This window comes from Sinohyriopsis cumingii, chromosome 4 (genome assembly GCF_028554795.1).
Source record: "Sinohyriopsis cumingii isolate HCF-2022 chromosome 4, ASM2855479v2, whole genome shotgun sequence".
NCBI lineage: Eukaryota > Metazoa > Mollusca > Bivalvia > Unionida > Unionidae > Sinohyriopsis > Sinohyriopsis cumingii.
This window is the reverse complement of record NC_142964.1, coordinates 25,240,336-25,301,283: the sequence shown is the minus strand read 5'-3', so window position 1 is coordinate 25,301,283 and position 60,948 is coordinate 25,240,336. Positions and strand designations below refer to the sequence as shown.

Sequence of the window (60,948 nt, the reverse complement as noted above, 5' to 3'; positions counted from 1 at the left end):
ATGGGCAGGAAGATCAGCTGTTGTACATAGCAGAAAAGCTCTACAAATAAAATTACTAAGATCATGTTTTCTTTTTTCACCCTAATTTTAAATGGTAGTTCATTTATAACAAGGAATATTGGCCAGATTGACTTTTTACTATTTCTGAACACAGGTGCACCATCAGTGTTGAGTGTGAAGGATACATTTTCTTGTTTATTTAAAGGTTCAGAATTTTCAACATATTTTGTGTACAGATTTCCATCATAGATATCTCCAATTTTACCACTCACAGAATGTCTTTCAAACCTATGTTTAAGGGATTCAAAAAAGCACCCTTGTGAAAAGAAACCTCTTTAGCTGATCAACCACTGGCATTTCTAAAAAGTATGGAATTTTAATTTTCTCAAAGCTTTTAGAGCAGAAATCATTAGTACATTGAAGGTTTGTATTATCACTGAGGGGGGTGTCAAGTGTATTAACACAGATGGGTGTGTGCTAAAATTATGCATGTGTACATGGGGGGAGGGGGTCAAGATTTGCCAGAGTTTTGCGTACTTACTAAATGGATGGCCCCTAACCACGTTACTTTCAACACCATCCAACACATTATGCAATTTAACCTTTCTGACTGCATGCCTGCTGATGTCGTATTTTATATACTCAGCGGGCTTGTCCTATATATTATAACAGTCATTTGCTGAACTTTCAAAATAAACATTCTTAAATTATTTGCATAACTGCTTAATGCTTTTTCCTTTCAGTCAATGAACAACCTTTTCACTGCAGCTGGAAGCTATACCCTTTGAATGCAACCAGGGTAATTGGTAATTATAGTCCCAGCTTCTAGTGTTTTGATATGTGTTTTAAGCTTGTCTTTCTCCATAGCTGCATTGAAATGTATTCATTCCAAGCCCTGTATTTCTGTCTTCCAGGAATAATCGGAAAACTCTAATTCATGCAAATTTAAGATATTTACAGTATCAACAACTTACATTGGATCTTGGGCACCTGTGACATCTTTATAGTGAAGACTGTCCTTGGCCACTGATTATCCTTAAAATTGTGTCAAAGGGACAACAAGCATCTGCTGTACTTTACACAATCATGTCATTGCACTTATTGCATGCAACTCTGCTGTCCATGTGCTTAAGGCACAATGTTGCATATAATGCTACTTCCCAAAATTGTCTGTCTCTTCAGGGTTAAAAAGGTCTGTCCCTTCAGGAAAATGAGTGTGTTACCATCCCAAAGTGGTCTGTCCCTTCAGGATAATGACATTCTTGTCTTCCCAAACTAGGCCTGTTCCTTCAGGATAATGACATTCTTGTCTTCCAAAAACAGGTCTGTCCTTCAGGATAATGATATTCTTGTCTTCCCAAAATAGGCCTGTTCCTTCAGGATAATGATATTCTTGTCTTCCCAAAATAGGTGTGTTCCTTCAGGATAATGACATTTTCTTCCCAAAATAGGCCTGTTCCTTCAGGATAATGACATTGTCTTCCCAAAATAGGCCTGTTCCTTCAGGATAATGACATCCTTGACTTCCCAAAATAGGCCTATTCCTTCAGAATAATGACATTGTCTTCCCAAAATAGACCTGTTCCTTCAGGATAATGACATTCTTGTCTTCCCAAAATAGGCCTGTTCCTTCAGGATAATGACATTCTTGTCTTCCCAAAATAGGCCTGTTTATTCAGGATAATGATATTCTTGTCTTCCCAAAATAGGCGTGTTACTCCAGGGTAATGATAATGTCTTCCCAAAATAGGCCTGTTCCTTCAGGATAATGACATTTTCTTCCCAAAATAGGATTGTTCCTTCAGGATGATGACATTCCTGACTTCCCAAAATAGGCATGTACCTTCAGGATAATGACATTCTTGTCTTCCCAAAATGGGCCTGTTCCTTCAGGATAATGACATTCTTGTCTTCCCAAAATAGACCTGTTCCTTCAGGACAATGACATTGTTGCCTTTCCCAAAAAGTCTGTCCATTCAGGATCATGACATTGCTACCTTACCAAAACATGTCCCTTCAGAATAAAATGATCAGTCCCTTCAGGGCAATAACATTGCTGCCTTCCCAAAAAGGTCATTCCTTTAGGATATAAAAGTTTGTCACTTCAAGACAAAATGGTTGGTCTTTTCAGGACAATGATATTTTTGCCAGGCAAAGTTTGTTCAATGGTCCTAGCACAGATGTACCACAAGGATGCACCCCTGGTTCACACTATGTTTTGAAAATTTAAATAGCTAATAATAGATCAATTCCGAGTGGAAAAAATATTTTGCTTTGTTAAGGATAAAAAGAGATATATATCCATTTCTCTGGAATTCGAAGATAACAGTTGGAAAATAAAAAGTTATTGCCAGTGGAATATATAGAGTTGACCAGCAGAATGAAAAGTATTTGGTAATTATAGACAAGAACATTTCAATAAGAAATATGAACACATTAAATGCCTGAAATGCTAACATTTTGAAATCATTGTTTTATGGTGAAATGTACACTGTCATATTTAATAACTTACATAATATTATTTTGAATTATTCTCAATAATTTAATGAACATGATTTTATTTACATATTATTCACTACACGACATGCTTGAACTATTCTTGGTACATATTATCTACTACAAGACATGTTTGAACTGTTCTTGGTATATATTATCCACTTCAAGACATGCTTGAACTGTTCTTGGTACATATTTAATAAAATGTCAGCTGAAACTAAAGATGTCATTAACAGAATTTACTAGCAGTAAGCTTTAATTGTATCATCATGCAGTTTGTGAGTTACCAACGCTTGTAAATTATCCACCAAAAATGATATTGAAGAAGTTATAAAGATAATCATTCCAGTTTCTTTTAGACTACCTCATAACACTTATACAGAAAGAATTTATTTGTTACTTTTGACCACTCCGGTGGCCTAAGTGGCTGAAGTGTCAGTCTGAGATGCGAGAGGTCATGGGTTCAAATGCCCAACTGATTCATACCATGTCTTATAAAATTAGTACAAACAGCTGTCTTGTTTTGTGCTCGGCATTAAGAGGTTAGTGTAAGGACTGGTTGGCCTGGTGTGAAGATGCTACATGTCTATGGCATGATTCCCCAGTGCTAGACATCATTATAAACTGCCAAACAGCAGACATCATAGTGATGTGACTAAAAAATTAAAACTACATTAAAAATAAAAATCACACAAACACACATTTGTTACTTTTATGGCAAATTTGTTACTCAACAGTAATAATCTTTATTAAACATAAAAGAAAAAAAAAACAAGGCTTTCAATAAATGGAGTTATTTTCCTCTCATTCTCTCGAAAAAGATCTCTACTAAGAAAGCCATGTACAGATACCTCAACAACCAAACTGACAACAGGTAAAGTACCCATTTTGTAGAAAACAGATTTTGTTGTTGGTTAAAACAATATGTTTGGTGAATTTAAAAACCATATCTTAAATTATGCAATAACATGAATAATGCAAGGCCTACTTTAATTCCTTGTGGGTTTTACAAGCCTCAGATACACGTGAATAAAGTCAAGCAGGGTAATTTCATAATCTTCAATTTATTTACTAAACCTGACAACAAAATATTTATTTTCTTTGATTTTCATGTTCTCTATTTAATCCCCTACTAAAAAAATAACATATGAACTCTTTTTGTGATGCTAGATTATTAGGTGCATATATTATATGTGAACCTAATGCAGCAATTATATTTTTAACTTATTAATATTAAATTCTATGAAAATGAATTAGTGGCCCCATGATCCATATAGTTTATCCCCCTTTAACATCATTTGCAAAGTCCCTTATCACTCCAAGCAGAAGCTCCCTCTGTACTTGGCTGCCAATGAATTTGGTAAGTGCCTCTATAGCGTTGCTTACAACCAGCTCCTGAATTTTCTCCACCAATTTCTTTTTATCTGCATCGGACAGGTTTTATGTACAGCCACCATTGACTCTGATTTTAAGTACCCCACAACTGAACCTACCTAGATATAAAGTACAAAAAACTTGATTATTATATTTACAGAGAATGTATAATGTACGCAACAACTTGATTACTATATTTGCCTAGTATACATAATGTATGTAAGATCTTCATTATTATATTTACCTAGTATGTATAATGTATGTGCGTGTGTGTGATTTGGATTTTTAACACAGCTTTTTCAGCCATATCACTATGATGTCTGCAGTGTGACAGTTTATACTGATGTCAAGCTCTGGGGCATCATGCAGCAGACATGTATCACAATGTCCCACCCAGTCACATTATCGTGACACCAGGCCGACTAGTCCTAACACTAACCTCTTAATGTTAGTACCATTTTTGTAAGTGTTTGGTATGACTCGGCCAGGGATTGAACCCACGACCTACCACATCCAAGGTGGATGCTTTAACCACTAGGCCGCTGGAGCGATATGTATGTAGAATGTATGAACATGGTTGCTATATTTACCTAGTATGTATAATGTACATAAAAACTTGATTACTACATTTACCTAGTATGTATAACGTAATAACTTGGTTGCCATATTTACCTAGTATGTATAATGTAAGAATGTGATACTACATTTACCTAGTATGCATAATGTATATAAGAACTTGATTACTACATTTACCTTGTATGTATAATGTATATAAAAGCTTGATTGCTACATTTAGCTAGTATGCAAAATGTAAGAATTTGGTTGCTATATTTACCTAGTAGCTACAATGTATATAAGAACTTGATTACTACATGTACCTAGTATATATAATGTATATAAGAACTTGATATTATATTTACCTAGTATGTATAATGTAAAACTGTGATACATTTATCTAGTATGTATAATGTATATAAGAACTTGATTACTACATTTACATACTGTCTACAATGTATTTAAGAACTTGATTACTACATGTACCTAGTATATATAATGTATATAAGAACTTGATACAAATAATGAGCCAGCAGCTGTAGACATATGCCGTTTTTGTGGCATTTTCACATTCAACCAAAAATTATTCTAATAAGGTTGTAAAAGCATTTGATTTTAGGGAACGTGCTATTTGCTATGTCAGGCTGATTTTAAGGAAAATGCTATGCTAGTTAGCATTTGTGGCTATCTCTGATTTGGTGTTTCATCATTTAATTAATAACAGATCTTGGTTTGCATCATTCACATTTTTTGATGATTGTTAAATGTGGTTTCACACATGGGTTGGATTCACTTTAAAATAAAGTATAGAATTTTAAGAAAATATGTCAGATGTATGACTAGGAATACATTAACACCTACAATGATTTGTGAATGTACTTCCTGACTCATCATTATTTAGACCGTAATGTTTAAAAATGATTTCTGAATTATGTTTGTAAATGTGTATTTTCTTCTCTTTATTAACAATTTAGTGGTCTACTGACACCAAATGAGCCTGGCCCATTGAGACTCTCAGACTTATATTCTAACCGTCAATCTCAGGATATGCCAAAGCTAGGATGTACCTGTTCCGAATGTCAAGTCAAACGACGCATGATCCAACAACAGAATGGTAATCAATTAGATGAATATGAAGACACCATGCTTCAAGGTCCATGAATGGGACAACCAGAAGAGGTAATTAATAGGTATGGCTTGGGTAGATACAGACAGCAGCAGGATCTACAAAGGTATGTACAAGATTCAAATAGCCAGCAATTGGATGCTTACAGACAAGAGTTTGCCTCCTCTCCAACAGATTTTCTCAGGGAGGGTGACATCACAGAAAGGAGCTATTTTCAGACTCTTCTGATTTGTCAGATTCATCTGATGAAATTCCATCCATACCATGGGTCACCCCAAGTGACAATGAGATGCCAAAGCAAGGCTATGAATTATCGGAATCACAAATTGATCAATATATCATTGATGATTATAAGTCCCAAGAATCACCCAAGGTCCAAGAAAGGAATCTGCTGAATAAACGTTGGCATGCTGAAGTTCCTGAAAGCAAGGAGCATCAAAGCAGACTGCCCAAAGAGCTTCTTGTGAGCCGTTCTGGTAGACAGGACAGAAGACACAAACTGGACGATAAATTTTCCCAAAGCCTGTCATTTGAAGTTGGAAAAACTACTAAGCCAAACAAAAAGGGAAACAAAAACGCTAAACCAAAGATTTTATGAATAACATAATTATTATTATTATTATTATTATTATTATTATATATATATATATATATATATATATATATATATATATATATATATATATATATATATATATATATATATATATATATATATATATATATATATATATATATATATATATATATATATATATATATAAATGATTTGCTTCAATTGGATCCTTAACTTAACACTGCGGCAGTAACATACCAACTGATACTCAATAATGTGATGGTAACATACCAATTGGAGTGAAATACTCAGTATTGTAACTGCAGTGAAATATTCAATACTTTGATAGCAACATAACTACTGTCATGAAATTCTCTACCGTGATAGTAACATATCTACTGCAGTGATATACTCAATACTGTGATAGTGAAATACAATGATGCATAGAGGATACATATGTTTTTTGAGTGGATATAAAGAAATATTTCACTCATGAAATGATAACATTATATTTTCATGAGTTGCAACATCATGAATCACAAAACAAAAACTTTCCCACTTCATAATTTTGTTTAATTTTTTATCTGATGTTCTGACATTTTCTTACTACAGAAATAAGTCTTTTTATAAAGGCAGAAAGGCTGCAATTACGGCCAGTTTGACAGATTTAAGACGTATATGACATAGTAAATGACATTATGCCAGTTATTTCTGTATCAACGCTTTCTGCACTATATTTTTCAGTCGGAGGCAAACGATCAGATATTTGATCCTCCCAAGTTTTGTCTTAACAGTGTATCTTTCTGTTCTGTCTTGCTTTTTTTTGAACATGACACACTGCTCTTGTACTTTAGACATTTCCCTAGTGGTTGATTAATGGATCAATTCAATCAGATTACCTCCATTGTTTCTGCAATATTCCAACAGATCTCCAGCATATATGTAATTGTATTTGAACAATATTAATAGATATGGAATTGAGATTATGGAGGAAAGGCAAATGAGATGATGATCTGATCAACAAAATTAACAAAACAAAATATTAAAATATTGTTCATAGTGTATTAAAAATTACAGGAACCACAGGTAACTGTGTGATCTCCAATTCTGAACTGTGTAGCAAGTACTGAGCTGATAAAGCATATATCTTTATCGTTAGATATTAAAGCAAAATTTGCAGCCTGTCAGTTTGTCATTCCATATTTTGTCCTCTTAACATTTTAACAATTCCTGTCTTGCGTAGGAAAGAATATGTTTTGTTTTGGTATTTGTTTGTATCAGTGGCACACATTATTGGCTACATTATGCCAAGGAAATGAAATCTAAGTGCTTTTCCCAAGGACGCACAGTTCAGACTGGCCTGTATCAAACCTGTGACCCCTGGAGTCCAGTACTCTACAAACTGAACTACATGGCTCACACAGAATAACATGTTAATTTTTATCACAAGTCTTTTTCCAAAACAATAATTAAAATTGACATAAAATCATTCATGATGAATGTACTCAACATGTATTTTAATCCCTGTGATATATATCTATTTAATAATTACTGTCATTATTATTTCAATGCATACTGTTACTAATACTGGTTAGTGTACATCTTTAAATACTTGAAAATCTTGTTTTTATATGGCCATTTTAGCACATCATTATCTTAGGTACCATCATTTTTTATTATTTCCTTACAAAATCAATATATTTGTCCATATATTTTTGATAGATTACCCTATAGAAAATGCCAATAATTTTAAATCATGGCCGAGAGCTTGCACTATCAGCCCTTGTTACAAATGGATCAGTAGTTAAAGTATGTATTCAAAGAAGACCCTATGATGTCCCCTCAAAACCTTAAATATTTATTCATTATTAACTGTAAATTAATAGATGATGATTATATTTTTGGGACATCAGAAAAGCCTTAAAAATAATCCATTAAAACTGTTGATTCCATTTAAAAATTGTAATCATCCCATTAAAACAAATTAAACATTGCATTCAGACTGTTTAACATACATGCCAAGCCCCAAAGAGGTATAAGCAAAGTTATTGCTATTATAAGTGGCAAAAAAAGCATAATTTTGTCAGAAAACGTGTAATCTAGATATTACATGCCAGGATAACAGCACACATGAAAAAGATACATTTGTTTTTGCTACTAATCTCGTTCTACAGCTGGTCATAATTCTTGTCACAAAGGTCAAAATCTTTATGGATTAGAACCATAATACAAATACGAAACATATTGAAAAATTATTTATATTAGCACTCACTTCACTGAATGATTGTGAACTAAATTCTGAACTAAGCATGATCATGTGCTTAGAGTGCTGTATAACATTACTCTCATATTTATTCTTCATTCAAATTCTGTAAAGCAGTGTCGATTTGTCCTTTTTTTATCTGACATGTTTTGAAGTTTGAAAAGGTCCATCTGCTCTCACATTTTCCATCATATAACATCTCCAACTCACATCATAAAGCATTTCACTTTACATATGCCATTTTCTTTAAAAGTACAGACTTGTCTGCTATTTTACCACTATTATAATGAATCTGTGAGGCAAAGTTCATATTTGAAGGAACCAGACTGTTTTCTTGGAAATGGGTTGTATACAGAACTCACGGTACTAATTCAGTTCCTTTAATAAACCTATGCAAACACCATGATATTAAAAATTCAATAACTTAAAATTTTTGAGTGCTCATGATCAAACCTATATTTATCAGTATAGATGAAACCTGGATGTTAGCTTCTGTGTAGAGGAAATAATATGAGCCATGGCATTTTCTGGACCTGCATGTGTTTGAAACATGTGCTTTCAATTCCGCACAAAAGAGTCAGGTGCTAATTTTAGGAATGAGTATTCCAAACTCATGACTCTTAAAGGACTGAAATTCCATCAATAAAACAATGTCTCTGTTTTTGTTCACTTACAACTAGGATAAGCTCTAATAAGATTCTTTGTCGTTAAACATAACTTGCATTATTAAACCAATCCTGGTCAGCCTAACCCATATATACTCTATTGTATGTTCACCCATTTCCAGGCTGGTTCCCATTTTTTCATACCATTACTACTGTGTCCTATATTCGCCCTTGACTTTCTTGACAGCCCTAAGAATGGTAGTGTAATACATAAATAAGCAATGTGCATAGTCCTGCTTGTCAAAGATTACATTGGTGAATATTACATTATATTGCAAGTTCATCTTCACCTAAAGACAAATGGTGCATTTCAGGCAACATTTAAATATTTGAGCTTTATTTAAGAAAATAAGAAAAAATATTGAAAAAAAGATGTCTAAAAAGAATCATCTTTTTTAATATCACCATTTATCGCTCTTCAATTTAATGCTGAAATTTATTACCAGCCTTGTCATATTATGTAACTAATGAGTAAAAGGTCAAGGTGACCATCTAGATGTACATGTATTATTACAGAAAAAGAGATTTAAATGATAAAAATTACCTAAAATTACCCCCAGAATGCAAAATATGAACTTTCAAAACATTCACTGAAAGAAATTAGAGGAATGCAAAGTCACGAGAGGTCTTCACCATTATGCATGGTGGAAAAGAGCTCAGTGATCATATCTGAATCATTATGTTTCAAAACACAACTAGGAAATATCATATTGCTTACTGTAATTACTCTATAAATGGTAAATTGTATAAATTTTATATATGCAACGCTTTGATATAAGCCAAAGTGCTAAACACTCCAGATAAGAGTCAAATCAACACACTGTTCCCCTCCCCCTTCTTTCCAACAGTTGATATATCTGAATATGCATTTAATATCATACCTAAAGTCACTCTGGTTTATAAAATGTATTAATTTTGCTTATCGTCCACAAATAGAACCATGTGATTGCCTTTATAGCAAAGTAAATTGCACTTGCATACGTGGAGTCACTGTGTATTGCTGTGGCTGTCTATAGGACTCACGGAACTAATTCAGTTCCCATAGTAAACCTATGCAAACACCATGATATTAAAAATTCAATAACTTAAAATGTTTGAATGCTCATGATCAAACCTATATTTATCAGTATAGATGAAACTTTGATGTCAGCTGCTGTGTAGAGGAAAGGATATGAGCCATGGCATTTTCTGGACCTGCATGTGTTTGAAACATGTGCTTTCAATTCTGCACCAAAGAGTCAGGTGCTAATTTTAGTAATGAGTGTTCCAAACTCATGACTCTTAAAGGACTGAAATTCCATCAATAAATTAATGTCTCTATTTTTTTTTCACTTACAACTAGGATAAGCTCTCAAAAGATTATTTTTTCTAAAGCAAATAACTTGCATTATTATTAACTAATCCTGGTCAGCCTAATGCATATATACTCTATTTTATATTCACCTATTTCCAGGCTGGTTCCCATTTTTTCATACCATTAGTACCGTGTGTCCTACAGTTGCTATGAATAGCAAATTTGGAAAGTTCTCTTATGCTATTCCTAGGGCTGTTTCAATACATGGGACCCAGGGAAAGCACTTTTAAAGTGCAGTATATGTGTGTGATTAGGATTTTTAACGCATCTTTAACAATTTTTCAGTCATATCGCTATGATGTCTGCAGTGTGGCAGTTTATAGTGATGTCCAGCACTGAGTCATCATCCTGCAGACATGCAGCATTATATCCCACCCAGTCACATTATTCTGAAACCAGGTCGACCAGTCCTAACACTAACCTCTTAATGCTGAGCACCTAGTGAGGCAGCTGTTAGTACCATTTTTATAAGTCTTTGTTATGACTCAGCCGGGGTTTGAACCCACGACCTCCTGCTTTCGGGGTAGACGCTCTAACCACTAGGCCACAGGAGCGGTGGTATAACTTGAAAGTGTCCCACAATATATTCAAACTATGTAAAACAATCATAGATAAAACTCCATTTTTAAGTGAAGTACTCACCCATAGATGCCATTTAGAATTTTCTTATCATTTTAATGTGAACTCCATGAAATCAAAGTACCCTGGCATATTTTGTTTCAAAAGTACCTTGCCTAGGTACCATGTATGATTAAATGGAACAGCTTTTATGCAGCAGTCATCTTTTTAAGAATATTCTCAAATTTAAAATAGTGGAATTAAAGAGATGATAATAAAAATGCAAAACATTTTATTGCTTTAGTTTTATTTTTTAACGTAGCAAAAAAGTGTAATCTATAAACAGGTGAATGTAAAACATAATTTGGTGAAGAAAAGCAAAATGGTTATGCCAAAAGAGCATAATAGCTGGCATGTATGGTGAAATCATTCCATTCATTAAGTAATCATTCCATTCCAACAGTGTAGTCAATCCATTTAATGTGTAATGATACCATTCAAGCAGAGTAATCATGCCTTGAAACAGTAATCATATTATTCAGAGTAATCTTGTCATTCAAACAATGTAAACATTCCATTCAAACAATGTAGTCATTTCATTTAAATTGTACCATTCAGAGTAATCATTTCATTCAAACAATGTAAACCTTCCATTCTGATAGTATAGCATTCTATTTAATGTGCAATCATAGCAATCAAACAGAGTAATCTTTCCTTGAAACAGTAATCATGTAATTATTCCATTCAAATAGAATACTAATTTCATTCAAACAATGTAAAGTTTGCATTCAAACTGTGTAGGCATTCCATTTAATGCCATACCATTCAACAGAGTAATCTTTCACTGAAACTCTAATCGATCCATTTAAATAAAGTAACAATTCCAAAGATTACCATTTAAGTGAATAAAGGATGGGAGAAATATTTCTCGAGGCTAAGTTCTGAAAATTAAAAATCTAAATGTATTGAGAATGCAGATGGATAGGAAGGTTTGAGTAATACTACATTAAACAGGATCAAACTTGGAGTGTTCAGGTAATATTACTTTAAACAGGATGAAACTTGGAGTGTACAGGTAATACTTTATTACACAGAATGAAACTTGGAGTGTTCAGGTAATACAAAATTAAACACGATGAAACTTGGAGTGTTCAGGTAATACTACATTAAACAGGATGGAGTGTGCAGGTTATACTACGTTAAACAGGAAAAAAACCCTGAAGTGTTTGGTAATAGTACATTACACAGGATCAGACTTGGAGTGTTCAGGTAATAGTACATTGAACAGGATGAAATTTGGAGTGTTCAGGTAGTAGTACATTAAACAGGATGAAGTTTGGAGTGTTCAGGTAATACTACATTAAACAGGATTAAACTTGGAGTGTTCAGGTAATACTATATTAAACATGGTGAAACTTGGAGTGTTCATGTAATACTACATTAAACAGGATGAAATTTGGAGTGTTCAGGTAATACTACATTAAACAGGATGAAACTTGGTGTGTTCATGTAATGCTTTATTACACAGAATGAAACTTGGAGTGTTCAGGTAATAGTACATTAAACAGGATGAAACTTGGAGTGTTCAGGTAATAGTACATTAAACTGGATTAAACTTGGAATGCTCAGGTAATTCTACATTACACAGAATGAAACTTGGAGTGTTCAGGTAATAGTACATTAAACAGGATTAAACTTAGAGTGTTCAGGTAAAACTACATTAAACATGATCAGACTTGGAGTGTTCAGGTAAAATACATTAAACAGGATGAAACTTGGTGTGTTCATGTAATACTTTATTACACAGAATGAAGCCTTGAGTGTTCAGGCAATACTACATTAAACAGGATCAAACCTGAAGTGTTCATTTAATACTACATTAAACAGGATCAAACTTGGAGTGTTCAGAGAAGAGGACATTAAACAGGATCAAACCTGATGTGTTCAGGTAATACTACATTAAACATTAAGGGATGAACATAGCTTGTAAGATATTGATAGTTATCTTCCTTTTATGATTATAAGACAATAGCACCATCCCTCCTCTAAATACAGGTAATCTAAATTATAACTTAAGCTGCTGCTTCTTTTATCTCCTAAAAGAGAATGGATTAAACAGTTACTAAAAACATGATAAAAAGTTTAAGCAATTACCATTTATGAGCATTTTCTACTTATGATTCCATATCACTTTAAGGGCTACATAGTCCTGCTGTTAAACTATATAAAGGGAGGTAACCACCCCAATTAATGATTTCGTTTAAGGGTGCGATTTGAGTTCTATCCTTTTACATATGTTGACTGGCTTTTCAAGGGCAAAATGTCAGACGAACTAACAATAGAATGAGGGATCGGAAGGAATGCCATAGACTTTGGAGATTCCAAGCCAAAAAATGAACACTAAACCAAACCGAACCAAGAACAAAAATGAAAAGCTGCATCTTGGTAGTTCAGCTGCTGAATGATCCATGAGAAGTGCAAATGGCACTTCATCGTTTGTATCGTGACAGCCTTGAACTCTGAGACAGAAACCTAAAATTTATAACACAAAATTTTGTCCTGATATCATGAGACCAGTTTCATTAAAATTTCTCAAGTAGTTGTAAGCTTACATACAGTACAGAGAAACAGCAACAATTTTATATTTTCCTTTCTTGTGAGCTTGACCTTTGATCCTGGAATCTTCCTATGCACATGTATGCGACATTGTGACTGGACATAAAAATCTGGATAAAGTTTCATTAAAATATGTTCTGTGGTTTGAAAGTGTTCGTCCTGACAAAGAAATCAGTCAAACTGAAACTGGTGACAAATTTACTTTCCTTTCCTTGACCTTAACCTCTGAGCAAAGGGATTCAACCACATAGTCAACAACAGTCATAATGAATAGGACGGTAAAGCATCATGAAATATGTAAATACACTAACACAAATGTTACAGACCAGAATGGAAATAATTCCAACTAAGACTCATAACAATGTAAACTTTTTCCATCCTATATGATCTTGACTTTTGAGCTAGAGATCAGACAATGGATGATACTAGACACCATCTAGTCAAAATCTATGTCCAGCAAACATTTGCACACAGGAACATGTCTATCATCTCAATAATTTGTCTCCAAAAACTAGAATTCCAAGGAATTATATCCCATCAAAGGATGGTAGAAATGTCCATTGATTCCATGCTTGATAGTTATCCATTCAAGGGATGGTAGACTGTCGCCATGTAGAAAAGTTTTAACCTTTAGACCATAATCATTTATTGATACTGACACATCAATGTGACCCAATCGACTGATTATATCCTATTTCTTACAAAGGTCATGATGCCACACAAAATAATACCAAGTAAGATCACTGACATCATTGTGACCCAATCAATACTGATTATATCTTATTTGGGACAAAGGTCATGATGACACAGAAAATAATACCAAATAAGATCACCGACATCACTGTGACCCAATCGACTGATTATATCTTATTTGGGACAAAGGTCATGATGACACAAAATAATACCAAGTAAGATCACTGACATCACTGTGACCCAATCGACTGATTATATCTTATTTGCGACAAAGGTCATGATGACACACAAAATAATACCAAGTAAGATCACTGACATCATTGTGACCCAATCAAATGATTATATCTTATTTGGGACAAAGGTCATGATGACACACAAAATAATACCAAGTAATATCACTGGCATCATTGTGACTCAATCGACTGATTATATCTTATTTAGGACAAAGGTCATGATGACACACAAAATAATACCAAGTAATATCACTGACATTAAAGAGAAAGAGAAAAGGGATGAGCAGCATATGCAAATATAAATTTAAATGAAGAGAGATGCAAGTGCAAAAAGAGAGATGCAAAAGAAACTGCAGATGCAAAAGGATGAGAGAGATAGAAATGCAACTGAAATTCAAAAAATTAGAACTGGCAGTAAGAAAGCACTCCACTCAAAAGAGTTCTGATTTTCATGTTACCAAAATATTATCTTAGTACCCCTTTCAAAGAAAATGAAGAAGATCAATATTTTCATCACTTTGAAAATATAGCCAAGAATTTAAAATTACCAAATGGCACTGGACTTTACTACTAGAGATTGTACTTAATGAAAAAGCTCATAAAGTTTATACTTCAGTGTCAGGTGAAGCCAGTGCTGATTATGATTTAGTCAAGGAATGTATCTTGAAGAAAGATTATGAGTTGGTATATGTGGCATATCAACAGATGTTCTGGAATTGTAGAAAAGAAAATAGCCAAACCCATGTCAAGTTCACTAGAAAAGAAAAAAACTATTTGAATGGTGGTGTGCATAAAAAAGATTGGTAAAAAATTATAAATAGACAACTCATGTTAATCGAAGAGTTCAAGAACTGCATTCATAGTGACATAAAGACTTATCCTGATGAACACCATGCAGTCGCTTTGGAAAATGCTGCTCATAAAGCTGACTACTATTCCTTGGCTCACAAAGTTTCATTTGTCAGTGAGTTTTCCTCTCAGCAGGCTGTTAGTAAGAAACTGATCAGTCTCATATGAGTACTTACAAATTTAAATTTGGTAAAACATATAATAATCAAACATTTGAGACTGAACAGAAATTGTTATCTATTCCAACGTGCACTCGTTGCAAGAAAATATGGCATGTTCTTTCTGATTTAAAATAATAAACAGCAGGATAAAGACAAAGCTGTTCCAAAAATTCTCATTTCTCAGATGTGAAAGTGATGGTCATGTATTTGAAACAAAACATCGGTTGGGTCTAATAAACCCCAGTCTGATTTTATTATGGAAAATTATGAACCATTCATTTTGATAGGTTCAATAACACTGCTAATCCTATCTGTATTAAAATATTAAGGGACACAGGAGGATCTCAGTCTTTTATTATCAAGTACTTTGCCTTTGTCTGAGAAGTCTTCTTCTTGTCAGTGTTCTTGTGCAGGGAGCTGAGTCTGGCTTTATTTAAATTCCACTTGATAAAATGTTAGTGTATCATCAGACTTAGCTTCAAGATCAGTGACTTTCAATGCTGTGAATTCTTTGCCCATTGAGGATGTTCATTTATTGCAAGGCAATGACTTAGCTGAAGATTTGGCTGTGGTTAATCCACTTGTAACAGCTCAGCCTTGTTTGGATCAAAAGGAGGATACTATTGAGAATGAACTCCCTGATTTAAACCCTGCCTATGCAGTTACTAAAGGTAAGGAAAAAAAGTGCTCTTGAGAATGATGCTGATGAGGAAATTATTCCTTTGGCTAACAAATGTGTTGGTCAAACTTTTAATGAGGTCACCTTTCTCTAATTGGGTGAAAAACAACAGTCATGTTGTAGAACAGGAAAAAGATCCTGAGTTCACTTGTTTATTTTATAGGTCTACTAGCGAAACTGAGGCAGCAGAGGTATCTGTGAAAATTGGGGTCCTTATTGGAAAATGGAGACCACCTGAGGTACCTGCTGGTCAGTAAATTCTTAGTTTAGTCAATGAAACTCCCTTGGCCGTTCATTTAGAAATCAATAAGACTCATCATAATATCTTAAATAATTTTTATTGGCCAAAAAATCAAAGGTGCTGTTTCCAATTATTGTAGATCTTGTCCCACTTGTCAAATGGTAGGAAAACCCAATCAGAAGATACCTAAACTCATCTGCAACCTATTTCTGCATTTGATGAACCATTTAGCAGAATAATGAAAGACTGAGTTGGTCCCTTACCTAAGACCAAGTCCGGCAACTAATACTTCTTAACCATAATGTGTGTCTATAAGATTTCCAGAGGTAATTCATTTATTGAATATTAAGACTAAAACCATAGCATAAACTTTGATAAAGTGCATTACCCTTTATGGTTTTCCCCAATCCATCCAGTCTGATCAAGTTTCTAATTTCATGTAAGGGATTTCCAACAAATTATGTATGAATTATGTATCCAACAACTGAGTTCTCCGCATATCATCCTGAAAGTCAGAGGGTGTTTGAAAGATTCCATCAGACTTTAAAGAATACAAATCGGTCATACTGCTTTGATACAAGAACAAATTGGGCTGAGAGTGTTAATTTACTGTTGTTTTCTGGAGTCAGTTCATGAATCTTTAGGATTTTGTCCTTTTTAACTTATATTTGGACATACTGTTTGTGGAACACTCAAATTGTTAAAGAAGAAATTTCTTTCCATACAGGAACCAGTGATTAACCTTCTTGATTATGTCTCTGATTTTAAAAATTAGCTGTCAAAGGCTTGTGAAATAGCCAGAAACAATCTTCGCTCTAATTAATTAATCACATATGAAATTAAGGTATCCCAAAGCTACAAAGGAAATAACTTTTCAGCCTTGTGATAAAGTTCTAGTTCTCTGCCCATACCTCAAAGTTCTCTTCAGGCTAGGTATTATAGTTCCTATAAAGGCTATGTATTATGGTCCCTATACAGGCTAGATATTATGGTCCCTATACAGGATATGTATTATGGTCCCTATACAGGCTATGTATTATGGTCCCTATACAGGATATGTATTATGGTCCCTATACAGGCTATGTATTATGGTTCCTATACAGACTAGGTATTATGGTTCCTATACAGACTAGGTATTATGGTCCCTATACAGGCTAGGTATTATGGTCCCTATACAGGCTATGTATTATGGTTCCTATACAGGCTAGGTAGTATGGTCCCTATACAGGCTATGTATTATGGTTCCTATACAGGCTATGTATTATGGTTCCTATACAGGCGAGATATTATGGTCCCTATACATGCTAGGTATTATGGTCCTTTACAGGCTAGGTATTATGGTCCCTATACAGGCTAGATATTATGGTCCCTTTACAAGCTTGGTAGTATGGTCCCTATACAGGCTAGGTAGAATGGTCCCTATGCAGGCTAGATATTATCTGGGAGACAAAAATAACAGCTTTGCCATATAAATATGGTAAAGGAACATGTTTATTGAGATGGCCCTCTTAATCATTCAGTCAGATTAGATGTACCTGTCCTACAGTGAAGATTTAAATCAGGGGTCTCAAACACATGACCCATGGGAAGCGTGTGGCCCCTGAAGTTATTTCCTGTGGCTCACATTGACATCTTGAATTTATAAAGTAATTAATAATGCAAATTTTTCTTTAGCATTAGCTAGCCACTTTTGATAAAAATCTGATTGTTAAATCATTTACTTTTTGTTCCCAATATTTCAACAAGCTACCTTTTATATAGCTACCTTTTATATGAGTCACTTTCGCTTTGTATAAAGGTTGCAGTGATGAGGCCTTCGGGCCAATAAACTAGTTCTCTTGTGGCCCTCGTAGTGTTTTGAGTTTGCAACCCCAGCTTTAATGATGGTGTGCAATCAGATTGTAGTGACTTTGGTATGACCAGTCTTCGAAATTCGGAAATATTAAAGAATCTGAACTGGCAACAATAAAAGAATGATTTAAAGCATCAAATATGTGAATATGAACACTTGTTTCCAGATGTCCTAAGAAGAGAAAACAAAATCTACCACGATGTGGAAATTGTAGATTGTAGTTTCTACACATAATAGACAGCATCCTTACAGGATGATTCCTCTGAGGGCTGTTCCAGTAAAACATACCCCCCCGGGGGGGGGGGGGGGGAGGCACTTTCACATTCAACCGACCCACAACAGAAGCAATTTAAAAAAAGTTATGATCCACCATCATATATGTTTTAATCGAAAAACAGTGCCCCCTACAGAAGCATATTTTTTAAACATAATTTCTGGCTATGGGTTAGTGGGCAGTAGAAGCAATTTTAATATTGGGTTGGGGACAGAAGCGATTTAAATGACAGCTGGCTGGAGGTAATCTACTGAATACTTGAAGATCATATAATCTACTGCATATTTTTATTTGTATTCATTCATTATAATCAATCTTTTGTCCTTTTGTTTGATTGTCTGCCAGCCATGTATGCCTCTGATATTGTGAAATCACAAATTGTCATGGTGGCTTATTATTTGTATATGTCATTGATCAGTTCCTTAATACCTAATAATTTGACGTCCATGAATATAGATTTTATAATGGGGATTTCTAATACATAAATCATGAATTTGTATCCTTACTAAGCTGTGTTTACTAAAGTGATCACTATATTTTGCTGTTTTTCGTTGTTCTCAGGAATGCTGCTTTTGTGTAGAATAATAGTTAAATCTTGTATTACTTTAACTGTGTGGTCACATGCTATGATTCCTTGTTATTATTTTTTTCAATAAATGCTTTGGTAAACTTATAATTCATGATTTGTCAGAAGAAAAGAAAACATTAATGCCTGTGGAAGTGATGTTGCATTATTTCTGCCTACATTTACACTACATAATTTCTTGTAAGAACATATTTCAGTTACCGGTCTTTTTTATGCTTGTTGCAAGACTAATATAATGTTTAAAAAAACAAAAGAAATACAGCAAGTCAAACATTTTTATATAATTAATGAGATTTTAAAAAATGGATGTAAGTCAAAGAATCATTTTTCTCAGAGTGCTCGTAAATTCAATGTTATTACAGTTAACTGTATTGTCAACAGCATCATCATCATCACTGATGGCCCAGCAGTCTTTTGGGGTTCTTCCTCCACTTAATATATTGTTGAACCCCCCCCCCCCCCAAATCAAACTAAATCAACTAACTAATCAACTGTGGCAACAACAGCAAAGATACTAGTCTATCATTTTTGCCAGAGCTGTATGAGTTTATAAATTTTGAATCTAGTAATGTTTGTAGACCTTGGAATATCATCAGTTATGCCTTCCTGACAGTTACGAAAAAGTCATCATCAGTTTGTACAAATGTATTTTTCATGGTGAGCATATAAGAAGTCTTAAGCAATCCTTCATCATACGCCGCCGAAAAGTTTGCACATTAGCTCACTTAAAGTTTCTCTAACAATGTCCATTGTTCCAACTAGAACTGTTATAACTTATTCAAGCTATAATCACTAATATTTGGAGATATGCATCTGTAATAAATATTTGTAACAAAGTATGAGAATGCACCAATGATGCATTTGAATTGAGCAACAACCAGAATCAACAAACCAAGAAATAAAAGTATTCACATCTCTCAGGCAGAAATACAGTGTACATGTATATAGTAATCATAATCTGCCAAATTTGACAATTTTTTTCCAACCATACTGATTCGATAGACATAATCACCAGAATGGATAGAAACATAAAAGAACAGATATAACCAGATGGTTAAAATTGATTTGATACATCTTTTAAGTAGCAAAATTCACATTGGTTTAGTTAAATGTACACCCTTTATTGTCTTCTCTTTGATGTAATTTCTTACCGAAGCTGAGAAAAAAATGTTGCACACATGAAAAAGAGGCACACTTCTAATCATTTTTGATTTTATTATATTTCTCCATTCCAGCCTGTTCTTTTGATCTTGTCCCCCCACTGTTTGTCTTGTTTATGATATGTATCTAAATTTGTCAATTACTTTTCCTACTACTATACTAAATGTTTGTGAATATGCATATCAATGTGAAATGCAATAGGGAGACTAAATCCAAGATTGAAAACCTCTACATTTCGTAATGTATCCTGCTTGGATTCCATATTTCTCTACAAAACTCAAGAACTCAAGACTCACTGTACCAATTCAGTTTCCACTGTAAACCTGTGCAAACACCATGATATTAAAATTCAGTAACTTACAATTTTAAGTGCTCATGATCAAATTTGTATCACTATGGACACATCTATGATGACAGCTTTTTTGAAAAGAAAACCTTAACAGCTGCAACATTTTCTGGACCTACACAAATTTGAAATGTGTGCTTTCAATACTGCACCAGAGTCAGCTGCTGATTTCAGCAAAAAGTCTTCCAAACTCAGGTCTGTAAAGGGACCGAAAATATGTTAATAAAACAATGTCCCTGACTTTTTTCAATTACAAGTGGGACAAGCTCTCAAAAAAATTTGTTAATAAAATCTTACTTTCATTATCAACTAATCAGGGACAGTCAAACCCATATTTGCTCTATTTTATCTTCACTGATTTATAGTATGGTTATTGTTCTTTCATATCTGTAGTAATTCGAATCCTTCAACAACTCTCAATGGTTGTAAGCCTTTTTCAATCACGCTGACTGGACACACTGTAAGATAATGTTCAAGTAACAGAAATGCCATGGGATAACCAGAGACTAATAAAATCAAATAAAAGTCAAGTTATCTCCCCTGCAGGGATGCTGCCAGCATTTCAGGAAGTTTTGTGTGTATGTGTGATCTCCAATAAGGAAGTGTTGGGAGGAATAGCCATTGTTAAATAGCTCCCTAACACTTAAATATCTGTCACTCTTTCGTACTGTTCCACTCTGTTAAGGCTCTACTGAAATCAAAATACTCAAAGAGATGTCATCCCTAGTTGTATAGCGATTATTACAGTGAAGTCATTGGGCATGGTCACAAGGTTGTGGTGGGATCTTGGTTGGGATGGCCGAAAGACCAGAGGCTTAATCCATATTTGACAGCTAATTAAGATGTTATCAAAAGAATAAAAATTTTTTCTAACAATTCAGTTGGACTATGATTATATACTTGGTTCATAGTCAATGAACAGGTTCTAAAATTGATGTGTTTATTTTGGAGCCATGTTCCTCCATCACATTCAAGATTTAAATATACCAGAGGTGAAATTGGTACAGTTGCATCCTAAATTACTATCATGGCTACTTCAAATGTTATTTAATGTGAGACTTTAATGCCAGAATTCGTAGTGTCAGTGATTTTTGAGTTAGAAAAATGAATTTCTTCTCAAACAACTCAATTTGGTGCAGATTACATTGATTTTTTTAATGATACTGAGAATTCTTGATGTGTAAAAATTGCACATGAAACAAACGTCAGATCATAAAATTAATACCACTGGGAAAATACTGATAGGAATACGCAGAAATAATATCATTATTTAAATGGAATATGTGGTGACAATACAAGTGCTGGTTCTACAACTTTGCACAATACATCTTGTACAAATATTCTTCTGTAATATGTCAATAATTTCTGTACACATGAAGGTGAACCACCCTTTCCTTTAGTCCCTTACTAATTAATACTTTTAGATTTTACAACAAAACTAAGCATATTTTACCTTTTGACAATAATACATGATTACAAATATTTAGATTGCAAGAAAATAGAAGTTACAATTTTATTAAAAGTACTGGCACCAGTAAAACTAAAGGAGATCGTAAAAAAGAATGAGGATGAACAGATTAGAAGTGTTGTGTACTAGATATTAGTAATCCAATTTTAATACAAATATGGAATGATGGCTTAGAACTAAGTGCCAAAAGGTCTGCAGAAAATATCACCATGATCAAAATATACATAGGAAGAAGTTAGAACCAAACACAAACAAGATTTTTTTTATATCCATCTTGCTTTGAGTTTGCACAGCTCAGTCAATCTCTTATGTTTAATGTCATTTAATTTTTGCATATAGAGAGCATGTACTTCATTTGGTAATACATCTGCATGATATAAAAGTTTGTCACATTATTCTTTTGTTGCCAACGGGTTTCTGCCAACTACAGATCTATACATACGTAATTATGTCGTATGGGGATTCTCTGATGTTCCCTATGAGCATTAATCTGTTAATTGTTTCTGAATTTAATATTATCCTCCTCCTCTGTGTATGAATATTATTATGTGCTGAGAACTCCTTTCATTGCCTGCTGTCTGAAAAACATTTGAATAACTAGCTTGAACAAGTTACTGTTCGTTATGGTTGTGCAATTTTCAACATCTCACAGGTATGCAGATGGGATCCATGGGTATCCTCTCTTGGATATATCTGTTCCAAAAAGAAACGTTTTCCAGAGGTCTCGCTAGGATTTTAAAACTAGGAGTCCAGGATTCCCATTTTGGTAAAATTAGGAGTCCCATTAGCAAAAGTTGTAGCCCCCTCCCAGAAAACTATGCAAATTATAAGAACTATTGGTTGCCATTGAGTTTAATTTCTACATTCTTTATAACACTGACATAACTCTTGTTTGTCCATCAGAGTGAGTCTGAATTTTATCAATCCAAGGAAGGTCTTATTCATAGCACTAAGCTAGGCATCACACACTTTCTTACACTTGGCTACTGTCCCATCCAAACTAAGTTCTAGCAACTTTAGCAATCTCCTGAATCTCGTTACAATCGTCAGTTTGCCGTTGAACCCCAAAATACTTATTCAAGTCTAAGTCTCAACATAACATGATTCCGAGGTCATGTACACTGCTTATTCTGCTACACTCGGAAATGAACACAATAATTTAAGCGAAAGTTGTTTATTTGATGTACTGTTATAAATGACCACATGTACATCTCTGTGTCTTTCTGCCTCTGCATTCAAGCACTGCAAAAATCAGTAGATTTTCCCACCCAGATGTCAGTCAAAGCCTTTGATCTTGCCGCCCAGATATTGCAATATGTTTCTTTCATGTACTCATATTGGTGACATGTACATGAGGGGGCTTTCAGACACTAAATTCTGTCATTGTAAATATCAGCACAGCTAACTGATCTACACATTTTCCCACTAAGCAGGTTGCTGAAGCAGGACTGGCAAATGTTTGAATTTTGCCTCCCACCTATTACATGCGTACAAATTCTCACCTAAGTGATTTTCTGCATCCCCAATAAAAAATTGGCATCCAAATATGCGTGATTAAGCATTTCTGAGACCACAGAGTTTTCACTAACATGAGCTGTCAAAGATTTACTTCCTTGTATCAGTGCTTTGCTGCCTCTTATGCCAGAGTTTTTCTCTTTTCTTTATGCTGTATTAGGGTTTTAAGTCCAACATTCCCATAGTCTGCTTGCTCAGACATGGGTATCTTGAATAAATATAACTGGCATATTGTCCATCTAGTCCTACATGTAAGACCTAAAGGCTGACATTGATGTTCTTGACCATCCAACTCGTACATCGGACTTGCATTCAACATCAAGTTTGGGATCAAAATCACATGCTGCTATTTCCAGTGACATTTTCCCATTGTCCAACTGACCGATATAAATGAAATTCATTGTCATCATAGCTATCACCAGCCAGTATTTGCCGATTGAAAACGTCATCTGAAGACGAACCCTGTTATTCAGCCATTTTGGTTTCCTGTATGGCTCTTATTCGAAACACGCATTTGTAAAACTTCCATGATGAAAATAAGGTTAAAACGTCCATAAAATGCTAGTTCCAGGGCACAATGAACCAATCTATTTAGTTTAACAGCCATTCATGTCCAACCGAAGTATCCAGTTATTTGGATGTCATATAAGTGCTGCGAGACCGCTAATAGCATCGCAAATTATGTCACGAAATGCACTTTTAAAGTTAAAAGTTTAATAAAAATTGCATACTGAGCAAAGCACAGGTTTTATATCCATGATGTTGATGTAATTTGCGGAACGTGTATAACTGCTTTAAAAGTACACAAATTCGTACAAATTACGTTCACTTAAGTGTAATGGCATCATTTTCTGACACAATGTTTTATTCACATTAGATGACTAGGAAGGAGTTAGATGTGATTTTAAATATATGTATATTTTTTTCTGACAACCCCACCAGTGATTTCTCATTTTGTTGACACAACCCACAACATAAGTGATTTTCCTAACCATCCTTCCACTGTTAGAATCAAAACAGTCTGAAACACAAACTCCTACAGAAGTTCTTTTGAAGTGCCGGCCCTGGGGGGATATATGTTTTATTGGAACAGCCCTCAAGCAGAAATGTTTGGAAAAGGAAACTGAATATTATATAGAGAAAAGTTTTATTGAACCAAGCAACTGGAGTTCAATGTGCATATAAGTGCAGAAACTAAATAATACTTTCCATATGTGCAATAACTACAGAAAGGTGAACAGTATCACCAAAACAGATTCATTTCCAATACCATGAATTTGCAACTCTACTTACAAGATTGGAAATGCAATATATGTTACCAAGTTTGGCCTGTTAAAAGGTTTCTGGAAAATTCCACTTACAAACAGAGAAAAAGAAAATTACGGCCTTTGCAACTGCAGATGTATTCCACTTAGATTAAGTAATGCTGTTTGGTATAAAAACTCTCTCTCAACATTCAAAACCTGAATGAACATCGTAACATTTGACGTCGATGGCTGTGACATGTGCATCGATGATGTTATTATTTAGTGACAGATGGATAGATCTCCTGGATACTATCCGGAAATTTATTGTTTGACTAAGTGAAGCAATTTTGATAATTTAAGTAAAAGTGAGTTTATCAAGCTCGTGTTACATTCTAAGTCAGGAGGCATCAGATAAATTAAAGGCCATTCGATAAATTAAAGTTACACTTTGAAGTGTACATTAATTCTGCTCCCTCTCTGATTATTGGCTTCTGTGATCACAACCCCTCTTAATATTATCGACAAAATGAAAAACAAAAATCAGAGGTTGTTGAGATCAGGTTTGATATTGTAAGAATACAACATCGACATTGGACACATCAAGGGAAGAGACAACCTGATCAAAGATGCACTTTAACCTGTTTAACAGTTCTGTATTGCTTTAATTATTTGTATATATTTTTGTGTTCTTCATCATACATATTCCTGTGTATTTTATTGTTATCATCATATGTGTGTTTGATTGATATAGAAAAAGAAGCTTTATTACATAAATCTTTCTTTATGAGGGAAGGTGTTATGGTGTTATGTATATCTTTTGAAACTTTTGGTACATGATTGTATGAAAACTGTTGCTTCTTTCAATTACTTAGTTTATGATCATAATGTTAACGCTAACATTTTACAGCTACAAAATGCCAGTCTTGGAGGAGTAAGGGGCATACTGTAACATGGTGCTGAGACATAATGCCAGTCTGGTAGGAACATGATACAGAGACATCATGCCAGTCTAGTAGGAATATGGTACAGAGACATCATGCCAGTCTGGTAGGAACATGGTACAGAGACATCATGCCAGTCTGGATGGAGCACAGTACAGATACATCACACCAGTCTGGTAGGACCATGGTACAGAGACATCATGCCAGTCTGGTAGGAACATGGTACAAAAACATTATGCCAGTCTGGTAGGAACATGGTACAGACACATCATGCCAGTCTTGTAGGAACATGGTTCAGAGACATCATGCCAGTCTGGAAAGAGCATGGTACACAGAGAGCACAGAACTGGAAAAAGTTATTGCATCATAGTAACAAATGAAATAGGTTGATGCATGTACCCTCTTTTTATCTGCATAACTGGGCCATTGGGTCTTGTTGCAATAATGTTTACTGTATATGAACCTAACTTTCTTCAGGTTGACCTATACCTGTTTTATGACCTTGTCCTACAGCAAAGTCCATTGCTGTATAGTGGTCTACATTTTCGAGAGTCAAGTCAGCCCCAAACTCTAGCAGAACCTTGACACTGGCAGGGTGACTGTTGTATGCAGCATACATCAGGGCAGTCGTTCCAGTCTGTAAAAACAAAATTGCTGGTCAAGGGTAATGTGGTTTATTCATTTTTTAAAATTTCAACAAAGCATTATATGCTTGCCACTGCTAGGGGTCAAGTAGACAACAGAAGTCAAGTAGAAAACAGAATTAGAATTCAATACAAAGCCAACATAAAACTTCAGTAACTGCTTTAAATCAGTTTTACTGACATTGCTAGATTTGTTGCATTAAGGCCTGTTTGTGAATATATTAGGTCTGACATCTCATTTTAAGACTGAGAAATTAGGAATAATGAATAAATGTAGTATTAATCATCCTTGGTATACATGTAATTCTACATTATTGACTTGTCCTGATGGAACCATTCTCCAAAGTGTTGTCTGTATGTTGCCCAAGCCAAAGGCAAAGGCATTTTTAAATAACAGACAACAATATCGCAAAACAGACCCCCAAGACAAGACACTTTGCTCCAGCACACAACAATAAAGAACAGTCACCATGGGAGAGGCAATAATGGATTTACTATTTCACATTATGTAGCTGACATTATATAAAGCTGACACATAGAAATAGTCCTTGCTGGAGTAGGTACATTGACTGTAGCCAGCCATAGCATCTCAAAGTCCAGATGAAATTTGTACTTTCCTAAAATAAATCCAGTTGGTGGCCAATTAAGCTTGAGAATTTGACATACTATGTATGAAACTGAATGTGACATTAGCGTTGATGAGATTTCTTTGTATACTTATTCTGATGTGGCTATGGAGTACAGACAAAACAGCAAGACTAACAGGTACAATCAGAATTGCTTTAAAGACCATACATGTATAAATGTATGCATTGGGTTGATCTCAGCACAATACGATCCATGTATAAATGTATGTGTAGTGTTGATATCAGTACAACACCATCCATGTACAAATGTATGCATTGGGTTTATATCAGTACAATACCATACATAAATAAATTATACATTAGCTTGATATCAGCACAATACCATCCATGTATAAATGCGTGCATCTGCTTGATGTCAGTACAATACCATATGTGTATAAATGTATGCATCTGGTTGATATTGATACAATACCATCCATGTATAAATGTATGCATCTGCTTGATATCAGTACAATACCATATGTGTATAAATGTATGCATCTGGTTGATATTGATACAATACCATCCATGTATAAATGTATGCATCTGCTTGATATCAGTACAATACCATATGTGTATAAATGTATGCATCTAGTTGATATTGATACAATACCATCCATGTATAAATGTATGGATCTGCTTGATATCAGTACAATACCATATGTGTGTAAATGTATGCATCTGGTTAATATTGATACAATACCATCCATGTATAAATGTATGCATCTGCTTGATATCAGTACAATACCATATGTGTATAAATGTATGCATCTGGTTGATATTGATACAATACCATCCATGTATAAATGTATGCATCAGCTTGATATCAGTACAATACCATATGTGTATAAATGTATGCATTGGGTTGATATTGATACAATACCATTTATGTATAAATGTATGCATAGGGTTGATATCAGCAAATACCATCCATAAATAAATGTATGCATCGGGTTGATATCAGCACAATACCATCCATGTATAAATGTATGCATTGGCTTGATATCAGCACAATAACATCCATGTATAAATGTATGCATAGGGTTGATATCAGTACAATACCATTCATGTATACATGTATCCATAGGGTTGATATCAGTACGATACCCTACATGCAAAAATGTATGCATCGGGTTGATATTAGCAAAATACCATCCATGTATAGATGTATACATCGGGTTGATATCAGCACAATAACATTCATGTATAAATATATGCATTGGGTGGATATCAGCACAATACCATCCATGTATAAATGTATGCATTGGGTTGATATCAGCACAATACCATCCATGTATAAATGTATCGATAGGGTTGTTATCAGCACAATACCATACATGTATAAAGGTATGGAGAATGTTTATTCTTGTGGGTATCAATGTCCATGATTCTGGAAAAATGAAATTTATGTCCAAACTTAAATTCATGGATAGGGGAAGGAGTCCTATGGTATCACACTGTTCATTAGGTATTGATATGTATGGCACACAGAAATCAATAAATCTGCAAAAATGTATGCCCAATAAAACTGATGAAGAATCATAGTATATAATACAAAATATGAAGTGAAAAAAGTAAAATATTTAGCATATTGGATCCAATTTTGGCAACTAGATTCTTTACAAGGTACATGCTTTTATCAAGTATCACATTATCTACCACCTTGATAAACACATTCACATTAAAATGCTTGTGTCACCGAGTGGAAGTTGATACACTTGACTGGAATGTGTTCTGATGTAAGTAAGCACTGGCAAGGTATGCATATTGGTTAAAGTGTCAGCAAGCACTGGCAAGGTATGTATATTGGTTATGGTGTCAGTAAGCATTGGCCAGATATGCATATTGGTTAAACTGTCAGTAAGCACTGGCAAGGTATGCACAATGCTTAATATGTCAATAATAAGCACTGGCAAGGTATGCATATTGGTCAAGGTGTCCGTAAGCATTGGCAAAGTATGCATTTTGGTTATGGTGTCAGTAAGTATTGGCAACATATGGATATTGATTATGGTATCAGTAAGCACTGGTAAGGTATGCTTATTGGTTGAGGTGTCAATAAGTGCTGGCAAGGTATGCATACTGGTTAAGGTGTCAGTAAGCACTGCCAAAGTATGCACAATGGTTGAGGTGTCAATAAGTGCTGGCAAGGTATGCACATTGGTTAAGGTTCTCCATGCATGTATTGATGGGTCATCTGTGTCATATATGTCCCTGACTCAATACCACTCATCATCTGAAAAATGTTCTCTATGATGAATGCCATTCTCCTGCAACTAGTTTGATGTCTCAAAGCTTCTTTGTCTTTTCATTTTGCAGAAAGTACACAACATTAAAGATCAATATTTCAAAATCATTCAGAAATGGGTGGCAGGGCAGATTTATGTCTCCTCTCATTTTCCTTTGTACCAATATGACTAGGTAGCCAACAGTGCAGCATTCCTGTTCTGGATTTTATGAACAAGTCACATTTTTAGTGGAATATTAATTGATCATTAGCATTATGATTCTGCAAGGCTTTTATCACTTGGAAGACAAATAAAGAAATGAATGAAACAAGCTTCACGAGAGGATGATTAGTTCTGAGTATGGATGTAAGTTTTGTAGAACAAACAGGGGCTGTAAACAATAAATAGGTTTTTTTTGGTGTTGTGTGATGCAACAACAGCTGCAGCCATGACTAGTTTACAACCGAAAGATCCTTCTTAAGACAGATCTGACTCTAATTAAATGCCATAAGCCATGGGATTAAATACAGAGGTCAGTTTCAATGCTTGCACTTAAAGAATAAAAAGATGATACAGCATGGTAAATAACTACGTAATGAAATAAACAACCTCATCCGAGTAATTCACATCTACTCCGTGCCTCAACAAGAACTTTACGATATCAGTAAAACCATTACAGCTGGCAAAGAGAAGGCCATTTTCTCCATGGTGACCTATGACATTAATGTCCACCCCATTCTGAACCATGAACTCGACTGTTAGGAGCTGTCCATGTGCACAAGCCCAGTGAAAAGCCGTCAATCCACCGTCATCTGCCTTGTCAATGTCCCCAACACCTGCAAATTAATTAATTTTATATCTATGAAAATTGCAGATAAGCAATGTGGCATAACCAATTTTTAAACAAGAAAATACAGTGAAATGCAATTAAAGTAAAAAGGAATGTAAATCTTAAAATACTGCATTTTTGGTTTTTAAAAAAAAATAATTTAAGAATTACTCAACAAAATTGCTTTATTTGTGAAAGCAAAGAGTTAGCATCAGTTAAACATTTTTTTTGACTCAGTAATGAAAGGAGTAGATATATCACATCTGAATAAAGCAGCATACATTTATTTGAAGTAGAACAATGCATTTGACCAAAACATCACTAAAGATTTTGTCCAACTCTGCACTGCATGAAATGTCATACACTGAATGTGATATAGTCTGTGGCAACTTTGTCAAAGGCAAAAATTACAACCTGGTATTATCTCCATAGGCTGGAATTTGCTCCACAGAGAAAAATGCCAAAGAAAACTTAATTTCACACATTAAATCAAACTGGTATTAGCTCCATAGAAAATCCCAGGAATCCTTTATCCCACAGATTAATTCAGAAGTGAATCTAGTGGGATGCAAATGGTGTCATCAGTGTTAACAAAGTGATGCCAAAGTCTTGGTGAGATGCAAATGTTGTTGTCAGTGTTAACAAAGTGATGTCTACGACTTGGTGAGAAGCAATGTTGTCAGTGTTAACAAATTGATGCCTACGTCTTGTTCACTCCTTACAACGAGAAAGATAAAAAAAAAACAATGAGCTCTAGATAGTTTGAGAGACAGAAAACAGAAAGGTTACTTTTTTCACAGTAATCTTATTTTATTATATGTTCATCTTTTTCTCCGTCAACCTTACATTGTCAGAATCGTGCAGTATTTCACTATATTGAACTCGCATGCAATTCATATTAAACTCATGTGAATAAAGGAACTACTTTCTATTGTAAACAAACAATGGACACAGATGCCAGCATTTTTGATTAATTTTAATTGTCTGTGGATGAAGTAAACCAACTGAATGAACTAAAGCAGATGTTTTGTGGACTGCCACATTCCGCATTAACTTTTTTGATACAATGTTTCAGATTTAGTCTAGCTATAGATGCCAGACAGGGTCCTTACAAATAACATGCAAGTGACAAGGCATAAACTGTTTTCTGTAGCTGGTAATAAGAATGGCAAAAATATACTTAATTTTACATCCTGAATTTCCTCAAAATATTTCTTAGTTCTGCAAATCTGAATTACATGAGCTTTGTTATGGGTTCTCAAGCTTGACTACACCTTTGGAAATTTTACTGTAATTTCGACTATATTCCAAGTGCAATTACATCCCCCCCTACTGCACTCAAAATGAAATAATATTATATTCCATAGCGTCTTTTTGATAATTGCAATTGAAAGACTTCATATTTTTCCCACATTATGATTTCAAACATTCAGTGAGAGAACAGAAACACACTTGCAGATGTCAACACGCTGTTGAAATCTGATGTACCGTATTTACTGTATGTTTTTGTACTGCAATAAATAATTACTTTTTTGGTCGTCTGAATACATATTAAATTCTTTAATTAGGTGTCTGAAAACATACAGGTGAAGATAGATTTATTCCCCCCCCCCATCCGCAACGAAGTTACCGTTAGCTCACATGACGACGTGCTGCCATGAAGTAAAACAAGTATTTTGTCTAGCACCACGGAAAGGATAATGAAGGAAAAACAGTCATTAGTTTGCTTATTTTGTCTATTTGATACATGTCCATCCACCAGAAAACACAGCCATACATGTATTAGAGCCACGATTGTGTGCGTATTTTCCAAAAGAACAGCCATATTAGTAATATTGCAATCCACAGTTTAACCCTCTGCTAATCAGTGATCATTAAAATCTACATTACAAATGCATGCAAGCTTTATTTCTGTGTAATTATGATATTAATATAAACTAAATAAAAAGATTTTGGAATTATAATTCTTAAGATATTTATGACAGAAATATTTTAGTGTCGAGAGTAGAAATACCGGTACATGTATGATGGCTAAACTTAGAGTACCAAGGGTGAGAGGCTCCATATAAGATGAGTGTTGTATGCACAACTAGGAAGGGTAAAAATAACAAGCAAGAAGCAATATACGAGTTGGTGTGATTAATTTGTTGGTATTTAAAAAAAATAAAGGTGATCTATTTGTTGTAGTTCTCTCTTCTTTTTTCTCCACCTAGCCGAGGGTAGCTTCAAAATGAGCAGAGCTTGCCAACTCGAAACAATCGACTGCTCAAAGATTGTTTTGATGCAAGGTGGAGATTTTAAGGTGTCTGGGTGATAATTGTTAATAATATAACTTGTGGGATTTCTTTGACAAGTGTGTTCGGAAATAAAATGCAGCGATCTGGATTTGATTAAAAGTGCACACGATGTACCGAAAATTTAGCACCCACAATCAATATTTATTGTCTACAAAGAGGTTTATTACCTGCAGAACAATAACTATGTTTAAACCTTGGTATACAATGCTTCAGGAATAAGGGGATTGTTTTGTTGCACAATGCCAATGAATTTTACTAAACCATACCGACTCTCTGATGTATTGTTTAATGATATAAAGCAGGGATCATGGTTTGTAATCAAAGCCGTAACTGCCACACCTGTTTGAAGTGGTTTTGTGTGTAACAATGTCTACACTGAAACCAATCATAATTTTTTAGCCAAATCAAGCTATTAAAACAGAAAGCATAAATAATATACCCACCACTATCTAAAGTTTTATATAGTGAATAGCTGTCATTGTGAAACATAATATTGTTGGTACTATAATAATTCTGATGGATAAGATTATCATATGTTATGCAACAAGCAAGGAGGCACTGCTTAGTTCGTGGAGGGGCTCTCCCTTGCCAAAATCGTCTCCAAAGAGGGCAGTAGGCCGTCCACAGAAGCAATCTCGAATTGATGATTCTGACAATGCATCACAAAAAGAACCGCCTACAAAGAAAGCTGGTCTAGATGACAAGTCTGATTATCTTGAACCCGAGAGTGCTCCACCCGGTTCTATACATGGTCACTATAAACATTATACATTAAAGCAAAAGCAGGATATCATTACCAATGCAAAACGTCTGGGAATTAGACCTACAGCGGAAAAATTCAAGATTCTGAAATCCACAGCGAGTACCTGGATGAAAATTGACTTTTCTGCACATCTGAACTTGAATGAACATTTGCATAAGTGTGGACAACCCATTTCATATGGACAATGTATGGATGATAAGATAGCTCAATGGGTGCTCACTCAGCGTGACTTACAATTTCCAGTCAGTGTTTAGGAAATATGTATATATGACAAGGAGCTTGTTAAAAATTATAAATTATATTAGTTCATGGAAGTTCATGATCACATTAAATAACTGGTGACGAATGAAAGCGAACTTTGTATCAGTTAAATTAATGGTAAACACACTGTGAATTTTACATTAAAACGAAGCAGGCGATCTTCCTAGAAAAAATTATAGTGCAACAACGTCCAAAAACTTACAAGGCATTTAATTATCTTTCCCCCCAAAAATTGGTGTCAAAAAACAAACGGTGTCTGAAAACATGGTAAATACGGTACTTCATGTGGAACTGGCACAGGTAAATCATGAAATTTCGTAGGATTGACAAAAATACCAAAATCTATTCATTCCAGATGAAATGGAAAAGTTGTTGCAATGCAAATTCATTCACATCAAGACTCCAAATTTCAATTTTAAGTAGACCAAAACGCCATTTTCTTTCGAAAGTAATGTCTAGCATGCAACTAAGTTCAAATTTATCTTGGTGGAGTCATGTGCTCATTAGTACTGTTGTTGTTGTGTAATGATGAATCTGCGCTTCTGTTATTAGTTTGGAATATGGTATACATTCAGTTACTTTGTTTCTTGTAGTCTATTTTTGTTTATATAATTAGGCCTTGGATAGAATAAAAAAATGAGCATATAATAAAAAGGTTACTGCATTTGTATGGGAAAATATGAACTCGTTTTGTCAGATGGACATACTGCACTTGGGAAAAACTTGTTCACATTTTCCCATACAAATGCAGTAACCTATAATTATTACAAAGTGGACAGACCCTTTGTAAGCAAAAGTATTTCCATCGGAACTGAATGACAAGCATTTAAAAAACAGAAAGAAAGATTAAGATGGCATATCTATGCAAAATATGACTGACTGAGAATATGTTCACTTAGTGTATCAATGGTATACATCTGTTTGCCAATCATATTTGTTGGGTATAGGCATATTTAACATTTTTGAAAGCTCTATTGTGCTAATTTCTTTATAAAAATGAATTAAACAATAACATGCATAAGTAATTTACGATTGAATCTCAATAGCCTGAACACCAAAGGGACCTTTCAAATAAGTTTGTGAGATCTGTAGCTGCAAATCAGTTTACGAGAACTGTAGCTGCAAATCAGTTTATGAGATCTGTAGCTGCAAATCAGTTTTTGAGAACTGTAGCTGAAAAGCAGTTTATGAGATCTGTAGCTACAAATCAGTTTATGAGATCTGTGGCAGCAAATCAGTTTATGAGATCTGAACCTGCAAATCAGTTCATGAGATCTGTAGCTGCAAATCAATTTATCAGAACGGTAGCTGCAAATCATTTTATGAGATCTGTAGCTGCAAATCCGTTTATGAGATCTGTAGCAGCAAATCAGTTTATGAGATCTGAACCTGCAAATCAGTTATTGAGATCTGTAGCTTTGCACACCAAAGAGACCATGCTGATCAAATTATGAAATCTGTAGTTTAAACTCCTAATGGACTTTGCAGACCAGCAGTGTGTGGAGCTAGCGATAAAATCACGTGAGCTTAAAGGACCAGTAACCTGAAAATCTACTGGTCCTGTAAAAAAAGTGGTCCTGCATTTTATCATTCATGAAGACAAAATGTAGGCCGTGATTCTACAGTAAATGCAGAGAGACATGAAGATCAGTCCTCAGTAAGACATTAAATAAACACCCTTAGTAAAGTTATTTTTGTAATAAAAGGTGGAACATGAAGAAATACACAAAATATGATATCTATATTATAGGCCATATTTTTATTAATTTGATTAAATTCAGCATAACATGGCCATTTTTTTTTGATCAGGACAATGATGCTGACTGTCCAGCTGATCCAGGTCCATACATAACTCCTCTAGGGTTTGTGCTTCAGAATCTGATGCTGCAATTGATGGTCAGTTGGAAGTAGAATCAGGATCCTCATCCACTGACCTATCATCAAAGACAATATCTGAACTAGACCCATCCTCCAAAGATGATGCTGTGGCATGCTGTATACAGCTCCTCGTGAAATTAGTCCTGAGGAAAGACGAGTTCCAGCAGTGGATTGCTGGAACTGGAACAAATCTACCCACATCAGCTGAATGTAGCTGAATGGTTAACTGGATTACCAAGGTTTTAGCAAGAACACTTTTTCTACTTTCCAAGCTAAATCTGTAACCCAACTATTTATGAAACATCATGTTCGTTGGGTAGTGTTAAATTCCTTTTCAATAATTCTTTTATTCTTTTAGAATGCAGTGGATTTCAGGCATCCATATAACTCCACAGCTATATATTTTTCACGGGGATTCTATTATTTCTTTTAATATAACAAAATATACAATTTGTAGATTAAATTTATCCAGTATACCTATATCTCCAACTGACCAGATGTACTGGTTTCTCATTCTTTACCCTAGTGTGCCATGAAATTAGCTCACATGGGACCAGTGGGTTGGCAGCAATTTTTCATCAGCTAATGAAGGCTACAAAATGAGAAAACACAAAATGGACCTTGCATATCACTTTATGAGATCTGTAGTTTGAATACCTAAGATACCTTGCAGATCAGTATGAAATCTGTAGTTTCAACATGAAAGAGACCTTGCAGATCAGTTTATGAGATCCGCATTTTAAGTGAATGGGTTAAATAATAATGTAAACTCTTTGGTTGGTCTTTAAAAATATGTTTGAGCAATCCAACATGTTCAAACTGACTGTATGTAAACCAACGATATTCTTCTGCTATAATATTTATTTTCGCTGAAAACCTCCATCAAAATATTCCATCATTGTCACTTAGTAATCAGGTAAACTGTTTCCAATATCAAGTTTAAATTTTCAACCTTCAGTTAGTTCCTGCTTCAGCGTCACGAGCTCCCCTTGTGATGCAATCTGGTGCAGAGTCAAGTCTGAAAATGGAATGATGGGTTAATATTAGCAAGGTTTCAAAATGAATTTCTAAGTCTAGATCTAAAAAGATGATTACGTAAATTCCATACAATATTAATAATGAGTTGTTGAATGAAAAACTGTTAAAAGAATGTCAGAAATTCAACACTGCTTTCTAAAGTACTCATGTTATCATATTCCACACAAAAATACATTGGTCATCATCTTCTGGGACCTTTCTAAAAAAACTATATCTTAAATACAGTGGTCATAATTTTGTGAGACCCATCTCAAAAGAAGCTATATTTTTTAAGAAAATAAGAAAAGGTCTTCTCAACCTGCATTAAATTAATAAAATTTCAATTTGTTTCCCCTTCACACAAGGCCATTCCTGTTACACAGTCACCATTGGTACTTTGCATCTTTTCTCCCCTTCACACAAGGAATCTATCTTATATAGTCACTGTTAGTACATTTTACAATTTTCTTCCCGTTATACATGGCCATCCTCTTACAGAGTCACTATTTCAATGAAGAAAGCTGAAGCGAACTTAAAAATGAAGGCTATATTGATAAATGATAAGTGAATATTTCCTACCAATAACTTGGATGTCTGCATGCATCTGCCCATTCCTAAGAGTACTCTGCTACACAAGTAGATACTTACAGATGTAATATACGATTAACATCAGTGATAATCAACATGTCAAATATTTTACTTAATGTTTGACTTAAATACAACGGACAAAAGTACCCCATTGCCATAAAATACAATGTGAGTACAACACACATGTTGTGACATGTATTACAAAGTAAATCTCTTTTCTTAAATCGATTTAGAAACAAATCTGTAATTTACTGAAACTTATGTATAATATGTAATAGTTCCAGCAAATGTATAGTATTATGGATAGTTTTAGAGAGAACAGTATTATAGAGTACAGAGTACAGTTTTATTGAGTACATTTTTAGGAAGAACAGTGTTGTAGAGTGCAGTATTACAGAATAAAGTAATATAGAGTGAAGTATTATAAAGTATGATACAGTACAGTATTATGGAGAACGGTATTATAGAGTGAAGGGTTATGAAGTATAATATTACAGACTTAAGTAATGTAGAATACAGTATGATAGAGTACAGTATTATGGAGAACAGTATTATAGAGTGAAGGATTATGAAGTAATGTATTATAGACTTAAGTAATGTAGAATGCAGTATGATAGAGTACTGTATTATAGAGTGAAGCACTATTGAGTACAGTATTATAAACTGAAGTATTATAAAGTACTGTATTATAGACTGAAGTATTGTAAAGTACAGTATTATAGGGTACAGTATTATAGGGTACAGTTGAGAGGGTCAGTGTTAGAAACCTCTCAAAAGTGCATCATGAAAGAATGTCTAAAGTTAGGACAAATTTTTCAAAAGTGAACCTTACCTAATCAGATGAGGTTAGGATGTGTGCATTTAAAAAGGTCATGCAAAGTAATCATAATTAGCTTAATATATGAAGAAGAAAAAAATTGAGACAAAGTCATGCATATAATTATATTGTTATCAATTTTTTTAAAAAATAAAATATAATACAATTTTATATAGTGCATTGGTATTAAGCCCATTAGGATACAAAGTATCTAAAATATGAATCCAATAAGTTTCTTTTATGAGTCTATTCATGTCACCATGCACAATATATATTGGCATGAAAGAAAAAGCAAGTAGAGAGTGATTTGAAAGTTTTTTTTTTTAAATATGAAAATTAAATATGTACACAAAAACGTTTGTCCACTGCAGAAAGATGTCACAAGGCAACTACAAAATCCAGTCCAATGTGACTAGACATATTCATTTCATTCAAGAAACTCAACCACTAGTTCAATTTAAATTGGTGTTTGTCGGCTACCTTTATCTAATATGGTTGTCAACAGAGTTGGAAAAAGCAACCACTTGATTGTGCCTGGGTTTACATTGATAAGCAAACATCATCAAATAAGAATAGAATGAATAAAGCAATAATACCCTAAGTTGTGCAACACTCTCTAAAAATAGCCTGAAACACAGAAACCAATGATAGTGTAAATAAGTCAAAATAAGTCAACAACAGCAACACAGAAACCAATGATATAATTCACCAGTCAACAACAGCAACACAGAAACCAATGATTATAGTTCCCAGTCAACAACGGCAACACAGAAACCAATGATATAGTTGACCAGTCAAAAACACAATACAGGTACAAAGTGGGGACTTTCAACATTTCTTGAAAATATAGCGTGCATGATTCTCGAAAATTTGCACCAATCAATATTTGGTTAGATTATGCCAGTACAGTACAGAACAAATAATTTTTTTGTGATTTTTTTTATTTACATGGAATTTTCTGTATTATTCTAAGATGTCAGATTTTCTTATTTTTCTTGTTATAATTTAGCACCTGGAAACTATGCATTTTCATATTTCTTTCATAATGTTATTAAGTGTTATTTTTTAATCAGTCAAGTAGCTAAGATATATTCAATTCACTCAAGTGAATATGAATTTAATATAATAGCTCCCTATCAGTATCCTTAAGGCAACTGGAATGGTTCCCTATCAATATTCTTAAACTAATTTGAATGGTTCCATATCAATATCCTTAAACCAATTTGAATGGTTCCCTATCAATATCCTTAAATGGATTGGAATGGTTCCATATCAATTTCTTTAAAGCAACTGGAATGGTTCCACATATATATCCTTAAACAGACTGGGATTATTCCCTATCAACATCCTAAACCAATTGAAACAGTTCCATATAAAATTCCAATACCAACTGAAATGCTTCCTTGTCAATATCATTCAAATGACTAGAATGGTTCCATATCATTATCCATAAACCCAATGTTTCTGCATGAAATTTTCTTTCTTAAAAGGATGGAACACATCAGACCATGAGGAAAACCCCCAAGAATTATCAAAATTGTCTATGCAAAATTCCATGTCAAAATACTGCAATACATTGTTATCAAAGAAATTCCACAATCACAGAAAATTGTTAACAAATTTAAAATTTCTCCCTCAAGAACAGGCAGTCTAATTTGACCTAATAAATCTTCACCTTTCAGAAGCTTAATATGCCTGTCATCCAATGCCCCACATATGGGACACTGGTCTTTGAGTTCCCTGATAACTGTTCAACTTCTTTTGCTATTTTCTTTCTTAATGAAACTCCTTCGGGCAACACATGTGGCAGTAAACCATTCAGTTTAATATGATATAAAAATGTATCTTTACCAAGTATGCAAAACTGGCATTGTCCACATAAAAATACAGAAACTGTCTCCAACCAAGTAAAATCACTGGTTGATCAATTATGATGAACCAATTACTGATTTTTAAATCAGAACAGATCGCAAGCATTATTAATTCATATACAACTTATTAGGACATATAGGGGTGATGGTCAGGATATTTCCTCTTTGTAGGTTAATCATGACTGTTGTTGGCTGAAAAAAATAATTTTTCTTATTAATACATAATTCACAAACTATAGACTGTCGTTCAATATTAAATTTCAATGAGTGCACACTTCTGAGGATCCATCAGAAAAGTGTAATTTGGAGAAAAGTTTCAATGAAATATTAACAATGTTCATTTTGTATACTACCAGGGTCTCCTCTAGAAATGAATATGTAGGAGGGGGAAGTCCCCCTACATATGACAAATGGGTAAGGTTCCCCTACATGTGACACTGGACAGAATTATCCTTACATACGAACAAGGGGAGAATTTTCTGAGTATAGGAGGGATTTAATTAATGCATAATTTGTATGCAGCATTAGGATGTTATTTAGATGCAATCATTTAGAAACAAGCATGAATCCTAGGACTGTGCAACCTAGAAGAGACCCTGTATTATGAAAATAAAATGCTGACAACACAACTCTGACTTATTAATATCACAATAAAATTAATGAAATTATTGTGCAGGAACGAATGTGAATGGGTTTGACAACCAGGGGCAATAACTACATTATGCTATGATGCAAAATGCGGACAATTAAAATCAGCCAGGATCTCATCAACGTCAAACTGCAGAACAGTTTGGAGTCTAATAAGGGACTGAGTAAACAGAACATCAGCTCCAACAGTTATGGGGTGGGCAGGCCAATGTTGACTAGAAGATAACTGTCTTTAAATGCAAAAACAACTTTACCAACCGACACCCCCATTTTGCATAATCTTCATCATGAACACTAAGAATATGGTAAAGGATGTCAAAGGAAAGGAAAGCCTGCTTTAATCTGTTGTACAAAACGCAACTGTGTTAGTAACGTAACAAAGAAAATGTCCATTTCAAGAAAATATATGTCAACTAGTTCAAGGAATGCAGAATCTTAACCCAAATTTAGAATGCCTGAAGGCGTTTGTATATCAGAGTTGTACAGATTAACATGGCAAAGATATTTTGCTCAGAAGCTGAAGGTATATTCTAGGTCAGAAAATATTATGCAACCTTGGTACAGTTATTCAAGGTCACCAAAGTCCAGCTGGGTCTTCGGATCTTCTCAGGGGCATGTGTCTATACAATGAGATCTGGTTTGGTTCAATATTTCCTCTGTTATCTTGCTCATGGTTTCAGTGTGCTAGACATATTTTTGATAAACTGTATTTTGTTGTAGGGTTTAACGCCATTTTCAGCACACGATAGGCTATGCATGGCGGCCAGTATTAATGGCATAGGAAGAACCCAGGAAAACCCCAGTTAGAACCACAGTCCCATGAGAAGCTACTGGCAAGCTTTCTCACATACCCTCATTGGCAAAAACCTAGACTCGGACCCACGCAGACAGAGGTGAGACGATAAATTGTAAACTTGAAAACTAGGTCATTGTAACCAGAGCCTGCTTGTGCCTTGAAACACTCCTAAGACATCTGCATCTGAAATTAGGTAAGTTTAGTGAATAATAATATTTGTGAAAGCTTGCTTACCAGCTGACGCAATTTACTATGTACAAAATATCACCAGGACCCAGGTCTTGGGACCCTGTCAAGGCATCAAAAGCTTGCTTACTAAGGGTGTCATGACATACCAATTTTCTGGTAAATTGTGATACAAAATGAACGAAACGGTATACTGCAATATGAGTATAGTAATACCAATATAACGTTTTTGTTTCTTCACCAATATTAGCGAAATAAGTTTGTGCACACCAATGTCTTTCTTAGGCTTAACGTTGTTACCAAAATGGTGGCTTCTGTGTATGAGCTAGTGAAGAACCCACCAGCAAAGAGTTCTGTTTGGAATAGGTTTTCACTAAAATGGGAGTTTATCTCTAATACATTTGACAAAACTGTCGCTGTGTATCATATGTGCAAAACTGAAAACAAGCATGCATGCAGGCGGTACGATAAACCTCTTGACTCATTTACGGCATCACCATCCATCTGTACTGTGCAACAGAGTGACAAAACCTCTAACGCAAGAGCCGACGGTTCCATTAAAAGTGTATGTATTATTTTAGATCGACAAACAAAGATTGCGGATATGCTAGGTGCACAGACTAAATACAAATCTTCATCACAAAGGTCCACAGCTATCACTGGTGCCATTGCTAGTTTCATCATTCACGATTTGCAGCCGTACAGTGTTGTACCAAATAAAAGATTTCTGAACATGGCATTGGTGCTTGATCCATGATATGTTGTGCCATCTAGACAGGTCTTCTCTGAGAAAATTATCCCAGATATGTATTTGCAAGTCAAGGAAGACATAAAAACATGCTTGCACTTAGCATATAAAGTTGCACTAACCAATGACAGTTGGACTTCCAGAGCAAAGGAATCATACGTTACAGTAACTGCATCTTTTATTTCTTTTGATTGAAAACTTCAGAGTTATGTGCTACAAACACGGGCTCAAACAGGTGCAAATATTGCTGCGGTTTTGTTGTCAGCTGTTAATGAATGGGAAATTCCATCCAATCCTCCACTAGTAACTGACAATGCTTCAAACATCGGTGTCGCAACATCAGAAGCAGAATGTAACCGACATATTGGTTGCTATGCACACACTTTAATTTAACTGCCCAGAAAAGCCTGAAAATCAATGATGTTGGTAGACTTCTTGGCAGGATCAGAAGAATTGTCAGCTTTTTTCACTGCAGTGCAGTTGCTGCAGGAGACAAAATTGAGCTCCTAAATTTACCAAAACGCAATCTAATTCAAGATGTTTGTACCCAATGAAACTCTGACAGCAGTTGACATGACTGAAAGGTTTTTGGAACTACGACCAGCTGTATATGCTGCCCTAACCAGCATATAAGTGCGCAGTGTGAACAAAGAGTGTGCGTGTGTTTGTGATTAGAATTTTTAATGAAACTCTACAAAAAATTCAGTCGTATCGCTATGATGTCTGCAGTGTGATAGTTTATAGTGATGTCTAGCACTGGGGCATCATGCCACAGACATGTAGCATGATGTCCCACCCAGTCACATTATCCTGACACCAGGCTGACCAGTCCTAACACTAACCTCTTAATGCTGAGTGCCTAGCAAGACAGCTGTTAGTACCATTTTGTAAGTCTTTGGTGTGACTCATTTGGTTTTCGAACCCATGACCTCCTGCTTCCGAGGCGGATGCTTTAACAACTAAGCCATCAGAGTGGTGTGAACAAAGATGTAAGTACCTTGTCGGAAACTGATATTAGTAATGCTGAAGAAGTACTGACGTGTTTAAAACCACTACGGACAATCACAACAGTGTTGTGCACACAAGAAACACCCACCATATTCAGCATTCTTCCACTGCAGAATCAACTGCTGACTACACTTATGGCACCGTCCGATCATGATTCAACAATGGTGAAATACAAGAAAGCAACTATTGTGAATGATCTTTCGACCAGATATGAAAGAAACAAGAGTTTGCACCAGATAGGAACTGCTCTGGATTCCAGGTTCAAAAACCTTCCTTTTCTGACTAACAACAGTCGGTTTGAAGTCTTCAACCACTTGGCTCTGGCTGCATCCACTTCTTATGAACAGAATCAGCCAAAGAAAGTTAAACAGGTATCATGCCAACAGGATTCAGCTACCGATGTCCCACCTCTTCCTGTATTATCAGCTGATGATATCAGCACAACTACATTTCACCAAATGAAAAGAATAAAGACAGATGAAGATGCTTCTGACTCATCCACATTAGCTAAAGTTGACCCTGTTTCTGTCTTATCTACATCTGCTGATGCTTGCATTCCTCTAACAGATGCAAGTTCTTTTTCTCCAAAGATAACTAATGCAGGTCTTGCTTCCATTTCTGGAGATAATAATAATGTATATATTGTGAAAGTGGAGAAAAATACTAAGACTATTCTTGAAAAAGTAACTGAAGAAATTTCGAGCTACAAGGATCAGGAGTCCATTCCTCTTGCCCAGAACTTATTACAATGGTGTCGAGATCATCAACATCAGTTTCCTGTGTTATCCAGTTATGCAAGAGAGTTGCTCTGCATACCAGCAACATATGTCCGTTCTGAAAGAGTCTTCAGTGCTGAAGGAGATATTGTTAACATCTGTCCCTTCTGACAGAGTCTTCAGTATTGAAGGAAATATTGTTTCAAGCCAAAGAGCAGCATTCAGGGCATAGAATGTTGATATGCTACTATTTCTGAAGAAGAACATGACTATAACTTAATGTCTCCATTGTAAACATAAAGAACTCTGGACTTTGATAGATTCACTTAAGAGGGCTAGGACACATAAACAAGTTTCTCTAGAAAAATGTTAATTGCTAATCCTTTGTTTCAAACACAGCTAAATAAGCTGACATCTTCCAATTTTGTTTAGTTGTAAAAGACTTTGTTTTATCTAGTCACATTAAATATTTTGTGTTCTTTCTTTTATTGGAGAAATTTATAGTTTGACAGTGTTGCCAAGTTATAGATGAAAACAAGGGATTACATCAGTTATCAAATTATTAGTTTAATTTTGATAGTCAAAAAATACTGTTTCTAGTCAGCCAAATTAGGTTCTTCTGTGATTTTATTTCTGCTGCCTGCTAAGTAATTAGTCTCTCAGGTTTAAACCAGGAAAGGTTGGGAATCACTGATATTATTAATTTACTACATTATTCATTTTTCTAATCAAAGCAGGATATTTATCAATGTGATAATTTGTGATTATGTGTAGTTTTTCTTGTGTTTATCCCTTGTCATGATTGTATTGCAAGAAATGAATCTTTAGACCATTTTGATTTGAAGACTTTCTAATCAGGCAAAATAATTATATAACGTTTTTTCCATTATTTTTGTTTCGTGCTTGTAGAAGTTTTCACATCTTGATATATTTATTGCTTTCTAAACAAGTGATGTGATTATTACAGTTACTGGGTGTTTTGGTGGAATTAAAAGCAAGATGGTTTCATTTTCTTCTTCATATTGTATTAAATGCAAGGAAATTGCTCATTATTTCAGTACAAAATATGCAAAATCAACATTCAAGTCATAAATGCTATCAATGACCAATATGTATTTGATACATATCGCAATACAGACATGCCATATTGCAATATATTGCAAAACATTTTTTTTTCCTGGCAATACTCACCCTTATTGCTTACCTGAACCTAGAGCTTGGGACTCTGTCAAGGCCTTAAAAGCTTGATTACCAGCTGATGCCCTTTACTATGTACAAAATGTCACCTGAACCTAGGGCTTGGGACTCTGTCAAGGCCTTAAAAGCTTGATTACCAGCTGATGCCCTTTACTATGTACAAAATGTTGCCTGATCCCAGGGCTAGGGACCCTGTCAAGGCATTAAAAGATCCAATCTGCTCTGGTTTGGGTTATAAGGTCCTATGATATGTTTCTTGCTAACAAACCTGTTACTGTTGGATTCTGTTTGGATATTACATAAACATGCTTTCTTCTCTTGCTGACTGGGGGTGGGGGTGGGGAGTTGTGTGTGTGTGATATTAACAATTCACATAAATGTGTGTATTATAACATGTAAATGACTGAATTAGAACTGGAAAAATATCCAACATCTGGATTACCAGTTTTTTTATAGAAAGATACTTACTAAGATTAAGTGCTCAGCACATATGCTAAAAATAGAGACAGGTAGGCATAGCAAGATTAAGAGAAATAGTACATACAGTGAATTATGCCAGAAAATAAAGAATTCCATTTTGTTTGTGTTTCTCCAGCTTATCGCTATATAAGAAAGAAATATGTTTTTGAAGTTTATTATCTCTATCTGTTTGAAGAATTTTTTTTATATCCCATACGAGTCATAGTAATATATTACAATAATAATAATCCTTCCTTACTACATTAATTTTGCTTTTCATCTTAGACAATCTCAAATAACTCATATGAATGGTGAATGATACACTTACTGGTAGTAACACTTTTATAATATTATGCACTGACTATTTATAGGAAATTATGTATGTATACACATACTGAACACCACATTTAATTTCTATATACCATGGCACACACTATATTTACTAGTATTGTATTTTATATGGGATGCTGGCCTAACTGAATAAAGTATATTATACTTACCCTAACAGGAGTTTCATGTCTTCTCCCTTTCACTGGAGACACACTAAATGGATCCCTTGAACCCCCTGATTTAAGACAGAGATTATAATGATTAATACCAATATTTCAACAAACTTCTATCTGTTCATCTTTCTATCTATTTATCTATCGATCTATCTATTGTATATGCCTGCATATCTATCTTTACATCTACTGTGACTTCACTTACAAATTTACTCTTGGGTTACCAATCTTCAGGTATGTCAGGCTGGGATCAAGGTATCTCAAGCATCTTGGCATCAATGTAAAAGATTTTGTCACACTGAGATCAACGTATCTCAAGTATTTTGACATTAATGTAAAATGTTTTGTCATGCTGGGATCAAGACATTTCAAGTATTTTGGCATCAAAGTAAAAGGTTTTGTAACATTGGGATCAAGATATATCAAGCATCTTGGTATAAATAGAAAATGTTTTTGCTCTAACTTCAACTTCTGTCCAAGGTATATATTGAGGAAATTAGGAACTGAAGGCAATTTTATTTTTTTCCTGATGCACAAAAATGGATAACATTGAAATTATTATCACTGTATTTATTATTTTAAAATCAGACAGAGGCTACCTTGTGAAAAGTATCATCCACATACCCGTCTTAAATTATATAACATTGAGTTATTTTCTCCCTCTGACGACAAACAAACCTTGCAATAATAACAACTACCCCAATGTAACAGAATGACTGATTCATATGACTGTGACACCACTGTCCAATAATATTTAAGCAATGAAAGGAAAGTAAATTATAAATGATGAAAGCCATCACAAATATCCAAACATTTATTATTTTTGGCTCTCTGCAACCCATACACCAAGCTGAAATCCTGATTGAAAACTTCACTGTCACCCATCCATTCTCCTAAACATCAAATAAAGCTGAGTCACTCTCCTCAGTCAGTGTAGATAGCATTAACATTGCTAGCAAGAGTCCATATTAATATGAACATGTGACCTTGGACAATAACCCAATCCCAGCCCCTGAGGTGCACTCAAGTTCCAAAATCTCTGTTACCATAATGCCAAATATGTTCACCTTCCCTCAGTTAGTACAGACGGAGATTAGGTTACCAGTCAGAGTCTATATTATGTATATGACTTTTGACCCCCAACACTGCTAGTCCCTCCCTTTGATGGCTTCATACTGGATCTTAATCTTTACTGTCTTCTTCCCACAACATTGTAAAAAAATATAACTTTCCCTCAAATGGTGTTGATGAATTCAAGTGATGGATGAACAGAGATAGAAATACAACAATAGATGTGATCTATCATGATAAATCCACAACAGAGAAGATATAAACAAATGTAAATAATGATAATGAAGAGAAAGTATAAGGTAAGTCTTTTCCATAATGAAAAATATGCATTTCAAACAATACAAGCTCAAGTGCAAAAAAATATATATATTTTAGTCCAATTTTGATGTCTGATTTCAGAGCTCATATAAGTTTTATTTATTAAAATCAAACACACATTTCAATTCTGTCAGGTAGCCATGGGTTTTCTTCTTTTCAAATTAAAAGCTCTTAAAAGAACACATTTCATTTGTTATTTTAAGTGAACACATGAGAATGAATGTCATCTTTCCAATGTTTATTATGACAACAAATTTTCAAAGCAAACTACAACGGATCCTTTTCTATTTTTTCTGTATTTTTTGTAAGAAAAGAAAGTACTACAATTTCTCTTTTAGCTCTGTATACATTTGACTGAGTTATACTGAAGCCTATCTTTCTCAAAGCAATTGGATGTGGGGCATACGTTGCACAAATTTAGAATATGATGCTTTTGGCCATTCAGGTCAGCTATATCCAAATATTCTTGTAAAATAACTAACAGTGTCTTTTCATTTTATTTGCAGGATGATAGAAGGATAGAAAAATTCACTTAGGTAGTTTTATTCTTCAGTGTCATGTGAGAGATTAGATAGAAGAAGTTGAAGATGAGTACAAATCAACTTTTGGCTATGCATTTTACCAGCCAATAAGCCCACAGTGGAGTACCTATTCTGACCATCATCAGTCCCTCACTGAAACTGTAAGTAAAAAAGTCATCCTAGATACAGTAATGGCCAATCAAAATGAACAACAACAGGGTTGAGCAAATCCCATAGCCCGACGTCCCCGACTAGTCATTTTTGAAGTCGGACAAGTAAAATTTTCCAAGTCGCTAGTCTGGGAAAAGTGCTTTTTAAAAAGAGTCGGGCTAGTCCTTCTTTTCATGCTTTAATCACTATATCTACCTTTATTTGGCCAATCATGCCCTCTGAGCGTACTGAATACTTGATTCTACCCCTCTTCGTGTATACATTTACATCCTGTTACCGCATGACTGCATATTGGGCTAAGTGACCAAATTATTGGCAAATCAAAACACGTCAAACAAAAGAAAGCCAGTATGATCAATTAGCAGTGTTGTAAGCTGTTTTGTTGCAATGAGTTTACTCAATCTGGATCATAACGAACGGCTCACTATGATTTTAATCCAGCGAGTCAGTGGAATTAAATTAATGAAAGGTACTTTACCGACATCAGCTTTGGTTTCCTTTATGAACTGATTAAATGGCAGTAATGATTCTTTAATTTATAACTGATTATACAGATGATTAACTTCCACATGTGATATTGTGTTTGAAGCGAAACAATTACGCTAATTAATGAGCTGTTTCAGTTCGTATTTAAAAGAGAAAATTGATGTTATGATCACTTTAGAAGTAGTTGTCAAGCAAGCTGATAGTTACTCTGTGGATAAAATGAGTTTGCTAAATTATTTTCGCAAGGAAGGTAATAACGGCGATTCGGCGAAGGTAAATTTGTTTGAAAATGGAGGGATAAAACGTAAGACGGATACTGAGTATGCGCTAGTTATTTCTGAGTGTGAACGAGGATTTAGTTCAATGAACTTAATCAAGACTTCTTTAAGGAATTCCTTAAACCAAAAGAGTTTACAAATGCTAATGAACATTTCTGCAAATGGACCAGAGCATGATGACTTTAACCCAGACACAGCTATCAACTGCTGGCTTAGTGCTGGTGCAGGTGGCAGAAATATACATGGACATATTTTCAAATCCATCAGCTAAAACATATATATACATCAACCTCAAGAAGCCAAGTGTATAACAACCAATGTTTTTGAAAAATTAAATTCTTTTAAGAAATAATTATGTTGTATATTATTTTTTTAATTATTTTTTCTATGGATTAAGTACAAATGTCTCATCAAATCTCGGGAAGTGATTACCATTTTGGGACCAGTGAAAAGTAAGGTGGGACTAGTGAAGAGAAAGGTTGGACTAGTGAATTTTCTGAAACCACTTGTCCTGGACTATTTGCTCAGCCCTGAACAAGCATCCTAAAACTAGTTTACCACCTGGGATGTCCAAGGGAAGATCTCAAAATTGTTTCTTTGAACTATGAATTTTCATCATACCTTCAGCCAGGACTGAAGCCACCTCCAAATCATTCTGCTCCTGGTCAATGTCAATTGGAGACACAAGCCTGAGAGAGCTGAATTTCTTTAGTGGGGACATCATCCTTCTAGACCTGTCTGGTGACAGCTTCTTTCCATTCCCTTCTTTCCCTGCCTTGGCACATTTCGATTTGGGTGGGCTGACAGTTTCCTCTTTTGACTCCATGACTTAATGCCTGAAAATAGAAATTATGACCACATTCCAAAATGTGTAATACATGTACAATAAACTGTTGTATAACATGGTACATTGCCATTACATTGATGGTTTTCCACCTCCAGTAGAATAGCTAAAGGTTAGGTACTGGGTACAAGAAATTTGTATAGGTACACTAAGCCACCGGAGCGGTAACATGTTGTTTACCACATATTATATCATAATTTTAGTAACAGACCTTCTAATTATAACTAAGATTTTATCTTGTACACATTTAGAACCTTCCAGAATGTTATTTTCCATTAAGTAATATATTTTTTTTAGAAAATGCTATTTGAGATAAGAGGTCAAATAGAGGACTAAATAATCTTATTTATCAAGAAATTCTTCATTCGTGCTGTAAGATCTAATTATAATCAGTTATATTATTGTTGTGTCTGGCATTTCATTGGGCTTGAATTTATGGAATCAAATTATTTCATTCAAGCTATCCTTCTCTGGAGATACAAAATGCTCAACAATAGCAGTCTTGGAAATAGAGACTTGGATTATAGTGACATTTCAAATAAGGATATATTCTTGGATTGTATTATTTGTGATCAAACAAAATACTGTTAGCATATCACAACAACATGGGCCACCACAGGCACATCATCACTTTCAGTGTTGGATTTATTTTGGAATGTCACTTTAAGTTTTTTAAGAACTTTTACAATTAAGACTTGTGTTAGATATTCTAGGATTATTTGGGATTTATTTTGCAATACTGTTAGTTCTTTTTACATTTGTCACTTTTATTCTAAGGAAATGAGTTATTTGTTGAATTTGACAACGCTTGATTCTTCTCACTCTTTTCCAGTACTTATTTTACAACCATAGAGTCATAATAATTTCTGGAGGAACTGAATACACCCATCAAGTTTCATGTCTGTATACAACAGAGAAACTGAGCTAAATGCAAAAACTTAATCACTGGAGTGTGAAATGTTGGTCATTATTACAAACAGCACTGGCCTTCGCAAATGTATTCAATCTGAAATCATTACTTTATATTGTTGCTGAACTCTGACATTTAAACTATAAAATTATATTAACATTGGTACTGGTACAATCCTCAATATTTTTACTCTTTTTTTTCTCCATCTTTGAAAAATATGAAATTATCTACCAAATGATATAACATTAAAGACATATTTATGCTTTTTCATTCAATGTTTCCAACATCAATTTATTATGCACCTTTGATTTTGTATGTAACTGCATCGGATGAATATGGATTTTTCTTCCACACTTATGTTCAAGACTGTTTTCCACTCATTGTATAATAAACCCTTCCTTCCCATTCTGCATTCATCTTGTTTGTGTAATGTCAATAATAGAAAATAAATCACTTATAATTGAAAGTCTGTGTGTTCATATAAACTCGTTAGATTTCTTATAACTACACACACCAGAACACCATGAGAAATTTTTTTAAACAAATGTTGCTGTTAACTTTTTTGATATATCTATTATACTAACATTATTCATTAATGTGGTAATTACTCTCAAACTCGGACCAGGCTGATTCGGTACAAATTACTGACTGATTCGGCCTTCATTTCTGGCTGATTCTCCAAACTTCCAAACTGATTCAGACCATGTGAAATATTATTCAGTTTATACCTGGATTTAAATGTGACATTTAAATTTGTTTTTAAAGATCATCTTCTCATCATGTCCCAAGTACGTCGAGCAGTTTAAATATGCATTTAAGGTAACAAAATCCCGTTAGTATGCGTGATCATGGTGTTGTTATATATAATAAAATAACGTAATCCTGTTTATTTTGCATTGGCAATTTAGTAGTGAAATATTTTTTAAACTTCTCTTTCAACTTTAAATTGTTTTATTGAGAAATAATAAAATTACGAACAGTGACAAAATAGAAGAAGTAATCTAAATGATGGGCTTAGTATATGCGAGTTTTCAGAAACGTCCAAATATGCACATTAGCCATGATGTTGAATACAGTAGTGACCGCATTTCCTGAGTAGGCGATAATGATGCTTTTTATCGAGTCTTGAACTACTTGATACTTGATATCATTGGTCAATGGTTAGCAAATCTCAAATGAAAAATCAGATTAAATTGTTCAGTTAGATGAAACTATAACCCATTTGGCTTATTGACGGTCAGCACCATTTCAGTCGATTTCAGGTTATAGAGGTCCATGCCATAAAGTCATCTCAGGATGACTTTGATTATTAGGCTGGAACCTTTTCCTATACAAAACTGCAGATGTCACATCATGCTTACACCCGTTCTATTTTTCCAAATAAATGATCTAATGATTTAAAGTGCAGAGCAAAAGGGACAGATAACACAGAAGTGGAGCTGATCAAATGGAAAAGTTGAAAATTGCAAATTTTATAAATTTAATAAGTTATTAAGTTAAAGAAAAACAACAATAAATAAAGCCTTAACAACCATGTGGCGACATCTCAGAAATAGTATATATGATCCTTGGGGTGATTTTTCTCCAGGCGCAGTGGGGTGACTTCTCCGACCACCATGGGGAGACTTCTCCTAACACGTAGGATGAGTTGTCCCAGGGCGAGTTCTCCATAATTTCTACAGGACATGTACATATTATCTTTAGAATATGGCGTACTGAACATCTTGCCTGCTTTGCTGCGTCACTCTGCAATTTTTAGTGGGGAAATATACGCGTAGTTATGTAAGCGTTTGGTTGATATTACTTGGGTACAGACATATTGTTTAACAATTACAATATGCAATTAACAATAACACAAAACAAATTTTCCATGAAATTCCGATAACATTGTGAAATCGACAATACAGTGCAATTAAATCTTTACCTTTTCTACTACAAGTTTTGTAGTCCGAGTTTCCTCTGACCCTTACCACCCATTTCTAATAATTGGAAATTTATTAATGACTTATAATAAACGAGCAATTAACAAAATAAAAAGCAATCATTTGCACAACTGACAAGTGTTGTAGCGTTTCATAACCTAGGGGACACAACTCTCCCATGTAATCTTAATGCTCCTTTAGTACTACGTATCGGTGACGGTCTTGTTAAAGAACATGCAATTATAGTTACATAATCCAGCTGTCTTAAATAAGTTATCACTTAAAAAAATAAAATAAAATTCAATATGAAAGGAAAGTTTTTAAAATATATATTTACATCCTCTCACACATTCAAGTAGAATTCGAAAACATTTTCTTTTGTCTTATTTTGTGATTTCGCCCACGATAATCGTGGGATGACTACAGTATATCTATCTAAAACATGATCGTGTTCACACAGAATAACCAAATTTAAAGACAAATTTTAAAAGTGGCTCCATTAAGCTGTGAATTATTGGTGCATACTTTAATATAACTGCATTCTATAAATCCAGTGAAAATGACAGGTCTTGAGGAACTGAAGAAAGCAGTAGAGAAAAAAGCAAGCAATATTAAAGAAACCCATGTTTAATTTTAGGAGACTTCAACATGCCTAAATTTAATTGGAATGACCATGAACCCACCATTACTCTGGAATGACCATAAATCCACCATTACTTTGGAATGACCATAAACCCACCATTACTTTGGAATGACCATAAACCCACCATTACTTTGGAATGACCATAAACCCACCATTACTTTGGAATGACCATAAACCCACCATTACTCTGGAATGACCATAAACCCACCATTACCCTGGATGACCATACACCCACCATTACTCTGGAATGACCATAAATCCACCATTACTTTGGAATGACCATAAACCCACCATTACTTTGGAATGACCATAAACCCACCATTACTTTGGAATGACCATAAACTTGCCATTACTTTGGAATGACCATAAACCCACCATTACTCTGGAATGACCATACACCCACCATTACTCTGGAATGACCATAAACCCACCATTACTCTGGAATGACCATACCCCACCATTACTTTGGAATGACCATAAACCCACCATTACTCTGGAATGACCATAAACCCACCATTACTCTGGAATGACCATAAATCCACGATTAATCTGGAATGACCATAAACCCACCATTACTCTGGAATCATCATAAACCCACCATTACTTTGCAATGTCCATAAACCCACCATTACTTTGGAATGACCATAAACTTGTCATTACTTTGGAATGACCATAAACCCACCATTACTTTGGAATGACTATAAACCCACCAATACTTTGGAATGACCATAAACCCACCATTGCTTTGGAATGACCATAAACCCACCATTAATTTGGAATGACCATAAACCCACCATTACTCTGGAATGACCACAAATCCACCATTACTCTGGAATGACTATAAACCCACCATTACTTTGGAATGACCATAAACCCACCATTACTCTGGAATGAAAATATGAACTATCCATTTCGTGCTTTTCAAACCAAATTTCACTCCAATGGTAGCATGAACTAACAGGCTGCAAAATATTCCTGTCAATTCCTGGCAACAACATTGGGCAGCAAGAAAAGACAGTAGTAAGGTGGGCCACTATACGTACAATGGAAATTAGCATTACGGAGACCCCTGGGCCACTATACGTACAATGGAAATTTAACATGGCGAAAAATCGTGGGTCAATATACGTACAAGGGGATTTAACATGGCGAAAAATCGTGGGTTAATATACGTACAAGGGGAATTAACATGGGAAAAAAATTGTGGGCCGATATACGTACAAGGGGAATTTAACATGGGGGAATAGAGTTTGGGGATTGTTTAGGGACAAAGGGGAATTGAATATGGGATTTTTTTTTAAAAATTTTTTTTTAAAAAAGGGGTAGGCAATGGAAAGGCTATCTCTTTTCGAGAAATATGGCTGGCCCTGAAAAGGGCCTTTGGGTTTATGTTAATGAGCAGCGGGGGGGGGGGGGGCGAATCGGACATTTTGTCCAATCGTTATTTTGCTTAATTAATACTTTCTGCACTCAACGATCTAGTGTCGTCAGCGCCTGGTAAAAAAAAAACGACGACGGTCCATCCTACACGATGGTGACGTCATTTGGTTTAATTAACACCTTCTGCGCGCCGATCCCCAGCGTCGTCAGCGTCCGGTAAGCACATCGACGACCGCGTCGATGTCATTGCCCCCTCTGCTGCTAAGTGGTTATTTACAATGATCTTACAAACAGAGTGATCACTAACTCCTCCTCCTGTAGATCAATTAGGTTATTTGACTGATCGGTGAGTTTAAAATTAATTCTCGTTAAAAACCGATCATGGCATCGCATATAGACCGGATTAATCGGATTCTCAACGATTAAAAATCCCGGAGGGGCTGTTGGTGAAAATGAATAAAGGATATATCCCTGTTGAGCTTGATTTGATTGATTGGTATCTACCTGGTAACTCCCTTCGATAACATCACACACTAGATTGATTGCTATCACCGATGCGATATTTACGTTGTATGGAGCAATATGCCTACCATCATCCCCGTTATCGTGTCTGAGGATATAAGTTGATGGACCGATAAAATCATTAAGAGACTTTCTTAGTTCTGGCGTGTTGTATCTTGGAAACTTAAAATCGGGTAAATCGGCTTCTGCGATATTATACTCGGTTAGGAATTTTTGTTTATTATCAATTCTGCTAGTGGATATTACCCCGATGATTCTTTCATTGATATATTCCATGTCTGATATAAGTTGATTTAACACCTCAACGTGTTTTTGTGCTTTTGTTTCCCGTAGCTGTTCTAGTTGTGACTGGTAAATACGATTAATCTCGATAAAAAACCTATCGATATCATTTAAATTAACTTCGGCCTCGACGACCGATCCAGGAGTTTTCTCGTACCTAAAATACCAATACATGGTATTCCTGTCTTGAAATGTAAACCAGTCGGGGGGTGACGAGTTTTTCATAACAAACAAAACATCTCGATAATTGGGATTAATCTCATGATACGATTGTTTGCCCTCGGGGTTTTCATAAGGTGGATTCTTAGGCCAACCTAGTATGGTTCTTATTGAACTGTTATAGATATCAACCATATACCCCGGTGTGCTTATTTCAATCGTCGACGATAACGTCGGTTCATGAACCGTAATAGCGATTTTTGATTCTTTTCCTGTGATCGATTTTATCCTGCGTTGAAATTCTTTATTGATTTGTTCTATTTGGTATGACCCAGTTGGTATTGTAACCTCCTCCCAGTTTGGGGTTCCATCGGGTTTATTTTTCCGTGCAAAAACCAGCGAGTTATTAGGTTGTTGTCCGTTAAATGCGTCCGCTCGAATATTAGGCCAACTGTGATATACTCGCAATTTTGCCAGCGCTATTTCCTTCACTGGAACCGGTGATGGAAAGTTTACACTGAATTCGGGTTTCGTTGATGTTATCGATATCATATTTGTTTGTACCGGAGTGGTGTTCTCCGCGATCCGCTGAAGTAATTGAAACCCTTCGGGGTTCAGCGACATTATTATTATTTGTTGTCTTTAGTGTTTAATATTAATAACCAGAGCCCATTGAGGTGGTTCCGGCTTCCAGTTGAAAATCCTCGATTTTTGACATCGCGGAGCTATACAACTGGACCATCGTGGAGAATTCAACATCGGATACGAACAAATTATCAATCGATAACGAGATCAACCCGGATAATTTCGAGTACGCGTCGGATACTATTTGATGTTTTACTGTATACTCGTTGAGTTTTTTCTGAAAACACGATGATATCTTCCTAGTGATTGCGTTGGCGACTCCAGCAATTGTTGTCATCGCGGAGACGGCGATTGGAACAGCGATCGGGGCTATCGTGGTTACCGTGGATAAAATAACACCGGCGCCAGCTACTATGCCCGACACTGAGTACACGACCGCATCGATGGCGGTTATTTTTCGGCGGTATTTTTTTATTTTTGCACGGTATTGTTCGGAAAGCGTTTTTAAGTTCGCGGAGAATTCTTTTGCGGTATCGAATCGATATTGATGTGACGTCGGTGATACCTCTGATTCAATTTCCTTGGTGGTCATTTTTATTTTAAAAGAGCTAGTGTTTTTAATTACTTAGATTCGCTGCAAATTCCACATACCATGTAATGTTTGCCCCGGCTAGATTTCTATCAACGGCATAAATTGTAAACAGTTCAGTTGCGTTCTTGTCTATAATTGTTGATATTGTATTGTTAAACCCGGATGAACTCGACGATAATATATTAAACTGCATCATTGAAACCAGTGTCAATCGATAAATGCCCTTAACAGTTGCGGTAATATTTACTGTATTCTGTGTAGGAGTCCAATCGAATGATCCATGCCGAATTGTGTATACTGTGTTGATGATGTTCTCATGAGGGATTTTTATTTTTTCGAATTGCTCTGCTACTCTCGGTAGTCCGTCTTTAATCGCTTCAACATCAGTTTTAATCGTTCCTATTTCCTGTATATGCGTGTCCACATCTTTTTTGTTCGCTGCAACCCTAGTAATGAGTGTATTTATTTCCTGTATATGCGTGTCTATACTTTTTTTGTTCGCTATAACATTAATTTTGAGTACTTCTATTTCCCCTTCATGCACGTCTATACTTTTTTTGCTCGCTATAGCATTAGTGTTAATTGTTTCTATTCTCTGTCCATGCGCGTCTACATTATTTATGATCGTTACAACATTAGTTTTGATTGTTTCTATTTCCCGTGTATTCTCGGTCATACTTTTTTTGTTCGCCGCAACATCAAGTTTGATTGTTCCTATTTCATATGTATGCACGTCTATGCTTTTTTTGTTCGCTGCAACATCAGTTTTGATTATTCCTATTCCCCGCCAATACGCGTCTACATTTTTTTTGTTCGCTTCAACATCAGTTTTGATTGTTCCTATTTCCTGTGTATGCGCGTCTACACTCTTTTTGTTCGCTTCAATATCAGTTTTGATTGTTCCTATTTCCTGTGTATGCGCGTCCATATTATTTATGATCGTTGTAACATCAGTTCTGATTGTTTCTATTTTCCGTCCATGCGAGTCTACATTATTTATGATCGTTGCAACATTAGCGCCGATTATTTCTATTTCCCGTTCATGCGCGTCTACACTCTTTTTGTTCGTTGCAACATCAGTTTTGATTGTTTCTATTTCCTGTCTATACGCAGTGATATCATTTATAGTTATTGTGATTTCATCCGGTTTGGTATTTTTTTTACCAAGGAATTTATCAACGGCGCTATCAACCCTGTTAAAATTTTTTCGTAACGTGTAAAATTGGCCCGACAGCGTTGTAAACTCCGAAATAGTATTTTTTATTGTTGCAAGATTTGGTTCGGTTACCGTCGGGGTTCCAAAAAAACTAGCGGTAGTGAGTTGTATATCGGCGACAGATTTTTTCACCTCGGTGGCAGATTTTTTCACCTGCGCGTCAAGTTCGGTCACCGATCTATCTAACCTTGTAAAACCGTTCTGGACTAATGTTACCCTATCCTCTATCTCCAATATATGTTTACCCGGTCTGAATCGTCCGTCGGCGGTATACAACGCGATAGTGCCATCGTCGGCATCACGCTGTCGTGTTAAAACGTCATTCAGCGACATATTACTGGATTTCAATTTACCCTGGCGGTCTTGAAATACAACTATTTCGCCTGGGTCAACACTTGTTAAATTCAACATATCAGCGATTTCATCCTCAATTAGTTTTTTTTATGTCGGCGGCGGCCGTTTCCGTGGATTCTTTCAGCGCCGAAACCGGTCGTCCCCAAATATCAATCATCGTTATTGTAGAAAAAAACGACGTTTCTAATTAACCCGCCGGGTCTCTACGACCCCACTAGTGTATTCGTTTACAACCACATGAGGTGGTTTCCGCGATGATGAAATCGCCGCGAGTACGTTCAATACCTCACGGCCACATATCGGTGGGTCACTTAATCGCTGCGTTGGCAGCGTGGAATAAAAAACCCGGGCTGAACACGCCCGGGCTAAACACGCCCGGATATACCGCATGAACTCTTTCGGCGGAGCTAACCCGTATGAATCAAAATAGACGATTGCACGCGGATCAATCGCGTATGCAACCCAATGAGTTCCCGCTCCGGAGGACCCATCGAGGTTAATTATGCCGGTTTCAATATTCCTTGGTGCCGCCGGTAATTGATCCCTCATAAAAACACCTCTGAAGTTTTTTATCGCTAGCGCGTTTGCGGCGTCTATTAAATCAAAATTAGACATTGGAGTCATAGACTCAGGAGTCATAGACTCAGGAGTCATAGACTCAGGAGTCATTGACTCCCGAGTTAATAAACGGTTCCCGGTAGTCTTAGACCCTTTCCCGAGTACCATGAATACGGGGTTCCCGGTAGTCTTAGACCCTTTCCGGCTACGGGTCGTTTTTTTTTGTAGCCTTTCCCGGTTGCCTTCTTCAATGCCATCCCCGCCGCGGTACCAACGGCCCCCAACGCAGCCGCCTTAGCCACTGCTGGTGCGGCCGCGGCAATCAATGCCGGAATCGCAGCTAACAGCGGAAATATCCCACCGGTCTTTTCCATGTTTTTAATTGCTGCGGCTGAAAAATCTACCTGAACACCCTTTCTGTTCTTCATCGCATCATTGAAATGTTTTATTTGACGCGCCGTCAACGATATCTTATGATTACCACCTGCCATCTGCGACGGCTTCAGCGTTATTGTGGTTCCGCATTGTTTAGCCGACTTTGATCGTAATTTCTTGACTTGACCATCAGTCAACTCTACACTGACGACACTATACGACATTTATTGTAAACGCGTTTTGTGCTTTCAATTACATGTTTTCCACTGGCGCATCAACGATTCTCATTCGTCCACCAACACCTTCTAGCAGCATTGATTTATCGCTGAGAATGACAGCAACCGCTCTATAATCGGCGCCACCCGGGGCTATACGAGCTCGGAAGTGTATATCAACGACGGATTGTCTCGTTAAATCAAGATGTTCCAGCGAAAAATAATAAATCGGATACAGGTTTTTAAAATCAAGTTGCGATATTTGCAAACCAGTGTCGACGTTTTGATCACGACCCATATATGACAGCAATCGATGGTACACACGTGCGATATGGTTGTCGCCGTAATTAAGCTGTATGTCCTCGGATGGTTCCTGTTGTCCGTTTATTCTCAGCGAAACATCCCTGACTCCTAATTGATCAAATATCATATGGCTGCGTTCTTGACTGCCCAATCGTTCCCTATTCTGTAGCGCTATGAATATATGACGCGGGGCTGAAACACCTTGTTTTGATGCCAGGTGCCATGTAAACGTATCGGCGACGTTATCCTCTTTAGCATCAGTTGTTACCGCTAGCCAACTCAACAACGATTTCCCTCCCTGTTCCATAAATGCTAACAATCGTGCCTCCGTGGTAACTGATGGAGTCAGCACCGGCATCCACAATGCCATTTTAGTTAAAACAACCTTACCGGCAGCGACGCCAGCAGCACGCCATATTGCATTGTTATCATCGCCCCTTCGCGTCAGCGCGATTGTATGCTTAGCCCCATAGATAACTTTTCTAACATTTCTGCAGAATCCAAATATGTGATGGAGTGGAATCGCGCATGAAAACTTTCGGCGTGGTCTTTGCAACATCCCTACTCGTGCTGCGAATCCCATATTGTAATTATCGTTAAGACTTTTTATAACAGTGAAATCAGCGCCTGGTCTTGCTCTGCGGTCTGGGTTATTTGCTTCAGCCTGTGGGTCAATTGCGGTATCTCTTGCCGTCAGCACGTTAACGTACTGAAGATGATCAGCGTTATTGGTGGTGTCCTTTGCGAACATCATAGATGGACCCGCCGATCTTGTATAATCATCCGAGTATCTCGCCAACCCAATTATCGTTGTTGCAACATCAACCTCGCGTTCTATTGATTCAATTTCTCGCCCGTCAATAAGATATCTGGCGCTCTCAAATAACGCCATGATACCGTTGTTGACGAAGCCAACTCGAACACGATGGTCATCTGCGTATGGTGCATTATCGGCGGCATTTGTCACGAGTTCTCCCTCGATTTCGATAAACGCTTCACACGGCAGAAAGTATTTACTGGTATCTTGGACCTGAAGTTCAATTCGCGATCGTAGGTCGGGTTGCGCTGCATAATAAGAATAAAATTGATAATCACGGACAGAATCATCCCTGCGCACTGGGGCGTCCATATCAAACGCGGGATCAGCGGTTCGCGCAAACATTCTATTATTTATCATGTTGATGTTTTCAATTGAAATCCATCAACGTCGTTTTCGTCGTAAATTCTTTGAATTTAAACCACTCCCCGCTATCGCGTTCATGAGCGCGTTGGTTGCCGCATCGGCGGATGGCGAAGTCGCCAACGACTCTAATTTTTCTTCCACGGCGTTATTTATTACTTTACTGACATTTGC

The 60,948-nt window shown here is 35.5% G+C and overlaps 1 protein-coding gene across 1 annotated transcript; it reads right to left on the bottom strand.

The window, feature by feature from the left end:
- Positions 1-1,832: 1,832 nt before the first annotated feature.
- On the bottom strand, positions 1,833-52,576 carry LOC149800828 (ankyrin repeat family A protein 2-like). The gene is made up of 9 exons (XM_089954829.1): positions 52,413-52,576; positions 49,356-49,570; positions 45,887-45,951; positions 39,763-39,820; positions 39,481-39,486; positions 36,288-36,353; positions 29,917-30,143; positions 26,299-26,446; positions 1,833-3,989 (listed from the first exon to the last, which is right to left on the bottom strand). Exons 2-9 carry the CDS (start codon positions 49,558-49,560, stop codon positions 3,937-3,939), a joined length of 828 nt encoding a protein of 275 aa, XP_089810955.1. The 5' UTR covers positions 49,561-49,570; positions 52,413-52,576; the 3' UTR covers positions 1,833-3,936.
- Between the last annotated feature and the right edge of the window lie 8,372 nt (positions 52,577-60,948).

Bases quoted from the DNA above. Each gene is read 5' to 3' on its own strand.
- LOC149800828 (XM_089954829.1), bottom strand. From the start codon at position 49,560: ATGGAGTCAAAAGAGGAAACTGTCAGCCCACCCAAATCGAAATGTGCC. The intron at 45,952-49,355 runs GTATGATGAAAA...GTCTTAAATCAG, and splicing joins GGCTTCAGTCCTGGCTGAAG to GGGGTTCAAGGGATCCATTT. The intron at 3,990-26,298 runs GTATAGGTCAAC...CTTTATATCTAG, and splicing joins AGGACAAGGTCATAAAACAG to GTAGGTTCAGTTGTGGGGTA.